The sequence below is a fragment of the Amphiura filiformis genome, chromosome 2 (genome assembly GCF_039555335.1).
Source record: "Amphiura filiformis chromosome 2, Afil_fr2py, whole genome shotgun sequence".
Classification (NCBI taxonomy): Eukaryota; Metazoa; Echinodermata; class Ophiuroidea; order Amphilepidida; family Amphiuridae; genus Amphiura; species Amphiura filiformis.
This window is the reverse complement of record NC_092629.1, coordinates 91,458,573-91,519,952: the sequence shown is the minus strand read 5'-3', so window position 1 is coordinate 91,519,952 and position 61,380 is coordinate 91,458,573. Positions and strand designations below refer to the sequence as shown.

The window sequence follows — 61,380 nt, the reverse complement described above, 5'->3', positions numbered from 1 at the left end:
TCCAAGTATATCAAGAGCAGTATCATGAAGGCTTTTTTGTTTGCTGTCAGGCTTTGTAAGGTTTTTAGACCAGTCAATATCCGGTAAATTGAAGTCCCCACAAAGAAGGACATTTCTTTGCTTCGAGTTGCGGTTGGTTGTAGACAGGATTTTGTTGACACTGTCAATTAAATGGCGCAGTGGTTCAACTCCAGACTTTGGGGGTCGATAGAAACTTCCTAAATTTAGGAAACCCTTCCCCACAAACTCAATTGTAGACCATACTATTTCACAGGTAGTATCATATTCTGGTCTATCTGTTGCAACAAGATTTTTGAGAATATGAGAGCACCAAATAGGCACGTCTGCACAGCACAATGTACAGATTAGCTAAAATATTGGCTGGTTATTTTTCACACAGTGATGTTAACTAGGCAAGTGCCCATTCTTCCAACGTACATCATTTTTAGAGGTCACGCGTCAATGGTGAGAGCACTGTGTATTGTGTATAGGAAAACGGACAGTAACTGCAGTATGGTCGGCTTTTGCAGGCAACACAATGCAGGTTGGCTCACGATAGATGTCGTATTCCTCTATGTGGGTCACTTGATGATAAAATTACTTTGAATTCCTTGTAACAACACACAAATGTCCGTCTGGAAACCGGGTTTCGGACTAAATTACGGAAGAGCTCTAGTCTTCAGCGCCGTATCAAATCTCATAAAAAAGCCACGACTGGCGAGTATGTATTTATGTTTCCCGCACGAAAGCTTGCGTCTAATTCTATACTCTACTTCTTTGGAAACGTTGACCTTTGACCATTCTTTGTATAATGACCTTGATATGTACCGGTACACTTCGTCGGCCGTATCACATACTGACGTATTCGACATTTTTAAAATTTTTGAGAAAATTGGTATATTAGTTTGTTATGTTCTACTCTATATATTCACCAAAAACCATGCCTCAAAGTAGCTTAATTAGTAAGATATTAATTAATTTAATTTTGACGTATTTACAAAACCTTGAAATGTCTGTATCACATAACGACGTATTTGCCGATCACCTATACTGCGCAAGCCCAGTATGTCGTATCTGCAATTTGAAGGATTTGCCGTTTCACATACTGACGTATTTGCGCGACGTATTTGCGCGACTTTGTCATTACACGATAAAATCGCTGTTTTGTCCTTTTCACATACTGACGTATTTGCGCAACTGTTTCACATACTGACGTATTTGCGCGACGTATTTGTCATTTGAACAGCGAAATTGTCATTAGTCCTTTTCACATAGTGACGTATTTTATTTAATATTGTTTTTTGCAGAATAAGTTATGCTCTGATAGTAATAAGTGAATTATATTGAAAATATAGTATATTCGCTTTACTGCTAACCTGGTTTTAATCGACAATAATGTTTTAATCAAGATTATGAAGCAAATGAAAATCTCTAAATTTTCAACTTCGATTTTCTCGAAATGCGTATTTTGCAAATACGTCAGTATGTGATGCGGCCGACGACTTGTTTGGGTACTGTTAAAGCATCGACCTCAAGTCCTAATTTTGACTTTGCTATTGCAAAATGTCATTTCATATCAAATTAGTAGACTTTCTTTGAAAAAAACATATCACTGGTGCCTGATGGGAATACCCGTCCGCCACTTCATTAAACTGGATCGTTTTCGCCTGGTTTGTGTCCAGATGTATTGGGGCGCGCTATACTCTCATTGAACAGGCAAAGTTCGCAAAACTAACAACGTTGTTATTTGCCAATATCAATTAACATGATCCAAGGGGTCGAACATGAATTATTCATAACGGATCGATAACTGGCCTCACTTTCTAGCTAGCAAACCAGCGGAATTTTTCATAGGTTTTGCGTTGCTAATAGAACAACCGTGAATTTAGTGTCACCCCCTTGGATATAGTATAGTTTAACTATTGAGTGAACATAGTGAAAGACCCATTATTGATTAGGCGCGGATATTAAAAGCACAGGTCCTAATCCCGTGTATAGTACTTAGAAAATTATAAATAATAGAATAATATAATTGTGTACCTAAAATAATACCTGCGTTCTGCATTATGTATTTACTTCTCTTCAGGCCTATGCCTATTTATTTATTTGTCTATTTACTGACTATTTTGGTAGATTAGTAAGTAATAAATAATATTCCATGATTCATTTGTTTATTATTGATTGTTGATAACTTGAAAACGTGATTGATTGATCGATTGATAGCCATTTCACACATATTCCTAGTTTATAGGCCCTTTTAATTTTGAATTGCATTGTACATTAGGTAAATAGGGCTATATAAGTATTGGTTTATTCTATTCAGCAATATCAAGGATTACTATCAAACTTCTCGCAGCTGATAGTTACTTGGCTCAGTGGTTTGCACTAAGTTTTACAAACTGGAGGTCCCGGTTCGATTCCCAGCTCTGCCTGTGTTTTTTTTTTTTTTTTGAAAAAAAAAAGCTATTTCTGAAATACAAACTTTTGGCGCGCGATCTGAGCTGGTCCTTTTCTGATGGCTGTTACTCTTTACAGGCACACCCCTCTGGAATCCAAAAATATTTTAAGAACATTTCTGTGTTTGCTGGGTTCAAATATTTTAACATAAGTTGATTTAAGTATTGACACAATATTTGGCAAAAATGTTTGCAAGAATAGTTTACAATAACATTTTTTGAAAACATTAACATTAACATTGTGTTTGCTGGGACGACGGCGACGGACGACGAATGTACTTAGAGAGTTAATCAGTATTGTGCTATGCTATAATCATTTGAACTTATTTGGCTGGAAATAGTAATTGTACGTTTACCCAGTTGCTTGGACTGGGTTAAAACGACAATAACGTGTTGATCTTTAGTCATAAGAATGCAGAAAAAGTATAGTTTGACCGGTCTACGACATACGGTTATGGAATTATAGGGAAATAGGTAAACATTGTGACGTCATAGGTCTAAATTTGCATGGCTCCACAGGGGACGAAATTGAAAGATGCTCCGATTTTGTTGAAAAGTTCCGAAATTATTTGTTTCGCCATGAGAAATCAGAAAAAGAATAGTTTGCCCTACGTTGGATGTTATGTTACCTTGGTAACACAGCAAAATAGGACAATACCCACTGAGTCGCATTCGGTTCTATGTTGAGTTGCTTTGACCTTGAAAGTTGTTGTGTTACCTGGATCATCAGAAAACGTTCTTCGAGAGTTATTGACCTATTAACTATCATTTTCAACAAAATCAGAGTTTTGTTCCGACCTGTTTAATAGTTTTAAGATGAATAATGGGTCGAGGAACATTCGACTAAGGCTACTGACAATTGACAATAGCCCGGTGACTGACCTCTCTGTGTGTGAGTGAACATGGTATGCGCCATGAGGTCATCTGCTTTTAGACTGCCTCCACGAGTGGCCTAAGCTGCGCTATAGTTCAGCACATATAAGATCAGAATTTTTGTCAGGTTTGAGCTCAATACGCATGGTTCTTTCGCAATACGCAAGCTAACGACTATCATATCCTTTCAACACATATATTCAAGTTGAAGGAAAAAATATGGCTTCTTTAGAATAAAAAAATTACGGGAGATATTCATCATATTCTACCCCGGTATCCAAAGATGTATCGTCTGAATATCAAATCGTCCATCGCACATTCACGTGTATCGATCCCGGGCATTGATTTTAGTGACTCATAGATAGGCATTTTGAGCAAGTGTGAGTAACTTTGAACTCTATTCCCTATGACATTTTTCCACTTAATGAGGGGGAGGGGTGCTATTGAAATGGCTCCATAGGTGAAATTAATCCGCTTATAGGTACTCTACCAATTGATACAGCACCGAACGTGACTGAGCCCTCATGAGGACGTTTAACAATTTGACATCTCCGGTCTGACGAAAGTTGGCTTTTAGCTTGGAGATCATACTGCGGGAAACTCCCAAAGTTGCCGCAACTTGAGGCATGTCGCCCTTAAGCTGACCAATAGCTTCAGCCCTATCCAGATCTGATAATCGAACCATGGTTAATTAGTAGAACTTTCTTGCAAATGACGACAATGAAGAAGTGACCAGCAAGAGAGATTGACTTTTGTTGGTCCATTTCGATCCACCTGTAGAACTATTAATCCCATAGCATTTTTATTTACAATGATATACTGATACTGCCAACAACTTTTCATTCATGCATTAACCCAGCGCTCTGCAAGGTTTATTGTTCTATTGTGTCCGATTTGAGCGCTGACATATTGCAAAATGTTGCCAATCAACATTCATGAGAGTGTGTGTACATTCAACGTCCAGTTTTCAAAATTGGATGACTTGTGTTTGGCAGGTATGAAGTACATCTGACTGGGCGTATCAATTACGTAACGCATAAAGGCATTGACATCATCGAGTGGCTGCCCAGGGCTGTTATGTGTTCAGTCTCTACACTCACTGCAAAAACAGTGTTTAGAAAGTGAAGTCAAGAATGTGTTAAGAAACGATGTGTTTAGAATATGGATATCAGATATTTAGAAATTGAACACCATCACTGACCAATGTTCAGGAATTTGACACATGGTGTTTAGCTTCTTAAGGGATCTGGAATGAGCGTTTTGAGAGTTTCGACAGTATTTTTTGTGGGACATGAGAGCACATCAGACATATCGAATTGGATTCTGAACACGAAGAATGTCCTTCTGATATCAAATAATTTTCATTTTTATGTCATATTTATGACAAATTGTTAAAATTTGTTATTTTTCACATTTTTGATATAACAGTCCTCGGAGTATATTTGATAAATCTAATGATATATTCTTAAAGTGTATGTAGCAGGGAGGAAAAGCCGACGATCATTTGAAAATTTTGACCTTATACATTGAAGATATGGATTTCCCCCCCAAAAGACCTCATTTTTTTGGTGTTTTGGGGAAAAAATCCATATCTTCAATACGAAAGGTCAAAATTTTCAATTGATCGTCGGCTTTTCATCCCACCTACATACACTTTAAGTATAAATCATCAGCTTTATAAAGTTTACTTCGAGGATTGTTAAATATCAATTTTTAATCATTTGCCATAAAATGTGTATTACATTGCGAATTAAAAAAAAAAAAAAATTATTTGATATCAGAAGGACATTCTTCGTATCCCACAATAAATACTGTCCAAACGTTCATACCCCACCCCTTAAACGTGTTTATAAAGTGAAGATAAAATTGTGCTTATATTAGAAAAGTGTTATATTTCTAAACACTGTTTTTGCAGTGTATAATAATTATTATTACATTTATTTATCATTCCTGTCTTTTCATTTCTCTGTATATCCTTATTCTTTCCTAGGTTTACTTTATCACTCCCTCACTCTTCTTCTCTCTCTTCCATTCTCTCTCCCTTCTCTTTCTCCCTTTTTGTTTTTTACTTTTTGTCCCCTTTTACTCTCCCTGTCATTCCCATCATTTTTCCTTATCTTTCTATTTATTTACTTCTCTATGTTGTTTTCTCTTGATTTCTTTTTCTCTCTCTCATCCTCCAGGCTCCTCTCATTCTCCATATCCCCTCTCCCCTTCCTCCCTCATTCAATCCCAAGACTTCTCACTGGGGAAGCTGCTCCCTCCCCTTTCTTGGGTACGCCACTGTTAAAGTTTCTATGCTAATCTCCTTAAAATAAAAATTAGATGGAAATTTGTGAAATTGATCAGCACAGAACATTCAATTTATTTAAATGAAGTGCCTAAATTCAGGTGGGTGATCACGAACTGTACATCGACGGCTAAAGTGTGCCTTTTGTGTTTTCGGCTACTCAAATACACCTCTTTTTTGAAGAGTTTATAATAGACCCGTACGAGTTGGGGTAAATTTTTCATTAGCGATATTAAGGGAAGGGGTATGAACGTTTGGACAGTATCTTATTGTGGGACATTAGAGCACATCAGACATATCGAATTGCATTCTGAATACGAAGAATGGCCTTCTGATATCAAATAAGTTTGATTTTTTGAAATTCGCAATGTAATACACATTTTATGGCAAATCTTTAAAAATTGATATTTTTGATATTTAACAGTACTCGAAGTAAACTTTATAAATCTGATGATTTCTACCTAAAGTGTATGTAGGTGAGATGAAAAGCCGACGATCAATTGAAAATTGTGACCTTTCGTATTGAAGATATTGATTTTTTCCCAAAACACCAAAAAAAATTAGGTCTTTTTGGGAAAAAATCCATATCTTCAATATGAAAGGTCAAAATTTTCAATTGATCGTCGGCTTTTCCTCCCAACTACATACACTTTAAGACCCTGTTACACTAGGGAAAAGTCGTACTTCAACAACGACTTTTTGAAGTCGAGTTCAGTCGAATTCAGGTCTAAACAGGTACAGTCGTTGTTCAAGTACGACCGAAGTCGAGTTCAAAAGTCGTTGTTCAACAATGCTCCTGAGGTTCATTAAGTCGAATTGAATTCGACCTTGTCGTGGTTGAAGTGCGACTTTTCCTGGTCTAAACAGTCAGTCGAATTGAATTCGACTTTTCATGCGTGTTGATGACCTGGCGAATTTCCAGTCCGTTGATTTGTCGGTAAGCATCGGCACTGTGATATCGATAAACAGCTCTTCTTGTGTATTTTCGTACATGCACAGCATACTGCAGTGAGTGTACATCCATGCACGAAAGCTCACGAAGTGCATATCTGATCGTATCTTTTCGAGTTTTAGGAATAGTTTTTGCTAATTTTGCTTTAAATTGATCGACCTGAAATTGAAATGGTTCGCAAGGTTCCCAACAACTTCAACAAGGTCGAACCAAAAAACTTGGGGTAAAATGTGGACTGAAAAGGAACTTGATAAATGCTTTTTTTGATGACCACATACAGAGTCGAATTCGTTCGGGCGCATACGGTGTAAACACACAGTAAAAACAACAAACACAAATATGCTAATCCTCTGTTTAATCGAATTTGATGTCGAGTTTGAATTCGACTTTCCTCTAGTCTAAACGGGTCTAAGACTATATCATTAAATTTATAAAATTTACTTTGAGGACTGTTATATCTCCAAAATGTGAAAAATATCAAATTTTTGTAATTTGTCATAAAATTTGTATTATATCGTGAATTTCATAAAATGAAAATTATTTGATATCAGAAAGACATTCTTCGTATTCAGAATGCAATTCGATAGGTCTGATGTGCTCTCATGTCCACAAAAATGCTGTCGAAACGCTCAAAACGCTCATTCCAGTTCCCTTAATATGTAAAATTTGAAAAGGTTGGCTCTCAAAATACTCACGGGCCAAGTTCAACTAAGGCCGGTCATAATTAAAAATCTTACACTAAAAGACTCTGCCTAACAATATCAAAGATTTAAAAAAAAAGGTATACCAAAGCACTATGGTTTTATGTGACATTACTAAAAAAATCCTACACTGATTGTTTTTATTGAAAAAATTAAAATGAATTTGAAAACAAAAATGCGTGTCTCAGAATTGTGTTGATTTAAACATGACTCCATCGACTTCCAGCACGACTGTGCGTAACAATTCGCCAGCGAAGTGTTACGTGTAATCCGATTATCACCATGTCAATTGGATCACGGCTTTTGAGTTGTGCACCACAATCGAAATGATCGCAACATAAAGTCTATAGCATGGGTCTTTTTATCTTTTCAGTTTCCGTAAGTCTATTATTCAGATACGAAAACGCAAGGGATTCAGTAAGTTTACTGTAATCTGACTTCATTGTTAACTTTGACGTACCAATCAGCTTATTTCAATAGGGGGGATGCCTATGTCAATAAAAGAGGAAGAGGCAAGATTATGAAACACCTGTGTTAACACCGGTGTTTTTAATGGTCTAGCGCCCTCTCGTCTTTGACATTTTTAAAGTGATCTACATTAATTTGACAAAATGCATGGCAATCCGAAAGACATAGTCCACTTTTTTCTATAAAAACGTTGAAAATAAGCCCTTAAATCACAAAAGGTCCGCTTATGAGCCTGTCGCACCCCAATGCACTGTGCAGGGCCACAGTATCGCCCTCCCTCGTATCAATGTCTATCTCCTTATATTGCTTCCCCCTCCCATGATCAATCTCCCCACTCCCTCCCCGGTCCCTACTCTCTTCTCTTTCTAGTCTTTCCGTCTCTCCCTCTCCTTTCTTTCTTCCTCACCCCCTCCCACTCTCACTTGTTCAGTCTCAAGTATCTCCCTCCCTCCCTCCCCCTCCCTCCCTTTTTGAAATTTATCAGTATGATCCATGACTGAAAATAAGCTCTGCAAAAATAAACATTTAAAATTAACCCAAGTCTTGCATATAGGCCCAACCAATTATCAGATTAGCTTGCCATTGCTACGAATGAATAGAATAAATTATCTTGGCTCCAATGCAATAAAACACAACTGCCTAATAGACAGTTAATAGGTAGTTGAAGACAAATGACTGCCTAATCAAACTATCAACAAGAAGTTGCTGGAAAATTAGGCAGTTGAAGGCCTGTGACTTAGGCAGTCAAAGAACTTGACAGATATGAAGGTATATAATAGGCAGTCACTATATGAAGCTCTAATACTTTGATTTTTTTATCTAATCAAAATGAAGCTCTAATACTTATGATTTTTTCATCATCAAAATGAAGCTCTAAATGAAGCTCTAATAGGCAGTCAGACCTAATAGACAGTCAGAAGCTAATTTGCATAAGTCATGACCCGGTCACATGATCATCAACTGCCATTTCAAATTTGCTGTTGGATTCAACAAGCTGTTCTTTAGATGGTGGTGTTTTAATGGTCTCTATCTTCACACAAATCATTCATTCTTTATGGGGAATTTTATACTACAGATGACTACAATGACTATATACACCTGTTGATGCACAGGTAAATTAAAGGTTTGCAGGGTTGCATTGCAAGCAGTATAAATGTTGTAAGCTTATCAACTGCATGTACAGATAATGTGTGCACAGGCTGCTGAATTATGCAGTATGCACTTGCATGTATCCCGTTAGTTTTCTGTGATAACCTTGCTTTCTAGCAACTGCAAATTGGATTCATATCATTGGCAATAACTGATACGTCTAAAAGGTTGGGGATCAGAGGTATAGTGGTACAATATGCCGCAAAGTATATGTGGTGTACTGATGGGCCCGGGTTGGCACCAGTGGCGTAACTAGGGTTGGTAGCGCCCGGGGCAAGAAACCAAATTGGCGCCCCTACCCCCCTCCCGAGACTATTTTAGACCCCCATCCCAATTTTGGACAAATAAGGCCTACTACTAATTAATTTTGGTTACTAGAAGGTGAATATCGGTCTTAAAATGTTCTTTCAATTGATTCTGTGCTGAAATGCGCGCGAAGCGCTCAAAAATTTGGACTTTCATCGCTTGGAGGGGCGCAGAATCGATGCTGAATTTGTCAATTTGGCGCCCCTAAGAGTGGCGCCCAGGGCACGTTGCCCCCTCTGGCCCCGGTAGTTACGCCACTGGTTGGCACCTAGGAATCTGATACTTTAAAAAAAATTGTCCGGGCCTTGGATTTTAGTTTTGCATTTTACTTTGTGTTATCATGTCATATGGTGATGGGACTCAAAATCATTTAGTGTTTAATCAGGAACATGGCTGTCAACTCTCACACCTATACTCGTAGCGCAGCTAAACGAGGAGACAGAAAAGCATAGTGTGCACACTGTACATACAAAACGAGGAGTTTTCAAAGGAATGTGACGAGGTGTGTGAGGAGAACTTAGCACAAATACAATTATGGATCTCCTCGAATTGAAGGAAATGCCGGAAAAAGACGTCCTAACCCCCCTATAGGGTTCTCCACTTTGAGAAGCTCCTCGAATTACTGCTTTTTGGGTCTAACCTCCTCGAATTCCTGTGTTTGTAAACACTCAACTCCTGGTTTCGCACGTGGTGCACACACGCATTGGCCGCGAGTTTCACGCATTGGGTCACTTTCTCACGGTCTCACGCCAGGGTAGTATAATCTCACTCCTAGGTAGTAAATCTCACGCAAAACGCTGGAAAATGAGTAAAATCTCACGCATCATCAAATAATTTGTTGCTCCTACCCTCCTGGCCCCTCAATAGCCAAACATTGTTTCCAATCTTATCTGGGTGTATGGTCACCGGTTCATGTGTATGAATGATTTTTTTATGTTGTTGGAATTGATGTGTAAGAGCATACAGCATTATATGTTTGATCTCTTTTTTACAGATCTTTTTTTTTTCAGAAATAAATGTAGCTTGCTATCTGAAAGAATGAATACATGATGCTTGTCTTACTTTGAGTAACACAGATTGAAGTGTACACTGTCAAAATATGGTGAAAAGATGTCATGTTGACCAGGAAAAGACTGCAAATTGCTTTAATTGTTGGCTGCCTGCTGAGATTTGAGGCTTCATTGAAAGAAATTATGGCATAATTGATTGTCAGCTGAGGGCATGCTACAATCAAACATTCCCCAATAATTAATAACCAAAATGGAAAGTAAGTACTTCGATTCAGGAAAACAAGATTCAACAGCAAATCGGGAGACGTCCAGCGATCTTCCTGTATAATCGCAAGCTTGCGTTTTATTTGAGACAGTTGACGACTGCAAGGACTGTCTTTTAGAATTGCAGGAGAACGTTTTAGGTCTGATGGAGCCTTCAAGGAGAGCTGTTTTATAGTGCATTTACAATAGAATAAAATAGAATAAAATAGTAAGATAAAATAGTAAGATAAAATAGAATAAAATAGAATAGAATAGTAAGGAGAAAATGGTCAACTAAGGAGAGCTAAAAATCACTCTCCTATATCGGGTTTAAGGAGAGCAGCTAGACTGAATGCTCTCACTCTCCTCAAAAGGCATGTCCTTGCAACTGCTTGGATTAGAGCTTCATCTGAGGCAGTCAACTGCCTAATTTAGAGCTTCATTTGACTGCCTAAATTAGAGCTTCATTAGAGACTGTCGACTGCCTAAATTAGAGCTTCATTTTAGGCAGTCAACTGCCTAAATTAGTGCTTCTTTTGAGGTCGACGACTGCCTAAATTAATATTAGAGCTTCATTTGAGGTGAACTGCCTAAATTAGAGCTGAAGGTGAAGGTCTATGAACTGCCTATAGTGCTTCATTTTGCCCATTTTACATGTCTAGGTACTGCCTATGTGCTTTCATGTCTATATAGAGTTTCATATATCAACAGCTTCAAGTGACTGCCTGTATTAACTGCTTAACAGACTGCCTAATAACTGCCTAATGAAGGCTTTCATTTCGGTAAGGGTTCAGTAAGTTTACTGTAATCTGACTTCATTGTTAACTTTGACGTACCAATCAGCTTATTTCAATAGGGGGGATGCCTATGTCAATAAAAGAGGAAGAGGCAAGATTATGAAACACCTGTGTTAACACCGGTGTTTTTAATGGTCTAGCGCCCTCTCGTCTTTGACATTTTTAAAGTGATCTACATTAATTTGACAAAATGCATGGCAATCCGAATGACAAAGTCCACTTTTTTTTATTTTAACGTTGAAAATAAGCCCTTAAATCACAAAAGGTCCGCTTATGAGCCTGTCGCACCCCAATGCACTGTGCAGGGCCACAGTGTCGCCCTTCTCTCGTATCAATGTCTATCTCCTTATTTTGCTTCCCCCTCCCATGATCAGTCTCCCCACTCCCTCCCCGGTCCATACTCTCTTCTCTTTCTAGTCGTTCCGTCTCTCCCTCTCCTTTCTTTCTTCCTCACCCCCTCCCACTCTCACTTGTTCAGTCTCAAGTATCTCCCTCCCTCCCTCCCCCTCCCTTTTTGAAATTTATCAGTATGATCCATGACTGAAAATAAGCACTGCAAAAATAAACATTTAAAATAAACCCGAGTCTTGCATATAGGCCCAACCAATTATCAGATTAGCTTGCCTTTGCTACGAATGAATAGAATAAATTATCTTGGCTCCAATGCAATTCTTTTGTATTGCATTTCAATATAAAACATGATTACCAAATCGCCACTTGTACGCGCCTCATTGGGAGATATTTGGCTATTTCAGACGCTAGTTTCATCGCCAATATGAAAGACTTTTGCTTATAACTTGGCAACATGGTTAGTATATATTTCGATGCAAGACTAATTTTACGAGCTACTTACGCCCAGACGTAAGTGCATATACACCAAACACAAGTCAATTGAAGTCGTACAATTTACCGCGAATTTAGGACCGTAAAATTTAGACTCTTCTTTTGTCTAGATTAGCACCCAACAGCACTTCTCAAGGTTTTATGTCAAAAATCAATATAACTTACCAAAACGAAAACTGAAATTCACGAGCTTCAAATTTTCAGTAACTAACAAAAGGCTAGAATAAAAGATTGGTCACACCTGGGAGACTACCACTTCAGAATAACAATGACTTACAAAAACGGATACGGATACGGAAACAGAAACTGAAAAGATAAAACGACGGCATGTATATAATAAACTACTAATTCCAAAAGATGTGTGATCCAGTTACCAAGATAGGACTTCTTTTCTTGTGTTCGGAAAAGCGAGCTACCTTATTGGTGAAATACTAATCGCGTGTCAAATTTGTTTCTAGATTATAACAGATGAATGTATCAGATGTATTTTAGCATAATTTTTTGTTGGTACTCGACTGGTAAAATGCTTCAAATTATTTTCTGAAACCTGGTAACAAATTGTGGCATATATTCTGAATGCGTGAGTAACAAAAATATTCATAAAATCGTCAAATTTCAGCCAATTTTCTTTGGGTATTTTTTTATTCTGTAGAACTAATTTAAAGAAATATATTAAAAAAACAGGCTGTAAAATGACTCACCCTGTAAGGGTAATATTCACATTTCTGTAGTGTATATCGAACACTGCCATGAGGATGATGCTACAAAAATATACTGCCATCATGCGTCCAATTAATTTACAGGGTTGCTATGATTCGGTTCGGTGGTAAATGAAAAAGACCTCACAGAGTCAATGCAGACCGCTGGTGACATAGAACTGAAAGGCTGTTTCCATCAGGATTCTCTGCGTGGACTAAACAAGAACGTAACGTACAGTCATCAAGAATCGTGTGTACAATACTTTATTACCAAAACAGTTGGGATCTGTACAGGATCAGTTATCATTTAAGTAAGGTAAGCTTATTACTCTTATCTATGTGTTATTTTACAATATTTTATACCTATTTTGATTAATAATATTAAAACACTCCCCATTTCCCCAGTTTTGGTTTCGCTTTTGTTCAGAAATCAAAAATCAAGGGATTAGGTTTGGATAAAACATTTATTAGACCCTAATTTTGTTAGCACTTGAAAATTTTTGGAGGTTAATGTTCTTTCTCAATTCAACCAGGACACTTTAATTTTGTTCAAAACTAATGCCCCTAACTGTGTTTTGAATTCCTTGAAAAATTCACAGGTTGCCGAAACCATAAAGAATTGGTATCTGTATAGAGACAAAGTTAAGGAAAATATGGGTTATGGAAATATTACCACTTGCAGGATCCAATCTGGTAGAACAAAAATGTCCGGCTGAAAACAAAACAGTTTTTCTTTTATCCCGAGTGGAGTAATCTTGGTATTTCTACTCTTTCTGATCTTAATAGAGGTTACAATTTAGTTAAGACTTTCGAGGATCTTATCATTGAGTATGAAATTCCAATTAGAGATAGACGGAAATACAATTCCCTTATGAATGGAATTCTGATTGAATGGTTTGAAAATCTATCTGCACAAATAATTTCCTTTATAAAATTGGTAGAACAGATTCGCCTTTGTGTTTCTTTTGTAAGAAATCAAATGAATCTTTAGCTCACATATTCTGTGAGTGTGATTGTGTGTCTCTTTTGTGGAACAAACTTACAACTCTTTTTTTTATTTATAATAAAACTGGTGAAAATTTTATTTTTTCTAATTTTGAAAATGTTTGGGACCGATACCACCAGTACAAAGCATTACACATGCTTGAACTTTTGTATTCTCTGTCTCAAGTTTTATGTTTACAGGTGTAAGTTTCAACAAATTATTCCAAATTTTCAAGCCTTTTTAAATTTGGTCAAAACTAAGTTTAAAACTGAATATAAAATTGCAGAAAAAAATGGTAAATTGAGAAAACATTAAAAAAAAAAATTCATTTGATATTTCGGGAGAATGAAATTCAATTTATTTTAATTCATTTTGTTTTTTATTCTTGTTTTTCCTGAAATTACTTCTCCCATTTATATTTCATGCTTCACATATTCAGGTAATCAGCCTGCATGTGTTGACTGTATTCTTCACCATGTTCCATGTGTATGTGCCCATTTATGCCCATTTATACAGATAGTAGTACATGTACATGTATACATGTATTCAAGAATACCATCATGAATTTTTGTCTCTGTCTCTTTTGTCCCTCTCTGTACCTGTTGCTTTAAAAAGGATTGATTATGATATTAAAAATATAAAAATTAATGTGATTGTAAATATAAATGTATTTGTTCATGATCGTTGGGAACTGGTGCACACCGACATCGCCTGGCTAATAATTACTTGGTACACCAGAGATACTAAAATCAATACCCGGGATCGAAACACGTGAATGTGCTATTTTGATATTCAGACGAAAATCTTTGGATACCGGGGTAGAAAATGATGAATATCTCCCGTAAATAATTTCGTCCAAAGAAACCAGATGTGGTTGCACTTGAATATATGTGTTGAACAGATATGATAGTCGTTAGCTTGCGACTTGAGAAAGAAGCTTGCGTCTTGAACTCAAAACTTACAATAATTCTGATTTTATATAGCGCGGTGTATAGGCCAATCGTGGGTAGTCTAAAAGCATATGACCTATGGCGTACCATGCTTGAGTCACACACAGCCAGGTCAGTCACCGGGCAATTGTCAGTAGCCTTAGTCAGATGTCCTTCGGCCCATTATGCGTTTCAAAACTATTAAACAGGTCGGAACAAAATGGCCATGAGTGGCGGTGCATTCAACCTACCATGCCGATTTCTGCCATGAAGATATCGGGGGCGATGACACTGTGTGGTGGTTCATTGTGTATGTTTTTTCTCCCTCCACCAGTTCCAAGCACAGGGAATAAAAAAAAATCAAGGGATTAAAAAGGGGAGATGAACTGGTCTGCAATCATAACAGCATTGTGCTGGGAGGACACAGTGTCGTAGTGTTGGGTATATAAAGTTAGAGAATAAACGATAAGGATTTTTGTTTTTACTATCCTCTACCGTGTGATAGACGAACGGTTGAGTGTATAGCATCATAAGAGCTGTGTGAGCTTATAGCTGGTGGCTATTGAAACATACGGCATATTTGATTGTTTTTTGTCAAAACCCCGAATGCCTCCTTTATCCAATCAGAATTGTTTTATATATATATATCGAACGAACACTAACACTCCCTCTAAAAAACGTGTTTTGTTTCATTACGTCAACGTGACAGGTAACAAGGCGAATGTTGTAATCTGTTGAAAACGACCTATTCTAGCACATTTTTGACCATAATTATTGTGGGTTTTAAAAGTCAAAACCCCGAGTGATGCTTAGAATATCTTTCAAATTTGATGCCATTAAATGAAAGAGCACACTTATATTATCCATTTAATTTCAATGAGCAATGGCCAATTCTCTTTAAATAGGAAATCGTGTGCAAAAAGCTACTATTTTCGCCTGTTTTATCATAATGGTTATGAACAATAAACTTTGCTTAAAGAGCGCTTATAAATTGATATGGGTTAAAGGGGCTATGCAATAATTATATGTACCCCGGTGGTGAATTCTCAAAATGGTCTTCCAAAATTGCCCCCCCTTTGGCCGTGCCAAAAAACCTTTGCCCCTCCCTTTTGACGTGCCAAGAAATCTTTTACCCCCCCATTACACATGTAAGATTTTGGGGAACCCGTATTTAAAACCTTAACATGCTTAAGTTGTCTTATATTATAATGCGATCGCAGTGAGCAGGAAATTTTGCATATTTGAACGTGTTCCAAATGTTTTCCTACACCTTTGGTATTTAGAATCGGTGCCCAAAATACATGTGTCAAAAATTCGGCACCCCCCCTTTCGACCTGCCAAAAATCGTTTGACACGCTCCTCCCTCTTCAACATGCCAAAAATGCTTGCCCCCCCTTTCGTCCTACCAAAAAATCTCCCCCATATAATGCACCAACCCGGGGTTACACATATTTATTGCACCCCCCTTACGCTAAAGTACGGTAGTAATAATAATTGCTGTATAAATGTTATCATCTAATAATAATATTTAAGAGAATACTTGTTTCGTCTTGCGGTCATCTTATCATTGCTTGCTTGACCATAATAAGCACAAGACAACACTGCACACAACAGTTGTAAATGAGTTTTGTGTGTTGTTCTTTTTATTGGTTCAATTTAAATTATTCAATAAGGTGTACGTAGTCTCATTAAACTAAACAGGGACGGTGGATAAAAAAGAATCGATTTGGCGCCCCCTCGAAGCTGTGAAAGTCAAAATGTCAGCATTTCAGCGCAAATACAGGGTGTCCCAGAAAAAATTACCGAGTGAAAGAAATTGAACGTAAGTCGAGAAGTAGACATCAGAATCAAAAAGTTAAAAATGTAGCGCATAGCCTATTTTATTGTACATCACGTACGAAAATTTTTATTTGATTCGGTTGACTGGTTGCGAAGAAATTAACGATTACATAACTCGTGGATTAAATCAGTTCATTCCAAGTTTGATCACAGGCGCGTTTTTCATACTCGCTCATCGCTTCCTAAAGTTTGTGTATTTCATTAAATTTATTCCACATTATCTATCTTATAACCCGACGGTGTTATGTTATTCATGCTTTCACTGGAGATGAATAACAGTTTGTCCGAGAAAACTTTGATTTCTGCAATTGGAAGCTTTCTAACTTTTATTCTTTAGGTTGTGCAAATATGTTATATTTTAACTTGTCAACAAACATTTGAGCTAAGAATGACAATGATCAAGTGCTTACAGTTTACATGTGACTTTTGATACCATGCAACATTAATGTTGAGGTTTTAAAAGATTTAAACTTTGCATTACAATTTCTTCTTAAGCCAGCTGGAATTCTTACATCTTACACGCAATCTTTCATTTTCAATATCGTGCAGGTTTTCAAATTTGAACAAAACCTAATTAAACGTTTTTCAAGAAACAGATTATTTAAAAAGAACCAAAAGGATTTCACAAAACAAAACATGAAGCACATTGACAGTTAAACACTATAGTGCGCATTGTGTTGAACGAAATTTCTTACAAACTTGGAATGAAGTGAATTGACGCATGCGTTATATAATCGCCCATTTCTTCGCAATCAGTAAAGCGATTTCAGTCAAATTGACGTATAAGATGCAGAATAAAGTGGGCTACACGGTGATGTTTAGATATTTGGATTATGATGTCTATGTCTCGACTTACGTCCAAATTCATTCGCTCGGTATTTTTTTCTGGGACACCCTGTAGTTATCTAAAAGATCATTTTAAGACCGAAATTCAACTTCATTGTAACCAAATTTCATTAAAGTGGCGCCACAACCCCTACCTACGCAATCGTCCATTGAGCTGTTCCATTTGAAATTCATACACCCCCTGTGGAAGATATAACCTTAATCTCCCACACAGGGAGTGTGAAGTCTAAATAAATGGGGCTACCTAGCTTTAATACCTGGATGGGTGACTTCATTTGAAATCTATACACTCCTGTGTGGGAGATTAAGGTCATGTCTTCCATATGAGGCGTATGAATTTCAACTGGAATAGCCGAGTACAAATACAGTCTTGGACAAAAGTTTGGAATATTTTTATTTTTTTGCACTGTTTTAAGTGCAGATTTCTTACCATCAATGACCCGTTAGCCATGCAAAATGGATCACGGCTATCTGGCAAGGTCTTAGGTACCATTCCATATCACACAATACATAATGTGGGACAATGACTTCTTATGCCTGACCAATGAACCATCGGGCATCCTTTTCACAGTTATTTTAGCGATATGATTCATAAGGTTACATTGGCTTTTGCATTACCGTGTGAAGAAAGCAGCTTTACTTTGTTGCATCTGTCTGTTTTATACGATATTTCTGATCATGGGGTGCGAGTTGAGCGCATTGACTTACATAATCACGGCTACAAACAGAAGGATATTGGTGTCGCTTTAGGAATTACATAAGGTGCAGTTTCTAAAATTTTGAAGAGACGTCGAGAGACCGGAACTACTACACCTAGGCCAAGGTCAGGTCGGCCCCCAAAGACAACCGCCAGGGAAGACCGATCTCGGCTACAAACAGAATGGCTAAGGTCCATAAACGCGCCTGTTACCAGGAATCTTGCGAAAAATAGACTGGTTAGTGCAGATTTTCGCACAAGATGACCAATAAGAAAGCCAATACTTCTGAAAAGACATCGGCATGCGCGCTTACTTTGATCACAGAGACATTGGAACTTTACAGTAGGCCACTGGCGTAATGTGATCTTCACTGACGAGGCCCGGTTCCTCCTCTCCAGACAAGGTGGCCGATTCAAGGTCTGAAGACAGGTTGGTCAAGCCCTACTTGAGGATTGTATCCTGCCTAGAGTCCAGGGAGATGGTTACAATTACAATTACGTTAATTACAATGATTTTTTTCAAACATAGTGACCCCAAGACAGTTCCTTTTGGTTTTAATAATTAAAGAACATTCTAGGCTACTATTATTCATGCATGCCATACAGGCTGCGCACTTGCTTGTTTTATTGGTGTCCCCGGTGGCATATCAGCGATGAGCGGCGATGAAAATGTTTCTGATGGTCATTATTTTTGGTATGTCACTGGGACAATTGCAAACGAAACACGCAAAACCTTTCCATTTTACACTATTCTAGCACAAACAAAGGTGATATGTTGTGGTAATTAATTTATTTTTGCCCCCAAATTAAGGTGTTTAACGGTCTAAAAAAGAAGATGAATAGGGCAATTCTGGACAATTTCTGTCCGATTGGACTGCCCCACGCCTGTTGCGGATTTTCTCGTCCAGAGGCTTTCCCCACGAGTGACCGAAAATTGGGAGGAAAGGGCGTTACCAGAGGCGTTGTGAGGCAACATTTGCTTGACTTCCCTGCCAATTGAATGTTTGACTGATCACCACAAACTATACAATATAGGACATATGATTTCCCGACTAGATCAGTCTTACTTTGTGGGGGAACTTCTTTAATAGAAATATTTTAAGCACGGATTTTTAATTCTCACTGCACGGATTTCTATTCTCACTGCACGAACGTGCCAGGAGGCACGTTCAAATAGCCCCTGGGTGTACTGATGGGCCCGGGTTGGCACCCCGGGTTGGCACCAGTGGCGTAACCAGGGTTGGTAGCGCCCGGGGCAAGAAACCAAATTGGCGCCCCTACCCCCCTCTGAGAATATTTTAGACCCCCCCATCCCAATTTTGGACAAATAAGGCCTACTACTAATTAATTTTGGTTACTAGAAGGTGAATATCGGTCTTAAAATGTTCTTTCAATTGATTCTGTGCTGAAATGCGCGCGAAGCGCTCAAAAATGTGGACTTTCATCGCTTGGAGGGGCGCAGAATCGATGCTGAATTTGTCAATTTGGCGTCCCCCTAAGAGTGGCGCCCGGGGCACGTTGCCCCCCTCTACCCCCCGGTAGTTACGCCACTGGTTGGCACCTAGGAATCTGATACTTTAAAAAAAATTGTCCGGGCTTTGGATTTTAGTTTTGCATTTTACTTTGTGTTATCATGTCATTATATGGTGATGGGACTCAAAATCATTTAGTGTTTAATCAGGAACAGGGCTGTCAACTCTCACACCTATACTCGTAGCGCAGCTAAACGAGGAGACAGAAAAGCATTGTGTGCACACTTTACATACAAAACGAGGAGTTTTCAAAGGAATGTGACGAGGTGTGTGAGGAGAACTTAGCACAAATACAATTATGGATCTCCTCGAATTGAAGGAAATACCGGAAAAAGACGTCCTAACCCCCCTATAGGGTTCTCCACTTTGAGAAGCTCCTCGAATTACTGCTTTTTGGGTCTAACCCCCTCGAATTCCTGTCTTTGTAAACACTCAACTCCTGGTTTCGCACGTGGTGCACACACGCATTGGCCGCGAGTTTCACGCATTGGGTCACTTTCTCACGGTCTCACGCCAGGGTAGTATAATCTCACTCCTAGGTAGTAAATCTCACGCAAAACGCTGGAAAATGAGTAAAATCTCACGCATCATCAAATAATTTGTTGCTCCTACCCTCCTGGCCCCCTCACTCGCCAAACATTGTTTCCAATCTTAACTGGGTGTATGGTCACCGGTTCATGTGTATGAATGATTTTTTTATGTTGTTGGAATTGATGTGTAGAGCATACATCATACATGTTTGACCTCTTTTTTACAGATCTTTTTTTTTTCAGAAATAAATGTAGCTTGCTATCTGAAAGAATGAATACATGATGCTTGTCTTACTTTGAGTAACACAGATTGAAGTGTACACTGTCAAAATATGGTGAAAAGATGTCATGTTGACCAGGAAAAGACTGCAAATTGCTTTAATTGTTGGCTGCCTGCTGAGATTTGAGGCTTCATTGAAAGAAATTATGGCATGATTGATTGTCAGCTGAGTGCATGCTACAATCAAACATTCCCCAATAATTAATAACCAAAATGGAAAGTAAGTACTTCGATTCAGGAAAACAAGATTCAACAGCAAATCGGGAGACGTCCAGCGATCTTCCTGTATAATCGCAAGCTTGCGTTTTATTTGAGGCAGTTGACGACTGCAAGGACTCTCTTTTAGAATTGCAGGAGAACGTTTTAGGTCTGATGGAGCCTTCAAGGAGAGCTGTTTTATAGTGCATTTACAATAGAATGTAAGGAGAAAATGGTCAACCAAGGAGAGCTAAAAAATCACTCTCCTATATCGGATTTAAGGAGAGCAGCTAGACTGATTGCTCTCACTCTCCTCAAAAGGCATGTCCTTGCAACTGCTTGGATTAGAGCTTCATCTGGGGCAGTCAACTGCCTAATTTAGAGCTTCATTTGACTGCCTAAATTAGTTCTTCATTAGAGACTGTCGACTGCCTAAATTAGAGCTTCATTTTAGGCAATCAACTGCCTAAATTAGTGCCTCTTTTGAGGTCGACGACTGCCTAAATTAGAGCTTCATTTGAGGTGAACTGCCTAAATTAGAGCTGAAGGTGAAGGTCTATGAAGTGCCTATAGTGCTTCAATTTGCCCATTTTACATGTCTAGGTACTGCCTATGTGCTTTTAGGTCTATATAGAGCTTCATATATCAACAGCTTCAAGTGACTGTCTGTATTAACTGCTTAACAGACTGCCTAATAACTGCCTAATGAAGGCTTCATTTCGGTAAGGGATTCAGTAAGTTTACTGTAATCTGACTTCATTGTTAACTTTGACGTACCAATCAGCTTATTTCAATAGGGGGGATGCCTATGTCAATAAAAGAGAAAGAGGCAAGATTGTGAAACACTTGTGTTAACACCGGTGTTTTTAATGGTCTAGCGCCCTCTCGTCTTTGACTTTTTTAAAGTGATCTACATTAATTTGACAAAATGCATGGCAATCCGAATGACAAATTCCACTTTTTTCTATAGAAACGTTGAAAATAAGCCCTTAAATCACAAAAGGTCCGCTTATGAGCCAGTCGCACCCCAATGCACTGTGCAGGGCCACAGTATCGCCCCTCCCTCGTATCAATGTCTATCTCCTTATTTTGCTTCCCTCCCATGATCAGTCTCCCCACTCCTCCCCGGTCCCTACTCTCTTCTCTTTCTAGTCTTTTCGTCTCTCCCTCTCCTTTCTTTCTTCCTCACCCCCACCCACTCTCACTTGTTCAGTCTCAAGTATCTCCCCCCCTCCCTCCCCCTCCCTTTTTGAAATTTATCAGTATGATCCATGACTGAAAATAAGCTCTGCAAAAATAAACATTTAAAACAAACCCGAGTCTTGCATATAGGCCCAACCAATTATCAGATTAGCTTGCCATTGCTACGAATGAATAGAATAAATTATCTTGGCTCCAATCATAGACTCTTCAGAGTCTATGCTCCAATGCAATTCTTTTGTATTGCATTTCAATATAAAACATGATTACCAAATCGCCACTTTGGGAGATTTCAGGCGCTCGTTTCATCGCCAATATGAAAGACTTTTGCTTATAACTTGGCAACATGGTTAGTATATATTTCGATGCAAAACTAATTTTACGAGCTACTTACGCCTAGACGTAAGTGCATATACACCAAACACAAGTCAATTGAAGCCGTACAATTTACCGCGAATTTAGGACCGTAAAATTTAGACTCTTCTTTTGTCTAGATTAGCACCCAACCGCACATCTCAAAGTTTTATGTCAAAAATCAATATAACTTACCAAAACGAAAATTGAAATTCACGAGCTTCAAATTTTCAGTAACTAACAAAAGGCTAGAATAAAAGATTGGTCACACCTGGGAGACTACCACTTCAGAATAACAATGACTTACAAAAACGGATACGGATACGGAAACAGAAACTGAAAAGATAAAACGACGGCATGTATATAAACTACTAATTCCAAAAGATGTGTGATCCAGTTACCAAGATAGGAATTCTCTTCTTGTGTTCGGAAAAGCACGCTACCTTATTGGTGAAATACCAATCGCGTGTCAAATTTGTTTCTAGATTATAACAGATGAATGTATCAGATGTATTTTAGCATAATTTTTTGTTGGTATTCGACTGGTAAAATGCTTCAATTATTTTCTGAAACCTGGTTACAAATTGTGGCAAATATTCTGAATGCGTGAGTAACAAATATATTCATAAAATCGTCAAATTTCAGCCAATTTTCTTTGGGTATTTTATTATCTAGAACTAAATTAAAGAAATATATTTAAAAAAACAGGCTGTAAAATGACTCACCCTGTAAGGGTAATATTCACATTTCTGTAGTGTATATCGAACACTGCCGTGAGGATGATGCTACAAAAATATACTGCCATCATGCGTCCAATTAATTTACAGGGTTGCTATGATTCGGTTCGGTGGTAAATGAAAAAGACCTCACAGAGTCAATGCAGACCGCTGGTGACATAGAACTGAAAGGCTGTTTCCATCAGGATTCTCTGCGTGGACTAAACAAGAACGTAACGCACACCGACACCGCCTGGCTATTAATTATTTGGTGCAGAAGGGACACTAAAATGAATACACGGGATCGATACACGTGAATTGCTATGCACGATTTTGATATCAGACGAAAATCTTCGTATACCGGGTTAGAAAATGATGAATATCTCCCGTTATGATTTTTTCTCAAGAAACCAGATTTGGTCTCATACACTTGAAAATACGTGTTGAACAGATATGATAGTCGCTAGAATGCGCTTTGAAAATTGGCCGTGCGCTTTGAACTCAAAATCTAACCAAAACTCTAATTTTATATTGCGTTGGTCCAGTATGGCTACAGCGTGTAGTACAGCTGCACTCACTACCAGGCAGTATAAAAGTCGATGACCATTGACCTCAATGGGGTATACAAGCTTATTCACGCACAACCAAGATCAATACCCGGCTATTGTGAGTAGCCTTCAGTCATGTCCTCGACTAATTATTCGTCTCAAAAGCTTCAACCAAATGGCCAATCGTGGCTGTGGATTCAACCTACCATGGCGATTTCTGCCATGAAGATATAGGGTCGATGACACTGTGTAACGTACAGTCATCAAGAATCGTTTGTACAATACTTTATTACCAAAACAGTTGAGATCTGTACAGGATCAGTTATCATTTAAGTAAGGTAAGCTTATTACTCTTATCTATGTGTTATATTTTATACCTATTTTGATTAATAATATTAAGACACTCCCCATTTCCCCAGTTTTGGTTTCGCTTTTGTTCAGAAATCAAAAATCAAGGGATTAGGTTTGGATAAAACATTTATTAGACCCTAATTTTGTTAGCACTTGAAAATTTTTGGAGGTTAATGTTCTTTCTCAATTCAACCAGGACACTTCAATTTTGTTCAAAACTAATGCCCCTAACTGTGTTTTGAATTCCTTGAAAAATTCACAGGTTGCCGAAACCATAAAGAATTGGTATCTGTATATAGAGAAAAAGTTAAGGAAAATATAGGTTATGGAAATATTACCACTTGCAGGATCCAATCTGGTGGAACAAAAATGTCCGGCTGAAAACAAAACAGTTTTTCTTTTATCCTGAGTGGAGTAATATTGGTATTTCTACTCTTTCTGATCTTAATAGAGGTTACAATTCAGTTAAGACTTTTGAGGATCTTGTCATTGAGTATGAAATTCCAATTAGAGATAGACGGAAATACAATTCCCTTATGAATGGAATTCTGATTGAATGGTTTGAAAATCTATCTGCACAAATAATTTCCTTTATTAAAAACTTCGGTCGAAGTTTTGCCACAAGTTAAAAAAAATAACGGTTAGTTCATGAAAAAGAAGAAGTGAAATTTAGCAAAACGCGACGAGGTTTATTTGCCCGTAAGAGAGCTCTATTGTTCCGCTATTGTATCCGCTATTGTATCCACTATTGTATTCTATTCATAAAAGCTACTGCAAGAATCGCGGCAATCCCTGATATTGCTGATGTCTACCGCCGGCGTTTCGCATTTATTAACAATCAAAATTATCCCATACTCTTACATTTATAGTCTTATTCTCACCTTTTATATAATATTCAGAAATTGCAATTCGGAAACTACTAACTTTTCAAGTGAAAATATATATTCCATCGAAAATATATCAGACTTAATTGTATACATAGAAATCTATTATACCCAACCCATAAGTGCCCAATGCACCCAAATATCCCCGCAAATATCTCATACACGATTTTATTCATTCATTTTGGGCTTTAAACACTCAGAAGTCGTCCAAAATGGCAACATCATCAGCATGATCAAACCCTCTATGACTTGTTCACAAGTTGATGCTTTACAAATTACCCTCACTTGACCAAACACGCATAATACATGATCGAAACACCCAGCAGAGTTTTACATAAGATTATGTGGCTTGTCTTAACGATTCAAAAGATGCCACTTTCTTACCCACTGACACTAGCTAATTTGCATGGCAGAAATCTATAGTGCGGACACTCTTCAGTCGCAAACCAACAAAATTCGTGCTATTTTGGCGTTCTTGCAAAAGAAATCTCGTGAATCGAGTGCCCTCTCAACAATATCCCTAGATGTTTGCCAATAATGACACACTCTAGAAACGCCAACATAAATCACCCAACAGCTTCATTTTAAGAATTATTTCAGTATCCAAATCAATAGGAACAGAAAGAGTATGGTCTACACATTCCAGGAAAATGTTTTATTTGTTTCTTCCGCCATTCTATATTTCCCTAAAATTATCACATTTTTCTCCAAAATCATATGTAAATGATTCTCCACGCTACGCAGAAATTATGTGCGATAAATCATACAAATTTGCCACAATTTTACATCACTTTAGACAGTATTGCAATATCTTGATGATTTTTAGGCATTTTGAACGGCAACTTGAGTATTTTCAGAAATCAAATATCGCGCCAAGGGGATGACACTCTTATTCACGCATTCATTTACAACGCAAACTTGTATCGAATCCCGGTGGTTTGCGACCAATGAAATGTCCGCACCCCTGGATTTATTAATCTCTGGTATGAATTATGTATTAGATTTGTCAAGGCAATAACCACGATCCGTTTTGTAATAATATAAAAGCGCTTGCAATAGAATCCCGCTTAGTTCAATGAACTGCGCCCTGAAACCGATGGAGAAGTGCCCCATAAAGAAGCTATCCCATTGACCTCTATTAACACGTCAGTGAGCTCTCCATACACAAATGAACAAGTACAATAGGACAAGGCCAGCACCTATTACCTGCTTAGTAACATGTTATTTTGAAGTCTTGAAGATTAGTAATCGTCTGTGCATATGAACTGCGCATTTATGATGCAAAATATTAGTTCTATATAATATAAAATTACAAATACTGGTATTATGATATACAAAACGACTAATAAAATCATGTCATCATGGCGTCATGTCAAAGGTTCATTATATCCCGTATGTTTGTCTAAATTCATATATATATTTGAAAACAATTTCTACACCAATTTAATATGTACTCAGGTGGAACCTTGCTTTTTTTTTTTTTCATTTCTTTTTATGTAACAAATTCAGGGTTTTCCATTACGCGGGGCCGCCGGGCAATACAAATTTAATGCTAACATTGAATGAACGCAGAATCAAGAATGGGCGTTTCTAGTACATACAGCGTCTGACTCTACCTGAGGACCTAGCCTAAGTCCAATGGGCTCCAAGAGTGGCTCTCCATACACACATGAACAAATACAATGACGGGTCGCCATTGCTCTCCATACACAAATGATCAAATACAATGGCGAGTCCGACTGAAAAGTTTTTAAAGACCCATACGAAGTCATCTATACACCTATCCGACTTCGCCATTACTGCGGTGTCCCCGATGTAAAACTGCGGTGTCCCGAGGTCGGGGGTTCTATCCATTATTTATTGTGTGCTATACAGAATTGTACCCGGGAATTGTACACAACAGTGACATTCAATACACAATCATGAGTATTGAATTACGAATTAAATCTCCCGCTCTGGTACATCTGTGTTGCCGTCAATAGAGGGCCAAATACAGTAAACGCTTCTCGGATTGGTGTATAGGCTACTTGTTGGTTTTCTTAGTTGTCAATGTTTATTTTGTAGAGCAAATGAATTAATGTTCGTGCGTAATTGAAGTTTTTTTCCGTATAGACGTTATAATGTATTTTGTAGCAAATACTCACTTTGTTAAATTCTTCATCGTCATGTGCGATTCTGCACCTTATGTACAGATGTAGGGCCTATATGTAGCAGGTTGACACACAGTCAATTTGCTAAGTATATATAATACTCTACTACTCTTTATGATCACGCAATATAATAAAACATAAACCTTGAAATGTTTTTGATAATACATACGGTAGCCTACGTCATATTGCACCGCTTTCGAACAGTCTTAAACCTATAAGAGTACATTGTTGCATGTAAAAATTAGGACTCATTCTTCATGTTAATACTACTTTACTAAATGGGACCAAGTTTAAAAAAGGGTGAAAAGCCACACAGGAAAGATTTTTTAAACTTTGGCCGCTTTTTACGTTTTGAAACGTTTTTTGGTAGATAAAATTGGTAGAACATATTCGCCTTTGTGTTTCTTTTGTAAGAAATCAAGTGAATCTTTAGCTCACATATTCTGTGAGTGCGATTGTGTGTCTCCTTTGTGGAACAAACTTACAACTCTTTTTTTTATAATAAAACTGGTGAAAATTTAATTTTTCTAATTTTGAAAAATGTTTGGGACCGATACCACCAGTACAAATTAGCTAAAAATTTAGGACATGTTACAAAACTATATTTTCTAGAATTTTAGAAGAGTACTTTTAATATTGGCCGGTTATTTTTCACACAGCGACGTTAACTAGGCAATGTACTATTACCTATAAAATACACTAAAACACCAAAGTACGCATATTTCCAAACATCTAAATTAGCTAAAAATTTAGGACATGTTACAAAACTATATTTTCTAGAATTTTAGAAGAGTACTTTTAATATCGGCCGGTTATTTTTCACACAGCGACGTTAACTAGGAAAATCCCCATACTTTTAACGTACGCTATTTGTAGAGGTCACGCGTCAATGGTAAGAGCACTGTGTATTGTGTATAGGAAAACGGACAGTAACTGCAGTATGTTTTGCCTCTGTCTCTTTTGTCCATCTCTGTACCTGTTGCTTTAATGTATATTTGTTCATGATCGTTGGGAACTGGTGCACACCGACATCGCCTGGCTAATAATTACTTGGTACACCAGAGATACTAAAATCAATACCCGGGATCGAAACACGTGAATGTGCTATTTTGATATTCAGACGAAAATCTTTGGATACCGGGGTAGAAAATGATGAATATCTCCGTAAATAATTTCGTCCAAAGAAACCAGATGTGGTTGCACTTGAATATATGTGTTGAACAGATATGATAGTCGTTAGCTTGTGTCTTGAGAAAGAAGCTTGCGTCTTGAACTCAAAAACTTACAATAATTCTGATTTTATATAGCGCATTGTATAGGCCAATCGTGGGTAGTCTAAAAGCATATGACCTATGGCGTACCATGCTCGACTCACACACAGCCAGGTCAGTCACCGGGCAATTGTCAGTAGCCTTAGTCAGATGTCCTTCGGCCCATTATGCGTCTCAAAACTATTAAACAGGTCGGAACAAAATGGCCATGCGTGGCGGTGGATTCAACCTACCATGGCGATTTCTGCCATGAAGATATCGGGGCGATGACACTGTGTGGTGGTTCATTGTGTATGTTTTTTCTCCCTCCACCAGTTCCAAGCACAGGGAATAAAAAAAAAGGGATTAAAAAGTGGAGATGAACTGGTCTGCAATCATAACAGCATTGTGCTGGGAGGACACATTGTCACAGTTTTGGGTATATAAAGTTAGAGAATAAACGATAAGATTTTTTGTTTTTACTATCCTCTACCGTGTGATAGACGAACGGTTGAGTGTATAGCATCATAAGAGCTGTGTGAGCTTATAGCTGGTGGCTATTGAAACATACGGCATATTTGATTGTTTTTTGTCAAAACCCCGAATGTCTCCTTTATCCAATCAGAATTGTTTTATATATATATCGAACGAACACTAACACTCCCTCTAAAAAACGTGTTTTTTTCATTACGTCAACGTGACAGGTAACAAGGCGAATGTTGTAATCTGTTGAAAACGACCTATTCTAGCACATTTGTTGACCATAATTATTGTGGGTTTTAAAAGTCAAAACCCCGAGTGATGCTTAGAATATCTTTCAAATTTGATGCCATTAAATGAACGAGCACACTTATATTATCCATTTAATTTCAATGAGCAATGGCCAATTCTCTTTAAATAGGAAATCGTGTGCAAAAAGCTACTATTTTCGCCTGTTTTATCATAATGGTTATGAACAATAAACTTTGCTTAAAGAGCGCTTATAAATTGATATGGGTTAAAGGGGCTATGCAATAATTATATGTACCCCTGGTGGTGAATTCTCAAAATGGTCTTCCAAAATTGCCCCCCCTTTGGCCGTGCCAAAAAACCTTTGCCCTCCCTTTTGACGTGCCAAGAAATCTTTTACCCCCCCATTACACATGTAAGATTTTGGGGAACCCGTACTCAAAACCTTAACATGCTTAAGTTGTCTTATATTATAATGCGATCGCAGTGAGCAGGAAATTTTGCATATTTGAACGTGTTCCAAATGTTTTCCTACACCTTTGGTATTTAGAATCGGTGCCCAAAATACATGTGTCAAAATTCGGCACCCCCCTTTCGACCTGCCAAAATCGTTTGACACGCTCCTCCCTCTTCAACATGCCAAAAATGCTTGCCCCCCTTTCGTCCTACCAAAAATCTCCCCATATAATGCACCAACCCGGGGTTACACATATTTATTGCACCCCCCTTACGCTAAAGTACGGTAGTAATAATAATTGCTGTATAAATGTTATCATCTAATAATAATATTTAAGAGAATACTTTTTTCGTCTTGCGGTCATCTTATCATTGCTTGCTTGACCATAATAAGCACAAGACAACACTGCACACAACAGTTGTAAATGAGTTTTGTGTGTTGTTCTTTTTTATTGGTTCAATTTAAATTATTCAATAAGGTGTACGTAGTCTCATTAAACTAAACAGGGACGGTGGATAAAAAAGAATCGATTTGGCGCCCCTCGAAGCTGTGAAAGTCAAAATGTCAGCATTTCAGCGCAAATAGTTATCTAAAAGATCATTTTAAGACCGAAATTCAACTTCATTGTAACCAAATTTCATTAAAGTGGCGCCACAACCCCTAGCTACGCAATCGTCCATTGAGCTGTTCCATTTGAAATTCATACACCCCCTGTGGAAGATATAACCTTAATCTCCCACACAGGGAGTGTGAAGTCTAAATAAATGGGGCTACCTAGCTTTAATACCTGGATGGGTGACTTCATTTGAAATCTATACACTCCCTGTGTGGGTGATTAAGGTCATGTCTTCCATATGAGGCGTATGAATTTCAACTGGAATAGCCGAGTACAAATACAGTCTTGGACAAAAGTTTGGAATATTTTTATTTTTTGCACTGTTTTAAGTGCAGATTTCTTACCATCAATGACCCGTTAGCCATGCAAAATGGATCACGGCTATCTGGCAAGGTCTTAGGTACCATTCAATATCACACAATACATAATGTGGGACAATGACTTCTTATGCCTGACCAATGAACCATCGGGCATCCTTTTCACAGTTATTTTAGCGATATGATTCATAAGGTTACATTGGCTTTTGCATTACCGTGTGAAGAAAGCAGCTTTACTTTGTTGCATCTGTCTGTTTTATACGATATTTCTGATCATGGGGTGCGAGTTGAGCGCAGACTTATACGCCCGCGTCATTGACTTACATAATCACGGCTACAAACAGAAGGATATTGGTGTCGCTTTAGGAATTACATAAGGTGCAGTTTCTAAAATTTTGAAGAGACGTCGAGAGACCGGAACTACTACACCTAGGCCAAGGTCAGGTCGGCCCCAAAAGACAACCGCCAGGGAAGACCGATCTCGGCTACAAACAGAATGGCTAAGGTCCATAAACGCGCCTGTTACCAGGAATCTTGCGAAAAATAGACTGGTTAGTGCAGATTTTCGCACAAGATGACCAATAAGAAAGCCAATACTTCTGAAAAGACATCGGCATGCGCGCTTACTTTGATCACAGAGACATTGGAACTTTACAGTAGGCCACTGGCGTAATGTGATCTTCACTGACGAGGCCCGGTTCCTCCTCTCCAGACAAGGTGGCCGATTCAAGGTCTGAAGACAGGTTGGTCAAGCCCTACTTGAGGATTGTATCCTGCCTAGAGTCCAGGGAGATGGTGGTGGAATCACAGTATGGAGAGCATTTCACAGTAGTTCGAAATCACACCTCTACATGCTAGAAGGACACATGAACCAGGACCAATACCTGCATGTTCTTGGTACAGTTATGCTTCCGTTTGCGAGAAGAGACTTCAGGAACAATTTCGTGATCCAAGATAACAGTACTACGGCGGACAGAGCCCTACCTGCGAAGAAATTCCTTGAAAATGAGAATGTAGGACACCTGGACTGGTCACCTTTGAGCCCGGATATGAACCCTATACAGAACTTATGGGCATCCCGCAGGTTTGGTAACATGGACAACCAACCAATCACCCTGCAGGAACTTAGATACGCCCTCAATGCTTGCTAGCGAGATATTCTACAAGGAACTTTGGAAAACCTGATCGAAGGAATGTCACGTCGCGTACATGACCTTGAGCTGGCCAGGGGTAGACACACCAAATATTGAGTTGCGTTTTCTCAAGCAACAGACTTATCTGAACAAGTCATAGTGAGAGTTTAAATTTTTGTCTAAACAATAAAGATTGCTAGTGTCTTTAATCTCATTTTGTGACACAAAGAGACCGCCAAAAAGTGTTGCGATTATGTGATCCTTCCATTGTAATGCGCTTCCTCAGGTAATTCTTTGTTTAATTGACAAACTGTGTGATATAATCATCAAATGACATTAGTATCTTTCAATTAAATTCAACTGAGCACTACTCCAGAACAATAAACCTGTTCCTAATATGATTGAAAACTGCATTTGATACAAAAATAAAAATATTCCAAACTTTTGTCCATGACTGTATTATCAGAGTGTCAACTGATTAAAATATTCATATCGTTTTAATTTTCAGAGTGTACAACGGCAAGATGTTTTCTGCTCAGTTATGGATGTTGTTAAGCGTTATTTACACTGTGAATGGTGAAGAGTGTTTCAATCTGACAGGTGGGTGCAAATTGTAGGTTGGGGAAAGTAGGTGATTTTATGCAAATTGGGAATTTTGTTATGATGTATAAGGCAACATGTTTTTACTGTACTTTGATCAGCTCGTAATCGGCGGGAATTGTTAGGTTTTTACCACTACGCCATAGGCGTAGATCGGGGGGGGTAACCCCCAATATTTTGTCAGGGGATGGTCCATACAATCATCCCCCAATGTTGATGCCTGTATATGGGTTTTGACCAAATTAACCTCATGCCATTTTAGTCCTAAAAGTGCAATTTTTTTCGCGCTTCGAGAATTTATTCGATTTTGCAGCATATTCCAACAGTTTAGCTTCAAAATGGCAAACTTTTTCGCGCGCTCCGCGCCCGTTTTTACCATAAACTTATTTATATGTCGCCAAAAGGTGCTGAATTCACTATACTTCAAGAATTTTTTTCCAACCCCATCCCCCAATGTCAAAAAGAAATCTACGCCACTGCACTACGCCGATAAGTAGACTGACGTTAAAAGTGATATATTTGACCTGTATGATCTATATTCTGAGTATGTAGGTGTTTGATATCGCATTATATACTTATTGAGGCATAATCATAATATTTAACTAATTTGTTGTATTAATTATTGCAACGGCAATGATAACCATTAGTCCAGATCTCTTTACATTAGTGTATTCCTAAATTTAACAAAAAGTTTCATTTGCTGAACACCTATAATTATTTAACCTGCAAGAGTAGGGCCTACGCCAGTTCAAACAAGTTAATTAATGGAATATTAAAAACCGTCTATATCATCAACAACATGAACAATGTCTTGCTTTTTACCCAGTGGCGTAGCTGGTAGGGGTGTGGGGGCTGTGTGTGTGTGTGTGTAGGGGGGCGGAGTCTCATGGCCATCGGTAGATATAAGGCCGTCACAGAGTGGTCTAGAATCGGCTTGGGGTGCCCGCATCAGTCCGAAACGTCTTCAGTCCGAAACGTCCTCAGTCCGAACAGTCATCAGTCCGAAAATGAAATGCACTATTTTAGTTCGAAACGTCTTCAGTCCGAAACGTCTTCACTCCGACACGTCGTCAGTCCGAATCTGAAAAACACGTCGTCTGTCCGAATCTGAAAAACACGTCGTCAGTCCGAATCTGAAAAACACGTCATCAGTCCGATCTGAAAAACACGTCGTTAGTCCGAATCTGAAAAGCACGTCATCAGTCCGAATCTAAAAAAACATGAACATTAAACCCGATGCTCCCGATGATTAAAACGCTGAACATAGAACCTGTTCCCAAAACTTGCCACTAATACTGATTGCTAGTGCCTTATACTAGATGATATATAGGCACAAATTAGATCCGATGGTCCCCATGTTAGGGTTAGGATTAGGGTTAGGATTAGGTTCAGGGTTAAAGTTAGGGTTATAGTTAGGATTTGGGTTAGGATTATGGTTCGGTTTAGGGTCATGGTTAGCATTAGCGTTAGGATTAGGGTTAGGATTAGGGTTCAGGTTCAGGTCAGGGTTAGGGTTAGACGCCGGAACATCTGCTCCCACGAGGATTAAGACGATAGACCCCTGAGGTTAGGGTTAGCATTAGGCTTAGGTTAGGATTAACGTTAAGGTTAGGGTTAGGATTTGTGTTCGGATTAGGGTTCGGCTTAGGACCAGGGTTAAGATTAGGCTTCGGGTTAGGCTTAGGGTTAAGGTTAGTGTTGGGGTTCGGGTTCAGGTCATGGTTAGGGCTAGACGCCGGAACAACTGCTCCCGAGGATTAAGACGGCGGAACAACTCCTAAGACCCTGTTCTCAAAACTGACTTGCCCTTAATACTAGAACCTAGTATAAGGCACTAGCAATCAGTATTAAGGGTAAATTTTGAGAACTGGTTCTTAAGAGTTGTTCCGGCGTCTTAATTTTCGGGAGCATCGGGTCTAATTCTAATTTAGCATATATATAGCATCTTCAATAAGGCATTGGCTATCAGTATGACGGGTAAATTTTGAGAACAGGTTCTTAGGAGTTATTCAGGTGTCTTAATCTTCGGGACCATCGAGTCAAATTGTGCCAATAGCATCTAGTATAAGACACTAGTAGCCTAATCAGTATTGAGGGCAAGTTTTGAGAACAGGTTCCTAGGAGTTGTTCCAGCCTCTTAATCCTCGAGACCGCCGGGTCTAATTGTGCCTATAGCACCTAGCATAAAGGACTAGCAGAGTTTTAAGAACTGGTTCTTATGAGCTGTTCCGACGTCTTAATCCTATAGCACCTGGTATAAGGCACTAGCAATCCTTATTAAGGGTAAGTTTTGAGAACATGCTTTCAGGAGTTGTTCCGGCGTCTTAGTCCTCAGGACCATCTGGTATAATTGTGCCTATAGCACCTTGTATAATGCACTAGCAATCAGTATTAAGTTCAAGTTTTGAGAACAGGTTAATGTTCTTAGTCCGGCGTCAAACCTTAACTCTAACCATGACCCAAACTCGAACCCCAACCCTAACACGAACATTAACCCTGCCCCTAACCCTAACCGTAAACCTAACCCTACGCCTAAACTAACCCTAACCCTAAACCTAACCCTAAACTAACCCTAATCCTAAACCGAACCCAAACAATAACCCTAAGCAGTACCCTAACCGTAGGTTCTTAGGAGTTGTTCCGGTGCCTAACCTAATCCTAACCATGACCCGAACCCAACCCCTAACCTTAAACCTAACCCTAATCCTGAACTTAAGCCTAAGCCTATCCCTAACCTTAACCCTAAACCTAACCCTAATCCTAAACTAACACGAAGCCTAACCCTAACCCTAACCCTAATTCTAAACCGAAACATAACCCTAACCCTTGCCATAACCCTGGGTTCTTTAGGCGTCTAACCCTAACCCGGACCCTAACCCTAATCCTAAACTTAAGCCTAACCCTAACCATAACCAGGGTACACCCGTCAGTCCGAAACACCGTCAATCCGAACAACCGTCAGTACTTATTTTTAGGATTACTAAACCTAACGCTAACCCTAAACCTAACCCCCATATTCGGACGGCATAGCTATAGAATACCCATCTCACCTCCCAACACACAGGGTTAGGGTTAGGGTTGGGATTAGGCTTAGGGTTAGGTTAGGGTTAGGGTTAGGCTCCCTGAGCGGGGTATTCTATAGTTATTCCATTCGGACTGACGGTGGTTCGGACTGACGGTGTTTCGGACTGATGGGGAGACCCCCATAACCGATAACCCTAAGCCTAACCCTAACATTAACCCTAACCCTAAGCCTTACCCTAACCCTAGGTTCTTAGGAGTTGCTCCGGGGTCTAACCCTAACCCTAACTCTAATCCTAAACTTAAGTCTAACCCTAAGCCTAACCCTAACCTTAAGCCCAACCCTAACCCTTACCCATACCCTAGCCCTATCCCTTATCCTAAACCCATCCCTAATACTTAACCCTAAACCTAACCCTTAACACTAACCCTAAACTTAAGCCTAACCCTAATAATAACCATAACCCTACGCCTAACCCTAAGCTGAACCATAACACTAAGCCTAACCCTAACCCTGATCCGAAACCTAACCCTAACCATAACCCTTACCCTAATCCTAATCCCCAAACTTAAGCCAAACCCTAACAATAACCATATCCCTAACGCATACCCTAACCCTAACCCTAAGCCTTAGCCTAAGCCTTATCCGAACCTAACCCTAATCCTAACCCTAACCCAAGCACCATCGGGTATAATATAAGCCTAAGCCTAACCCTAAGCCTAACCCTAATCCTAAACCTAACCCTAATCCTAAACTGAAGCATTACCCTAACCCTAGGATCTTAGGAGTTCTTCCGTCGTCAGAACCCATTCCCTAACCTTAACCGTAACCCTAATCCTTACCTTAACCCTACGTTCTTAGGAGTTGTTCCGGCGTCTAACACTAACCCTTACCCGAACCCTAACCCAAACTTTCACCCTAACCTTAATCCTAAACTTGAGCCTAACCCTAACCCTAATCCTAACATTAACCATAACCCTAAGCTTTACCCTAACCATAGGCGTCTAACCCTAACTCTTACCCTAACAGTAACCCAAACCTTAACCATAACCCTAATCCTAAACTTAAGCCTGACCATAACCCCAAGCCTAACCCCAACCCGAACCCTAACCCTAACCTTTAAGGCTAACCCTAACCCTTACCCATACCCTATCCCTAATCTTAATCCCAACCATTAACCTAAACCTAACCCTTAAGCCTAACCCTTACAATAACCATAACCCTAACGCATACCCTAACCTAATCCTAAGCCTAACCCTTACCCGAACCCTAACCTAACCCTAATCCTAACCCTAACCGAAGCCTAACGTAGACACCATCGGGTATAATTATGCCTATTGCATCTATTATAAGGCAATCAGTTAAGGTTCTTAGGAGTTTTACTGGTGTCAAACCTTACCCTAACCATGACCCGAACCCGAACCCTAACCTTAACATTAAACCTAACCTAGGCCTAACCCCAAGTCTAATCCTAAGCCTACGCCTAACCCTAATCCTAAGCCTAAACCTAACCCTAATCCTAAACCGAAGCATTACCATAACCCTTGGTTCTTAGGAGTTGTTCGGTCGTCTAACCCTAACCCTAACCAGAACCCGATCCCTAACCTTAACATTAACCCTAACCCTAAGCCTTACCCTCACCATAGGTTCTTAGGAGTTGTTCCGGCGTCTAACCCTAACCCTTACCCTAACCGTAACCCAAACCTTAACCCTAACCCTAATCCTAAACTTAAGCCTGACCATAACCCTAAGTATAACACTAACCCGAACCCTAACCTTAAGGCTAACCCTAACCCCTACCCATACCCTATTCCTAATCCTAACCCTTAACCCAAACCTAACCTTTTACCCTAACCTTAATCCTAACGCATACCCTAACCCTAATCCTAAACCTAAGCCTAATCCTTACCCGAACCCGAACCCTAACCTAACCCTAACCCTAACCCAAGCCTAACGGTGGCACCATCGGGTATAATTGTGCCTATATCACCTATTATAAGGCAATCAGTTTAAGGTTCTTAGAAGTTTTTCCGGCGTCAAACCCAAACCCTTACCCTAACCATGACCCTAACCCGAACCCTAGCCCTAACATTAACCCTAACCTAAGCCTAAGCCTAATCCTAACCCTAAACCTACGCCTAACCCTAAACCTAAGCCTAAACCTAACTCTAATCCTAAACCGAAGCATTGCCCTAACCGTAGGTTCGTAGGAGTTCTTCCGTCGTCTAACCCTAACCCTGACCAGAACCCATTCCCTAACATTAACCGTAACCCTAATCCTTACCCTAACCCTAGGTTCTTTGGAGTTGTTTCGGCGTCTAACACTAACCCTTACCCTTACCCGAGCCCAAACCTTCACCCTAACTGTAATCCTAAACTTAAGCCTAACCCTAACCCTAACATTTACCCTAACCCCAAGCCTTACCCTACCTAACCATAGGTTCTTAGGAGTTGTTCTGGCGCCTAACCCTAACCCTTACCCTTACCCTAACCGTAACCCAAACCTTAACCCTAACCCTAATGCTAAACTTAAACCTGACCCTAACCCCCACCCTAACCCTAACCCTAACCCTAACCCCAACCCTAACCCTAACCCTAACCCTAACCCTAACCCTAACCCTAACCCCCTAACCCAAACCCAAACCCAAACAAACAAAGGTCAAGTTTTGAGAACAGGTTAACCCTAATCATAAACTTAACCTTAACCCTAACCCTATCATATACCCTAACCCTAACCTTAACCCAAACAAATCTTGTTTGCATCTTTAGAAGAAGTAAACACTGGTATAATATAATGGCATTAGAACATCAGAAAAAAGACTAGCAAATGGCAAGAGAATTTTCAAAAAACTTTTTATCATGAAATGTAAGGACTAACTCATATTATTTTGCTAATTTAAATTATTTAAAATGTATATAAATAACGCCCTCAATTTTCACACAAATGTCCAGTTATAGAATAAAAGTTAGGGTTCGGTTTAGGGTATAGGTTAGGGTTAGGGTTAAGGTTAGGATTAGGCTTAGGGTTATAGTTAAGGTTATGGTTCGGGTTCTTGTTCGGATTCGGGTCATGGTTAGGATTAGACATCAGAACAACTCCTAAGAACCTAGGGTTAGGGTAAGACTTAGGGTTAGACTTCGGTATAGGATTAGGGTTAGACTTAGGGTTGGGGTAAATTAGGCTTAGGTTAGGGTTAGGTTTAGAGTTGTGGTTAGGGTTAGGCTTAAGTTTAAGATTAGGATTAGGGTTAAGGTTAGGGTTAAGCTTAAGTTTAGGATTAGGGTTAAGGTTAGGGTAAAGGTATATGTTAGAGTTATGGTTAAGGTTATGGTTATGCTTAGGCTTAGGGTTAAGGTTAGGGTTAGGGTTCGGGTTCTTGTTCGTGTTTGGGTCAGGGTTAGGATTAGACGCCAGAACAACTCCTAAGAACGTAGGGTTAGGGTAGGACTTAGAGTTATACTTCGGTATAGGATTAGGCTTAGACTTAGGGTTAGGGTAACTTAGGCTTAGGGTTAGTTTAGGGTTAGGTTTAGAGTTAGGGTTAGGGGTAGGCTTAAGTTTAGGATTAGGGTTATGGTTAAGGTTAGGATTAGGGTATAGGTTAGGGTTAAGGTTAAGTTTAGGATTAGGTTTAAGGTTAGGGTTAGGGTTAGGGTTCTTGTTCGTGTTTGAGTTAGGTAGGGTTAGAGTTAGGTTAGGGTTAGGTTAGGGTTAGGGTTAAGATTAGACGCCAGAACAACTCCTAAGAACCTAGGGTTAGGGTAATGCTTCGGTTTAGGATTAGGGTTAGGTTAAGGGTTAGGGGTTTGGCTTAGGGTTATGGATAGGGTTAGGATTGGGTGTAGGGTAGGGTTAAGGTTAGGACTAGGTTTCGGGTTAGGCTCATGGTTAGGGTAAAGGTTAAGTACAATTATTATACCAGATGGTGCCTACGTTAGGCTTGGGTTAGGGGTTAAGGTTAGGTTAATGTTAGGGGTTAGGGTTCGGGTTAGGCTTAAGTTTAGGGTTAGGGTTAGGGTTAATGTAAGGGTTAGGGGTTAAATTTAGAATTAGGGTTTGGGTTAGGGTTAGGCTAAGGGTTATGATTAGGCTTAAGTTTAGGATTAGGGGGGTTAAGGTTTGGGTTACGGTTAGGGTAAGAGTTAGGGTTAGACGCCGGAACAATTCATAAGAACCTATGATTAGGGTACGGCTTAGGGTTAGGGTTAATCATAGGGTTAGGCTTAAGTTTGGCACTAGGGTTAGGGTGAAGGTTTGAGTTAGGGTTCGGGTAAGGGTTAGTATGTATTAGACGCCGGAACAACTCCTAAGGTACGTGGGTTAGGGTAAGGATTAGGGTTACGGTTAAGGTTAAGGTTAGGGTTCGGATCTGGTCAGGGTTCGGATTAGACGCCGAACAACTCCTAAAAACCTAGGGTTAGGGTAATGCTTCGGTTTAGGATTAGGGTTAGGTTAAGGCTTAGGGTTTGGCTTAGGGTTAGGGATAGGGTTAGGATTGGGTGTAGGTAGGGTAGGGTTAAGGTTAGGACTAGGTTTCGGGTTAGGCTCATGGTTAGGGTAAAGGTTAAGCACAATTATTATACCAGATGGTGCCTAAGTTTGGGCTTGGGTTAGGGATAGGGTTAAGGTTAGGTTAATGTTAGGGTTAGGGTTCGGGTTAGGCTTAAGTTTAGGATTAGGGTTAGGGCTAAGGTTATGGTTCGGGTCAGGGTTAGGGTTATGCTTAGTTTAGGGTTATGGTTCGGGTTAGGGTTAGGCGTAGGGTTATGGTTATGTTTATTGTTAGGCTAGAGCTTAAGTTTAGGATTAGGGTTAGGATTAGGTTAAGGGTTAGGCTTCGGGTTAGGGATTAGTGATAGGGTATGGGTATGGGTAAGGTTAGGCTTAAGGTTAGGATTAGGGTTCGGGTTAGGGTTAGGCTTAGGGCTATGGTTAGGATTAAATTTAGGATTAGGGTTAGGGGTGATAGTTTGGGTTAGGGTTCGTGTAAAGGTTAGTGTTAGACGCCGGAACAACTCCTAAGAACCTAGGGTTAGGGTAAGGATTAGGGTTACGGTTAAGGTTCGGGTTCTGGTTAGGGTTAGGGTTAGACGCCGGAATAACTCATAAGAACCTTGGGTTAGGGTAATGCTTCGGTTTAGGATTAGGGTTAGGTTTAGGCTTAGGGTTAGGGATAGGCTTAGGGTTAGTATTAGGCTTAGGGTTAGGCTTATCGTTAGGGTTAGGGTAAAGGTTAGGGTTAGGGTTATGGTCAGGGGCGTAGCAAGCGGGTGGACAGGATGGACGAAGTCCATGGGCCCCGAGAGTTCAGGGCCCCGAGCAAAAGCGAAAATGAAATAAGGGGTTCAGCTTGAGGTTCAGATGGATGAAAGCAGAGCCTTCATGGCTGAAATTGTAACACTCACCATACTCTCACTTTATTTTATGTAAGTGCAGTGTTTTGTCAAAAGCGATAGAGTGGTTTGTCCTATTGTACTATATCTTGATGGGCCCCTGCAAGATTCGTCATAAGGCAGTTTAATAAAATTACACACCAAAATGATAATCTTCAAATTTATCATTTCGATCTTTGTGGTATTTACAATATTAATAGCAAGGGGCCCCTAGTATGTCGGAAAATCATGAAAATTGTGTTGCCATGTTCAAAATAATTAAAGAAAAAACGATTTTAATAAATTGCCTTCATCAGGCGTGGTACAATAAACAATCTCGACAGAATCTATGAAAATGTGGGTTGAGCATGTTGAGGGGCCTAATATATTCAAGTTTGACAATTTTGTTATTGTCATGACTGTGTAATAAAGACAAATGTGACGTAGTTAATACGGTTATATTATGATGAATCTCAACACAAGGAAGTATAGGAATCTTGGTGTAGAAATTTGAAATATAAACTTTAAGGAATAACCCAAAAGTTTGATGAAGTCATAAACGAAAGTCCTTTTGTTTAGGGGGTGTGGGTCAAAAATGCCGAATACGTTAGTAAAAAGTAGTTAAAAGCTACCGTATTTAAAGCCATAATGTACGATGTTTTTGAAACGAGTTTGGTCATTTTTTTTTCAAAACTGATTTTTTACCATAATTGTAATGTTTACACATGCCAGTCCCAATTGATTCAACCAAATTCATTGTGTTTTAGGATTAAAAGCACACCGCCGTTAAGCGGATGAGATAATGAGTTTTCTGTAAATATTCGTTACCACATTAGTTTGATTAAAATGACCAGAAAACGTTTTTATAATATTGCATATTTTTTTTGGCAAATAATGATCAAATTAAAATTTGACTGAAATCGTATATTAATACTACTATTATTGAAATGCATAGGTCCATGGTAAAAGGAGCCCTGTACATGTACGGTACGTACAAGTGTACGTGGAGGTTTTTCTTATTTCAATGTAAAATATTTTCTATAGAACATGTAAATCGTTGACATGGAATGATTCATATAACTGGGATTTATGCACATTATTTTTTCAAAGGTTTCCATGACTACTTGATTCATGAGAAGACACATGAATAATTTTCATAATGATCAAATGACCCGTGAATTCTGTAAAGCTCAGAATAAAGTTCATTACACATGTTAGAGGTAGACTTAGGACTATTAAATTTAGTTACGATGATAAAGATATGGAATGACTTCCTCTTCAATTTTTTTGCAGTCTATTAAAGTTTCAAAATTCATAACCATAATTCAATACATTTTAGGACAGGAATTAGACTTTAGAAACATGGAAACATATGAATTAATTTACATAGTTTACAAAATTAATATTATTGTAAATGATTTTAATAGTGCACTTTGAAAATAAAAATGTGCAGCCTATACAGTTTTTCATTGTTTATTATAGCCCAGCGTGTTAAAAAAGTCGCTTACTCCCTGCTTTAGATGGATGAGGATGACACTTCATCATCACATCAATGACAGATGAATAAGTACGTTAACATCATTCCTAGTCATATAATAAACCAGCAACAAAGATTCATAATGTTTGCCTGTTGTTTCCTGTGTGTCAATTACTTAAGGAGGTGTTATGAGCGAACCTTGGTTTGGATTCCAGAGGGATGGTGCATAAATCCGGGGTGCTGTAAGAGGCAAAGCCATCAGAAAATGAATAACTGAGATCGCGCGCCAAATAAACTTACTGCAGTAATTTTCAAGTCTTTAAAAAGATAGACATAGGTGGGAATCGAACCCGGCACCTTCCGGTTCTGAATCAACAGATAGTATCACTAAGCCAACTTCCTATCTGCAATAAAACCTGTGACATTAATTCTTGATAATGTTTAACGGAAAATCAATACTAGTGTACGATGTCATTCAAACTCAAATAGAAGTCCCATATATAATAAACTCAAAGCAGCAATCGATAAATCTAAGCTAACTCAATCATCAAATAATCAATCGAAAAATAAATAAATAGATAAATAAATAAATAAATAAATAAATAAATAAATAAATAAATAAATAAATAAATAAATAAATAAATAAATAAATGTGTCCGTTCTCTCGAGACCAAAAACATAATTAAATAAAAAAAATAATAATATAAAAAAAATAAATAAATAAATAAAACAAATAAATAAATAAATAAATAAATAAATAAATAAATAAATAAATAAATAAATTAATTAATTAATTAATTAATTAATTAATTAATTAATTAATTAATAAATAAATAAATAAATAAATAAATAAATAAATAAATAAATGTGTCCGTTCTCTCGAGCCCCAAAACATCATTAAATAAATAAATAAAATAAATAAGTAAAACAAATATAAATAAATAAATAAATAAATAAATAAATAAATAAATAAATAAATAAATAAATAAATAATACAAACAGAAATTATAAATTAGTTTTTTCTAGGCCCTACGCTGGAAAAAATAAAGCAGCATAAGAAAAAAATAACAGACGCACGGATTCGAACAAGCGACGCTCAGAACAGCAACTAAGAAACCACAACGCCTTAGACCACTCGGCCATAAAAGCACACAGATACACAAAAATATATTAACCTTTAACGTTGGCACATGACACGGGCACATGTCTGTGGGTAAAGATACTGCATGATAGAAAGGCGTGCAAAGTCTATCCCTGAAGTTAATGGTCATTGACATGTAACCAATTCTTTGTATACCAGCTACACTCAACCTATACAAAGAAGTATATTATTAGGCGTTGACGCAATCATGAATGCGGGAAGTATAAAACCATAATCGCCACTCGTGCACTTGTTTGAGTCCACAGGTATTCGGAAACAGCCTTCAACCTCGAATTCAGAGGTCGATTTTGGGTTGTTACATGCAAATACAAACTAATTATATCATGAAAAAAAACCACCAAGAGGACTCCGATACTTATTCAGAGCCAATCTACATTCTGTTATTTACAAAAGCCGACGGTCAAAGTAAAATTATAAAAGGAGCAAAACCAGATATCAACGTTAAATCACGGTAAGCCTAAAATCGCATCGAAAACGCGATTAATAATAGACCGTGATTTAACTGGATTGACTAGATTCATACATGAAAACTTAGACCTATTTGGGCTATTTGACGTAATGTAGCTTTCATAATTTTTCGGCATCTGGCAACACCGCATTAAAATTAAACTTCATTTATTGTTTCGAAACATTCAGAATAGTTGACCATGATGATAAACTGACTCTACATACAACTCATTACATTACATGTGCTAAATCTAGGGCAAAATGCAGCAAATTTTCTTTTTATGATAATTTTGAATTTGTACAAAATGTATGTTTTTCTGGCAACACCTTGCTTAGAGAAATAAATTTCCCCAAGCTGTTCTTATTAGATATGTTGGGGGCAAGGTATGTTCTACCAATAACCATAACGACAAAATCCTAGGTGAGCGCAAAAGTTATTTTTTCGTATCACCAAAATCGGTAAAAAATGGCATTTTTCAAATTTGAAAAACTTGCAGTGTTGCCAGGTCCGAAATCGATATTTAAAAAACGACTCTCTAAGCACGACTTCGTTTGTAGATAGAACAAGGATGGGGCTTTTTTATGATACAATTTATTTTTAAATACCAACTTGTATATTAAGGCAACGAGGCGCCCTTTTAAGGGCAATTTTTACTTTTAGCTCCAAAATAGGCGAAAATTGTAAAAAACACAAATCAGGCCGTTGCTGAATTTTCGAAATGCATTTTTGTAACCTCCAAACAAAAAATCAGTCCTTTCACCTCAGCAAGTAAAAATTTTTTTACCGTGGCCAACCCTACTAAATAAATATCTGATATTGCACTTAACATTTTCTCATATTGTATGTTTAACTACCTGACAACTAATGGTTTAATTGCTTTTAAAAATAATGCCAGAAAATGAGAACAATCAAATAGCTACATATTGATACCAAATTGAATTCATTTTTGTCAGTGAAACTTGTGTTTTGGTGATTTGTATGTCCCTTACCCTTTAATATTGTCATATTTTACGCTGTTAGACATGGGGTATTAACATTTTTCTCATATTGTATGTTTAACTACCTGACAACTAATGGTTTAATTGCTTTTAAAATAATGCCAGAAAATGAGAACAATCAAATAGCTACATATTGATACCAAATTGAATTCATTTTCGTCAGTGAAACTTGTGTTTTGGTGATTTGTATGTCCCCTTACCCCTTAATATTGTCATATTTTACGCTGTTAGACATGGGGTATTAACATTTTTCTCATATTGTATGTTTAACTACCTGACAACTAATGGTTTAATTGCTTTTTAAATAATGACAAAAAATGAGAACAATTAAATAGCTACATATTGATACCCAAATGAATTCATTTTCATCAGTAAAACTTGTGTTTTGGTGATTTGTATGTCCCCTGCCCTTTAATCTTGTCATATTTTACGCTGTTAGACATGGAATATTGACATTTTTCTCATATTTTATGTTTAACTACCTGACAACTAATGGTTTAATTGCTTTTAGAATAATGTCTGAAAATGAGAACAATCAAATAGCTACATATTGATACCAAATGGAATTCATTTTTCGTCAGTGAAACTTGTGTTTTGGTGGTTTGTATGTCCCCTTACCCCTTAATATTGTCATATTTTATGCTGTTGGACATTGAATATTAACATGTTCGTACATTTTATGTCTATCTACCTGACAACTAATGGTTTAATTGCTTTTAAAATAATACTAGAAAGTTGGAACTATCAATTGACTACATATTGATACTAAAATGAATTTATTTTCATCAGTAAAACTTGAGTTTTGGTGATTTGAATGTCCCCTACACCTTAATATTGTCATATTTTACGGTACCACAGATGAAAAATTAACATTTTTTAAACATTTTATGTCTATCCAGCTAAGAATTAATGGTTATTTTGCTTTAAAAGATTACAACAACCAAATAGCTATATATTGATGCCAAAATGAATGAATTATAATAAATAAATGTCGAGTTACGTTGGTTTGTACGTCCCCTAACCTTTAATATTGTCATATTTTACGCTGTTACACATTGGATAATTAACATTTTCATCATATTTTATGCCTATCTTATGGTTTTCTGTTAAAAATTATACTGGATAGTTAGAACAATCAATTAGCTACATGTTGATACCAAAATGAATTCATTATTATGAGTAAAGGTTGAGTTATGGTAGTTTTTATTTCCCCTACCCCTCAATAATGCCATATTTGACATGGTTATACATGGAAAAGTAACCTTTTCTCACATTTATGTCTATCTACCTGACAATTAATGTTAGCGTTGCTTTAAAATAATACTAAAACGTTTGAACAATCAATTAGCTACATATTAATTCCAAAATGAATTCATTATCATGAGTTGAAGTTGAGTTATGATGGTTTATATTTCCCCTGCTACTACATGTGGAAAAGTAACTATTTTTTTTTACATTTTCAGTCTATTTTCCCGACAAACAGCGGTTGATCTCACCCCGCACATATAAATATTCAAAACATTACATGAATGGCAACTTACCAAACAAATGTTGTTAATATAACTGATATAGTTCAGCCAAGTGACATATGTGATGCGATCAAGCAAAATCAGTCGGAACTCGGCAATAATAAATTTTCAGTTTCTTATAGGATAGTAAAAAGGATTTACAAAGCTTGATTTTGCAGAAACCCCCATTGAAATTGAACATCCAGTTCCAAAGATATGAGCAATTAAAGCGTTTCCAAAACAATAGGAAACAAAAAAGAAATATTGCCTTTGTTTGGCTATATCTCAAAATCGATATTTCCGAGTTCCGACTGATTTTGCTTGATCGCATCACATATTAAGACACGTAAAACACCCCAACCCTGAACCCTATACAGGGAGAAAAATGCAAAATTAGTCACAAAATTGATAAGAGGAACTTGCCGATAATCGATAATGATCGATTCATCGGTATCATGTCAGAGATTATAGATGACAAATAAATAAATAAATAGATAAATAAATAAGTTTTAGCATTTCCAGATGAATGGTAAATGCATAGATAGATAGATAGATACATTAATAAATACAAATAATTATTTGGATTTATTCGATAGATCAACCAATGGTGGCCCCGCTATTGTAGGCCTACGGTTCGTTAACGCCTTGCTTCGTTGCTACGGACAAGCTTTAACACGCGTATACTATACGCGCATGTTCAATACGAGGGCGCACATTTCGTATTACTTTGTAAAATTGTATCACCGTTTGCAATGGTAGGCCTACTGTAACCGCTACACAGATGATTTTCGAAAAATGTCCAAGTGATCTAATATTTTGAAAGGGATATTAGTTTATCCGTTCGTGGTGACTTTCGATGGAGAGTGGGCATTATGCGGCATGGTAACCGACTAACCGCAACCGCTATAATAATAAATCAACTGCATTCGTTTATGATAACTTTCGGAAACTTCTTTTGTGATGACTTTCCGAAGATTTTAAATTCAAGGTAGGTCTAGGCATATTTTGGAAAGTAATTTGAGTTTATTCGTTTGTCAGGTTGTGATGAATTTCGATGGGGAGTGTGGGGCATTATTAGCATGGTAACCGCAACCGCTATAATATCTCAACAATAGAGTAGATCTTTTTTTGATATTGGGGGAGGGATGAAAAGTAGGTATATTAATAGTGAATCCGGCATCTTTTGGCAACATTAACAATGGCGTAGATTTCTTTTGACATGGGGGATGGGTCCGTTTAAATCAATTTCTTGCAATAGGCCTACAGTGAAGCCAGCTTCTTGGCAACAGAATAATTCATGGCAAGGTAATTAGGCCTATTGGTGAATTATATTGTGCAAAAAGTGGAACAAATTCGCACGAAGACCGCAAAAATTGGCACTTTTAGTTTGGCCAAAATGAGATTAATTTTGTCAGAAACCCACATCTATTATACATGTGTCAACTTGGGGTGATTGTACGGACCATTGGCCATATCAAAATATTGGGGGTGGGGTGGGGTGGGGATATCCCCCACCCCCACCACCGGAATTTACGCCCATGTAACTCAACCTTCTTGAAACCCAATGTTGCTATAGGCCTATACTTGATGAAGAAACAAATATAAACTAGAGCAACTGTGCCCTTTGCAAGGCCGGGCACGAGATAAGTTAGGCGGATGACTGTGACGATCTGGTTTGACCTGACCTTTGACCTCGGATGACCTTTGCGGTTTTATTATTCTCCCCAAGTGTCAGGGATCATGTTTAGAATGTCATAAGAATCATTGCAATTAAATTTGAGCATTTTAGAAAACTTGACCTTTGAAGACCCCTTGATGACCTTAAATGAATTAATGTCATAAGGATCATTGCATTTAAATTTCAGCTTAAGGGTACATGCCACAAAATAGCTTTCCATAGACTTTACGTGCAAAATAGGGGTCACGTTTTAGGCTATAAGTCGAGTTACGTCTTACTTTGAAATATATATTTGATATCATCTTAATCAGAACGAAATTCTAAAGAGGCTAAAACATCGTTTTTAGGCCTTGAAAATGATTTTATTATCTTTTTATCTTAATTCACTACATTTTGAATTAATTGTAAGAAATTTTGGGTTATTTTCTTTCCTACTTTAGACAGGATGTCGATTTCAAGCACAAGCATGATAGCCGACATTTTTCGTCATTTTGATGCACATGAATGCACAATGGTTGCTGTTTTGCTATTTTCATGAAGATATTAATTGATGTTAAGAGTAAACGTTCTTTGAACATCTTTTACAAGTACATAACTTCAAAATTAAAACATTCTCAGTACATGCAGAATATTTAAAAAGACAAGAAATGTCAATCAAGTAGGCCTACCCCCTCCAGCGTCACTTTTAACCCATTTTGTCCAAAAAGCAAATGTAATGAATGGCTATTTGAAATGAAATATTAATATAAATTAAACTTTAAATGTTATAACAATTTAAAATACTGGACAGTGGTATAAATAAAGCAAATTAGAAACTTATTATATCTTAAATCTAATTTTTTATGTAATTTTATTAAAATTGAAGGCAAAAACTTGAGTTTAAATGACAAAAAAATTGGTTAAAAAATAACAATGAAATTGAAAAACTTCTTTGTAATTTAAACACCAATAAACAATGTTTTCAATATTTTGAAACTCTTCTTTATTCATATCAAAAGGTTTCAAACTTCTACCAAACGCACATACAGCGAAAAACCTTGCGGCGTCCATCAACTCGCTTGTTGATGTCCATCCTCTTTTCTTCGCGTGCATTTTAAATAGATAAAGACGCGCGGAAAACGCATAGAATTGCTCCTTAAAGGGTACATGCTACAAAATAGCTTTCCATAGACTTTACGTGCAAAATTGGGGTCACGTTTTAGGCTATAAGTCGAGTTACGTCTTACTTTGAAATATATATTTGATATCATCTTAATCAGAACAAAATTCTGCATAACATATCTGAAAATGACACCATATTTTAGGTCTACTTTTTGAGAAAAATAGCGCTATATAAAAAGACCCGATTTTCCCGTGTTTACGTCCGACTGCTAACCGCGTTTTGACATCGTGTGTTCATGCGCTCATCATCGTAAACATCACTCAAATTTTCGCGTTTTCTGTTTAAATTAGTAGAGATCACATTCACAAGTTCTAGCAAAACACGATTTGCAACACTAAAATTGTTAATATTGGACCGATTTTGCACATTTTTTATGCAAAGTTGGGATTATAGTCGTGATAAACTTTTACCGGAAACCGCTTCACAGGCGGATTTAGTGGTATGAACCCTTAAATGGAGCAACTTTAAATTTGACCTGACCTTTGACCTCGGATGACCTTTGCAGTTTTATACTCCCCAAGTGTCAGGGATCATTGTCCCCAAGTTACAGCCTAATCGGAGCACCTTCAAATTTGACCTGACCTTTGACCTCACATGACCTTTGCGGTTCCATACTCTCCAAGAGTCAAGGATCATTTTCCCGAGTTACAGCCCAATCAGAGCAACTTCTAATTTGACCTGACCTTTGACCTCACATGACCTTTGCGGTTTCATACTCCCGAAGTGTCAGGGATCATTTCCCCCTGACTTACAGCCCAATTGGAGCAACTTTAAATTTGACCTGACCTTTGACCTCACATGACCTTTGCAGTTTCATACTCCCCAAGAGTCAAAGATCATTTTCCCCTAGTTACAGCCCAATCAGAGCAACTTCTAATTTGACCTGACCTTTGACCTCATATGACCTTTGTGGTTTCATACTCCCCAAGTGTCAGGGATCATTTCCCCCGACATACAGCCCAATTGGAGCAACTTTAAATCTGACCTGACCTTTGACCTCACATGACCTTTGTGGTTTTATACTCCCCAAGTGTCAGGGATCATTGTCCCCAAGTTACAGCCTGATCGGAGCAACTTTAAATTTGACCTGACCTTTGACCTCATATGACATTTGCGGTTTCATACTCCCCAAGTGTCAGGGATCATTTTCCCTGAGTTACAGCCCAATTGGAGCAACATTCAATTTGACCTGACCTTTGACCTCACATGAAGTTTTATACTCCCTAAGTGTCAGGAGTCATTTCCCCGAGTTGCAGCCCAATCAGAGCAACTTCAAATTTGACCTGACCTTTGACCTTGGATGACCTTTGCGGTTTTATACTCCCCAAGTGTCAGGGATCATTGTCCCCAAGTTATCATTTTTATTACCTTTCTATTTATTTACTTCTATCTATTTATTTCTCTTCATTTCTTCCTCTTTCTCTCTTACTCCAATCCCCCTCTCATTCTTCATATCCCCTCTTTCACCTCATTCTCCCTCATCCCTTCCCAAGAGCTCTCCCAGAAGAGCTGCCCCCCTTCAGTACGCCACTGTTTATGACATTCTCCTTCTTAAAATAAAATAAAATGTCAATTTCTGAAACAACTTTTATATAGGCCTATACCGGTATACTAATTATTTGTTACATGTATACGTATAGCTATTACCATTATACAGTACTATATGAGACATGTAGACATGGCAGCCTTGATGGGTAATCATTCAGCAAGCACATTCAATTTATTTAAATGAAGCACCTGAAGTCAGTGGGGTGATCACGAACTGTACTCAGCGGCTAATGTGTGCTTTCTGTGCTTACGGCTACTCAATCACATATTTGTGTGTTATTGTAACAAAAGGTACTTTTCGTTCCAGACGTCGCTTTCACGCGCCTTTCGTTTGATCACTTATTGACAATAACCTGCTAGGTAAAGCGTTAATACACTGTCGGGTCAGCTTACCGATTTAATGGCGGAAGCCCTTGTCCCAAACAAAAGGTACCTTTCGATGAATAGCTTGTCAGATTTCAAATCGGCACAAGGTTTCAATGCGTTACGTAATCTATTTCTTCTCCATCTTTACTAGCTCCATGGTGGTGCCAGTATAATAATTATAGTTGCTCAAACTCCATACAAAAAGCAACTAACTTTATTGAGGGCGTTTCTTTGATATATGCTTCTAGACGGGGTTTTACGGTACTTTCAAGAGAAAGTCAGGTATTTGTAATTTGTGTCTGGAAGAGAAGTTTACAATTTTGTGTCTGTTAAATAGAAGAAGTGAGCTAATAAATAAATGTAGGTATGGCAACAGGCCAGCAAGCCGTGTTAAAAAGAAGTAGTTTTAAATTTGTGCTTAGCTAATCAGTTACCTGAAGATTGCAGGGCATGAAACACAGTGTTGTGGCACTCGGTGTGTAAACCATATCAATTTGTATTACAGCTCTACCCATCTGGGTATCGAGCACTCTCAAACTGTTAGTGATACTTTTACATATGTTTATAAGTAAATAATAAAGTAAGTAAATAAATAAATAAAAAATGAGTGATGTTTGTACAGGGAGGCGGGGCTGTGCAATAAACATGAGCCCGGGGGTAAATCAAATCGACATCAAAGGAACAATGTGTTACGTAATCTATTGCTTCTCCTTTGATATCAATCCTTGCAAATTAGCATCGAACCTCCAGCAAATGTTCACAACTGTAGCCACGCCCTCTATGGTCGCTATTTCAGTGATTGACAGTGAGTTTCGATGATGTAATGCAAATGTGGCGCTGGCCATCTGGTCACGTGCGCATTATAAAACCGCATTTATAAATATACACGAAGTCCCGAAGTACACTGATTGGGATTGTAGGCTTTATCTACTATCAGAATGCGCTTGCAAAAAAAAAAAAAAAATGACGGATTTTATACTTCCTGTTTAAATCTTTTAAACTAAATTGTTTAAAAGAAACTGTGTGCATTTCAAACAGAAATTGCTTAAAATCGTAAACCATTTCCCATAAACAGCGCAATCTTAAGTTCTGAAATAAGAGTGTAATGAAAATTGAATAACAATCAAAGACATACCCAAGGATGTGTTACAGACTTGTTTATTCAGCAACGTTAAAAAGCGGGCCATTGGGCTATTTCATTAAACATATATACAGGGTGATTTAAAATGAACTGTACCCAACTTCACAAATTTTTTTATATATATTTGCAGAGATTGTATATATCAAAAAACTATCATAGAAAGCAGTGATAAGTGTTCTGTAGTAGAAATTTTGAATTTTGATAATAAGTGGTTTTAGTCAGAAGATATCGCAATTTCAAGTTATCATCCCATTTTTAGACCAACACACGGAACTAAGTTTATCCGTGTTCTCTACGGCAGTAACAAAATGCACCAAGACAAATATTATTTCGCATTATTAAATCAATAATATTGATAGTCAATTACAATGTCAGGTTTGCAAAGATTACATATTAAATAATACATGTAGAACAAAGGACCGGTTGACTTGAAATAATTGTAGATGGAAATTTGAATTCAAATAGAAATGGTTCTGGTGCAATATCCATACACTCGTAATTGAGACCTGGTTTTTCACCAATAATAGGAAACATAGCATGTCGGTAAGAATTTAATTTTAATTTGATTTATTTGTTAATTAATCTTATTTTCATTTTTAAATAAACATACGCAGTTTATGTTGAACTGAATGAGTTTGAGGGCAGTTGAGTGAGCAAAATGCTGTAGAACAGATAGTTTGAATAAAATATTCATCCGTGTGCAACATCGTTTTGGTAGTTTTTCTAAGAATATACTTTATCTTCTAAACCATTAGAGGTAAAGACGTGATATTTTCACCAATAATAGGAAACATACTATCCGGTTACAGCTTACAAACACAAATTATTTAAATGTCGGTAAGTATTTTATTTTAATTTTAAAGTTGGGTACAGTTCATTTTAAATCACCCTGTACACCGACTATGCAAGACATGAAATGAACCTCCCACACAGGGGATGTTGAGTCTTTCATTAAACGCCATTTGAAATTCACATTCCTAGTGCAGAAGATTTACGTCACGTCTTCTACATGTATAGGAGGTGTTTCAACTAAAATAACCCATTACATTTTATAATGTACTAACCATTTCTAACTGTTAAAATCCTTTCTCACATTTCTAACTGTGTTCGTTGTGTCTTCATTTCTGTCCGTTTAAATAGACATTGATAGTACTATTTGGATGCAGGCATTAACACTTAGATATTATCAGCTTTATGGCCGTCAAGATGCTGCAGCGATGGCGGAGAAGTTTACGGAAGATTGCTTTTTTTTAGATAAAGGACGTCCCCTACAAAGGGGTAGAGAGGGTAAGTTGGACATTATTTTATTTTAATGCAGGCGAATGGTAAAATTATATCCCATCGTGTAGAGTAAGTAACTGTATGATGTTATTATGTTACATTATTGCCGCCGTCTTTGCAACTGAATATGCTACAGCTAATTAAAGACAATAGTGAGTAGATATTGTTAACATATTTGTTTATTCATTAGTTGTCCAGAATGCATATGAAAAGCTATTCGAACAAGGTGTGACATCCAGTAGCTTCGGCTTTTTCGATGGGGTACCAATTGGGAGCACTGATTATTTGAGTGTCGTCGTCCAGGAAGGGCTCCGTGACGATAAAGACAGACCGATTAAGTCAGTGTGAGTGATTTGTTGGTTAATAATTTAATAAAGGAACAGTGATGTTTATGATGAAAACACACGTTTGTCTGTAAACACACGTCACTCAGGAAACTTAGTTTTTAATCATTACACCCAAAACTGACAGTGAGCTGGTTTGCCAAATTCTGTCAAGGATCATTTTATCTTGTACATGGGCACAGAGTCTTTTAAAAAACATTTGAAAAATTATTTAGTGAATAACAGTACTGAAGAGCAGGACTCTTAAATTTTGTTGTCTCGGTTTTCTGCTCAGTGACCTATTTTATCCGTCTTCATGGCCTGTGTTGGTCTGGTGGGTGGGCGTGGGGTGTTGCATGGTGGGTTGGTCGGGTTTGGTTGGCCGGGGAGGAGGGGGATCCATGTGTCTGATAGGTAGGGGTCACTGAGCAGATTTCCATCTTATATGTAATGATGTGTACATGTACATCCATTTCGGAAGGGTGGGCTTGTCGGCTGCTGCATGTGTCTCTTTCCATAATGTTGGCTTTGGGTAGATGCTGGACTCGTCCTGGGTCCCGGTCGCTTGGGGTCGTCCCCGGGTTGCCTGGTTTGGGAAGGTTTTTTGTATTCCTGCATGTAGGCAATGTGTCTTGGGGATGATTTGGTGTGGCCTCCACGTGGCATGGGTCTGGTTTTTGTTCCTGGCTGGTAGGTGGGGAGACACGTGTGATGGCTGGCGGCTGCACCCTTGTGATGTGGATGTACACACAATGTGTTGAAATAGTGCAATACACTAGACGAAGTTTTGGATGAGAAAACGGACATTTTGATGAGAAACGGCCAAAATGGTGAGAATTTAAATTTTCTCATTCTTTTGGATGAGAAAATAATAATGTTTGTTTTGAGCTCAGCGGGGATTAGCAATTCTCACCAGTTTTAATAAGACAATAATGATTGACACATACACCAGGAAGTTTCTCATCCAAAAGAATGAGAAGATTTAAATTCTCATCATTTTGGCCGTTTCTCATCAAAATGTCCGTTTTCTCATCCAAAACTTCCTCTAGTGTTAAACATTGTCATTATCGTCCCCTCTCATTTACACATTAAATTGCGTTGACACTGTTGAATAAAATAATCAAAAGTAAATGGATATATTTTTACAATTTTTTTCATTTTTAATGATGAGTCATTAAGTAACTTTGTCTGAATAAGATGTATTAATATTTTGGATTTTGGCATTTACATCAAATTTACATCACATTTCTTGAAAATGCACGTTGATTGTTTTGTTCTTCACTTTAATATTTGAATTGAGGATAAATTCCCAAAACACATTGCTCGGGGTGTCGCCTCCATCTGTGAATCTCTGGCTTTCTGTTTATATGGGTCGAAATGATTGTACTCTACTGATCACGAACCAAAAACGTACAGGTTGTGCAGTGGTTTGCTATCTACTGAAGATAAACCCTGCTATCTACTGAAGATAAATCTTGCCTCTGCGGTAATTCACTTCCAGTGGCTCAATCAGTGATCAATTTAGCACAAAGTTTGGCATTTATTATCGAATATTTATTAATTGTACACAATTTAAATATATTTGCAATGGAAATGATTTTTTTAACACTTAATATCAAAATGTGGTCTTTTCTCATAAAAAAGTACCTAATTTACATCAAAAAAACCTATAATATTCAATATTTATATTGACCGATCCCTAAAATATAAAGATCCCCCATAGAAAATAATATTGTGTATATAAAGTTCTTACTTTCAGGAATAATATCTGAAAAAAATCATTAAATTCTACTAAAACATTTTAAATTGGCAGGCAAAACACTCTTGACAATAGAACAGTTTTTACATAGGTTTACATGGTGCGCTACACATTTTCATTGACCGTTCCCTTAATTTAATCAATATCATGCTGTCCAATTCAGAAAACATGACACAATTATCATTGTGATAAAGTGTGCCAAATTTGGTTGTAATACCTGCTTTTGTTTTACAGATATGAGCCAAAAACCAATTTTAGATGAAATATTTTGACATCGCAAATACAATCCCGGTCATAATTGTTCGAACACTTTAACATGGGTACCTCAAATATGCCCCCCATCCCCCTGATCAATGTTGTTGCTTGTTTTTTTGGTCATGAACCCCTAGAAACATCCAACATTGATTGGTGGGGCAGGGGGAGGGTTGTAGTAGTAGGAAATGGTTCAGACTTCACGTCAAAGAAAGCGAAATTTTAATATGTCCAGTATATCAGAAATACGGTCTCAAACGGTCCTACTTTGACACAAGTGTTCGAACGACTTATGTCCGGGATTCTAGTTGTATTGGCGATGTCCACAAAAAATCATCTAAAATTGGTTTTTGGCTCATATCTTTAAAACTGAAGCAGCTATTACAACCAAATTTGGCACGTTTTATCACAACAATATGTTCTCAGTTTCATAAAATGGGCAGTATTAAATATTGTAAATTAAGGAACGGTCAATGAAAATGTATACCGGACCATAAAAACCATGCAAATTCACATTCTAAGAAAATCTATGTGTAAATGCGCAAGGATATGTTTTCAAATTCATATCCTTGTAGGTCCTGGTGATCATAAGGATGAATACTAGTAAACATGGTAAATATATAGTCAACGATTTAGGGATAAATCACAGGAAAATATGAATCATCTTCATGAAACAACATATTAACTTATAGCACAACAAACGGAGTGTAGGAGAATCTGCCTGAAATACTAAGAAGATACAATAAACTGCGCATACTATTGACATTTTGCATTTTAGTTGAAAAAATAAAAACAGTTTGACAACAGTTGCTCTGCAAAGTTATTTGAAAGAAAATGTTCCTGAAATATTGATAACCATACGCGCATCTTTAGGGAACAAACCAAAAGATCGATGACGTCCTATAAACGTAACGGTTTCGTTTCTCAGCCGACCCCCTCCCTCCCTGCCAGAAACGTAATAATGAAATGTTGAAAATTTGACATAATAATAATATTGACACGTTCTTCAGACCGATGTTTTTGTACAAACGTAATCGAGTATTTTACCCTCCCCTAAACGAAACTAGTTTCGTTTATAGGACGTCATCGATCTTTTGGTTTGTTCCCTTAACAGTAGCGGATTATCGATGGTATGCATTGATTTGCGTATGGTATACCGTTGGCTTATCGTCATGTGCGCATCCTAAAATGCAAAGTCCATACAGTATATTTAAATTTCACGATTAGACTTAGTTTTGGAACGAGACTGAATGAAGGACTTGCTACATAATGATTATGAAGGAATTCTTTATGATGCGTTAACTCGCATACGGATTTGTTGTATGTTTGAATGATATATAAATAAATAATTAAATAAATAAATAATTACGTATGCCCAGACCTACGTATGATAATTTATGTATGTATGTACGTATTTATACGATAATAAGGTTGTCTCACCACTAATTAATGAATATTTCTTATCTCAACATCTTTTTATATTCCTACTCTACATTTATATTTTTCAGAGTCCTTCTGCTACTAAAAAGGGTAGATGAAGGTGTATGTTATCAAATACATCTTAAAATGGAAATATAGATATTGCGACTATTAGGTATCCGGAAGGACAATCAGGAGAGGATTCTACCAACAAATCGGGGCCTTAAATGTATTTACAATGCAAGCCACAGTATTTTCATGATCAAATGATCTGCAATATGAAAAAACACCAACAAATGAGACATTATGTATAGTATGTTTGTAAAAAGTGGATTTCTTGAAACCTTAATTAATTATAGGTCAATGAATGCGTCTTACTTGTTGAGAGTGAAATTGTACAAAATAATGCACGCGTACTGAGATGTTGATGCGTCTAATGCACGAGCCCCGAATATTGTACAATTTCCCGAGCAACAAGTAATACACATTTATTAACCTATTTCATACACGAGAAAAAACAGCCCTGATTTTAAATTACTAGCCGTGCATTTTCCAACATATTTGGTGACAATTTTGTTATAAAAATAGCAAAAATGACGGGATTTTTTTCTCGTGTATGAAATTAATAAATGCGTATCACTTATTGCTCGAGAAATTATACACAACTAGATTTCGCGGTTCTCGGGTTGGGCGGTTCTCGTGATAGGCCTATCTCTAATTACCCAACACCCTTTACCCATAATACTTGTCCTGACCTTTCAAACTACTATACGATATACGGCTCTCAATGATTAAGACACAACTATATCAACTCTGTTTTGTAGCTGTGACGCTTACTTCGGAACCTATAATCTGAATATCCATCGTTCGCCTCTTCCAAACCCTGTCCTGCAACCACATCGGAGGACCCAAAAATATCCGAAATTTTAGTAGGCCTAGTGTCTGGATGTAGGCCGTCAAATCAATCGGGAGACATGTGAACGCAAACGGGTTACATAGGCCTTATCATAACTGATGATTTTTATGTTAATCATGTCTTTAAAATAGGCCTATAATTGGTCCGATGAGATGCACCTGTTAGTCACTGTAATGCTTTCCGATGCTCGCACTGCGCCCGTCGGTACTCCACGCACTACGCGATAGCGCACCGCGCGCACGCGATACGCACCGCGAGCTCGCGTTATGCGCACCGCGAGCACGCGTTAGCGAGCCACGCGATCGCGATAGCGCGCGGACAGAGGACGGACGGACGGACGGACGGACGGACACGCCATAATTAGTATTAAGATAATGCACTTGTACTGAGATGTTGATGCGTCTAATGCACTTCCCCTTCGAGGCTCGTGCATTAGACGCATCAACATCTCAGTACGCGTGCATTATTGTGTACAATTTCTCACTCAACAAGTGATACTCATGTATTAACCTATAATTCATACACTCCTATATCAAAGCAGCCAATCAGAAAAGCGGTTAGAAAAATACGAAACATGCATTGAATGTGTATATTTTGCACTCCGAGTACTACGCGCAGTGTTTCGCGCGCGTTCGGGCGGATTTTTTGTTCGGATTGATGCATTTATATTTGTTTCTATTTTCCAAATTTTTTAGTGAGAATTCATTATAAAAACAGAAAAATAACGTGTTTTTTCTTCTTAAACTTGTATTACTTGTTGCTCGAGAAATTAGACAAAATAATGCACTTGCGCTGATGTTGATGCGTCTAATGCACTCCCGTGTATTAGACGTTTAGTTCACAAAAAGTAAACAAAAGTGTGATTTTCAAATAGCATCGCGGTTTATTCCGTATCTTTTTGTATTTTGTAGCATCAAAACAAGCTGAAACAAAGGTAAACAGTCACAGTTCCCGTTTAAACAATTATTTTATGGAAGTTGAAGTGAAAGATGACGAAACCGAGGAGAAAATACGCAGTATTTGGTGTTTTCACATCGCGTTTGTTGTTTGTTTACATCTGAGACCCCAATATTGATTAAGCGACGTCATCAGAAAACGGTCTATACAATATGAATGCACTCCGCGTATTTTTCTAACGGCTTTTCTGATTGGCTATGTGGTTCTAAGATTGTACGAAAGAGAAATAATGTAGTTCTCTATTCTGAGACAATAGTTATAATTATTTAAAACATACAAAAATGTATGTAAGCCCTATACTAAAGCGTGCAAATAAACGCCGGATATTGTATAGCATAGTAAGCTTAAACATTGCACAGGTAAACATCTAAAAAAAAGTAACTAATCCCCTTAAATAGTGACCATTATTAAAAAACGGGCGATTTTATTATAAATCCGTAAATGCGTTGGAAGCAGAATTTATTTCTGCGCATTTTGACACCTCATTTGTAGCAATTGTCTAAATTTTGACGCCGCAGCGTACATTTAAATCAATGTAACCCAAGATTTGAAAGTCGCAGTAAATTCTATTGATGTATTCAGTAAAATGGAAGGAAATCTGCTTGTTTCATGCATTTGGGGGTCAAAATGTCTGGAAAATCAATATCAATTGTCACTAGTGGCAAATGGTGGTCATAGACCACAAACCTAGCTGGGGCATGTTGGTGTTGTGGAGGTATCTGACCCTTACAGGTGTCCAGAAAATGCAACTTTAAGATTTGACCCCAGATGACCTTTCACCTGACCCCTGCAAAATGTTCCAAAAATGTTCCCCTGGTCATCAAGTTTGTTGTCACTGATTTTGAGCCCCATACCCCTTACAGATATCCAGAAAATGAAATTACAAGATTTGACCTCAGATAACCTTTGACCTGACCCCTGCAATGTGTTCTAAAATGTTCCCCTGATCATTAAGTTTGTTGTCAGCAAGTTTGAACCCTGAACACCTTACAGTTGTCCAGAAAATGCATTTCTAAAATTTGACCTCTGCATGACCTTTGACCTGACCCCTGCAAAATGTTCCCCTGGTCATGAGATTTGTTGTCACCGAGTTTGAGCCCCATACCCCTTACAAATGTCCAGATAATGCAATTGTAAGATTTGACCGCCTTACTTAATGACCTTTGACCCCAATTCTATGAACAAGCTATGGGCACTTGGTATTGCCAATGTATATATGCAAGTAACGACATTGTGCTATGTAATATGTGGCAGAAGAAACATTTTGAAGGTATTTGGTTATATACCAGAAATGCCCCTTTAATGACCTTTGACGCCAATTATGTGTACAAGCTATGGACCCTCAGTATAGCCGATGCACATGTGCAAGTGACCAAGTGACGTCATTGTGCTATGTAATTATGTGACAGAAGAAGCATTTTGAAGGTATTTGGTTATATACCAGAAATTCCCCCTTAATGACCTTTGACCCCAATTCTGTTTACACCCTATGGGTAGCGGATATATATGTGCTAGTAACGTAATTGTAGGGTGTAACATTTAGGAGGAGAAGCATTTTGAAATTGTTGCCAGAAGAAGAAGCAGAATCGGATAGCATTACAGTGCCTAGCTAGGGGGTGTAAACCCCCAGCTAGGTAAATAACTTCCGACTAGCTATAGTGGAAAAAAATCAATGTTCATCATAGCTATAATATCCACAACAACAGTGACCATCTGAATGGTGAAATCGGAGTAGTGGCTGACATCACCTTCTTGGAGGTCAGTGAAGTGAAATTAGAGTTGTGAAGGGGTGGTTTTATTACCCAATTGGGTAATCAAATTCCAGCTGCAAGTCTGATTCTACTTTTGATCTCTGTTCTGACTATACAGTATACTTCCATGATTATATTTGCAAGTGACATAGCATTTTGAATTTGTTATGTGCCCTCCAGATAACAGAGTAGAAGTTTTTTTGTACCCAAATTGTCAAAGGATATTCAACGAATATACAAATATATTGGGGTTCAAGAACTGTGCTCTGATAGATGAGATTTGTTGGCAACGGAAGAACAAACCCAAACAATTATAATGGTTTGTTTCCAACGGAAGAACAAACCCAAACAATTATAATACCTAGCTAAACCCCCCAGCTAGGTAATTATTCTTATCTATGAAATTATTATGATCTGATCTACTGGACTTACGTTTTTGTGAGTGGCAATATTTCACATCCTATCTCGGATGCATCATCAGGCCAACTGATGTTAAAGCGGCAAAAGTTCGTTGACCTGTGAAGAGGATGTTACGTCACAGGTCGAAGATGAGCAAAACCTTGTTAAGTGAAGGCTCCTCCCGTTTAACATAAATCGCTTCCTTGACTCCTCTCTCAAACCATCTGCCTTCGCGATCTAATATCTTGACGTCCTTGTTGTCAAATGAATGATTAGTGCTGTCTAAGTGCGCGTAAACCGCAGAGTCTCCGCAACCAGTGCTAGCTCTCCTATGCTGGTACATGCGCTTCGCTAGAGTCTGTTTGGTCTCCCCTATGTATGTAAAGGTCATCACATCCATTGTCCTTGCACTGAATTGCGTACACAATGTTGCTTTGTTTGTCCTGTGGTTGTTTGTCCTTGGGATGGACCAGCGCTTGCCGCAAGGTGTTCTTTGGTTTGAACGACACTGGA

The 61,380-nt window shown here is 37.9% G+C and overlaps 1 protein-coding gene across 2 annotated transcripts; it reads left to right on the top strand.

Moving 5' to 3' along the window:
- Positions 1–23,671: 23,671 nt before the first annotated feature.
- LOC140146823 (uncharacterized) lies at positions 23,672–60,649 on the top strand. 2 transcript variants are annotated; one of them, XM_072168701.1, is made up of 5 exons: positions 23,672–23,778; positions 31,836–31,927; positions 52,951–53,097; positions 53,282–53,435; positions 56,934–60,649. In XM_072168701.1, exons 2-5 carry the CDS (start codon positions 31,852–31,854, stop codon positions 57,001–57,003), a joined length of 447 nt encoding a protein of 148 aa, XP_072024802.1. In that variant the 5' UTR covers positions 23,672–23,778; positions 31,836–31,851; the 3' UTR covers positions 57,004–60,649. The 2 variants fall into 2 exon arrangements, with proteins under 2 accessions (XP_072024802.1, XP_072024803.1); XM_072168702.1 differs by having other exon boundaries at positions 23,678–23,773.
- Positions 60,650–61,380: the final 731 nt, after the last annotated feature.

Excerpts from the sequence above, each read along its gene's own strand:
- LOC140146823 (XM_072168701.1), top strand. The coding sequence starts at position 31,852 with ATGTTTTCTGCTCAGTTATGGATGTTGTTAAGCGTTATTTACACTGTG. Across the intron at positions 31,928-52,950 it reads AGAGTGTTTCAATCTGACAG|ACATTGATAGTACTATTTGG; the intron begins GTGGGTGCAAAT and ends CCGTTTAAATAG. Across the intron at positions 53,098-53,281 it reads CCTACAAAGGGGTAGAGAGG|TTGTCCAGAATGCATATGAA; the intron begins GTAAGTTGGACA and ends TTTATTCATTAG.